This window comes from Bubalus bubalis, chromosome 8 (assembly GCF_019923935.1).
Source record: "Bubalus bubalis isolate 160015118507 breed Murrah chromosome 8, NDDB_SH_1, whole genome shotgun sequence".
In the NCBI taxonomy this organism is placed as follows: Eukaryota; Metazoa; Chordata; class Mammalia; order Artiodactyla; family Bovidae; genus Bubalus; species Bubalus bubalis.
The window spans coordinates 54,364,808-54,436,896 of record NC_059164.1 but is presented as its reverse complement, the minus strand read 5'-3'; the positions used below and the strand labels follow the sequence as shown (position 1 = coordinate 54,436,896).

General features: G+C 36.3%; 1 long non-coding RNA gene across 1 annotated transcript; it reads right to left on the bottom strand.

Moving 5' to 3' along the window:
• Positions 1-28,414: 28,414 nt before the first annotated feature.
• On the bottom strand, positions 28,415-54,928 carry LOC123334718. Its single transcript, XR_006552776.2, has 2 exons — positions 54,675-54,928; positions 28,415-28,803 (listed from the first exon to the last, which is right to left on the bottom strand). It is a non-coding gene; the product is annotated as an uncharacterized LOC123334718 (long non-coding RNA).
• Positions 54,929-72,089: the final 17,161 nt, after the last annotated feature.

Below are 72,089 nucleotides of genomic sequence, written 5' to 3'. Positions count from 1 at the left end.
ACACAAGCTGTTTCTTAAAAATCTATAATAATGTCTCAGTAAGTGGTCCTTTAGCCAAACATTACATGAAAATTATGCTCCATCTTTTGTTTCTTGCCTATAGAATATTCTGAAGAGTGATAGCAAAATTTATTTCCTTTTGCAGTATTCAGTGTAGTGAGTAATCTATGCTTTAGCTTATGAAAATGGCACCAATTTACATAGTTTATTCATGCAGAGATTACTAAATTGCCAAAAGCTGGAGAATCTTTTTAAAGTAAGTGGGTTGCTTTCAGACATTTCCATTTACCAGTTTCTTTGTTTTACAAGATCTCTCAATCAAATCAGGGATTATAACCCAAATTAGTATAATCTGGGGATTTTATTAACTCTTAAAAATGTGTTATTTACAATCAGCTCCATTAAGCTGTCCCCAAATTATCACTTGATGCAGAAGAAAACATCTGGTCACTATTTCATAGCAGAAAGATAATTAGCCTCCAATCTTCACAAGTTATATTTTCACTTATGACCCTTGCAAAGCCCAGGGACTTCAGACTTGTCCAGTTACTCTGACCCATCTCCCCAGGTGAATGAAAATGGAAAGCAGGTTTTTGCAGATAGAAATTAACTCATCACCTGCTAACATCTAAGGCTATACCGCAGGAGCTATTATACTGTCATTTAAAATTGTTTTCTTCAATTAACCCACAAATGCCCAGTTGGTCACTAGAAAATCAAGAAATATTGATCATTAATACAGGGTATATTTGCACTGTTGAAGAATGCCACAGCAAATTTCTTCAGATAAGATACTTAAAACTGCTTTCATGTGAAATGTGGGCAATCGTGTAGCTACATTACTTTTATAATTTTTAATTCCATTCCTAGTTTTATTTATAGGCAAAGAAAAAGAATAGTTGAAGAAAGATTCAATTGTTACTTTACCTTTTGAGCATCTCAAATATTTCTGCTTTAGCTGCATAAATATATTCCCTAGCCCCTTCCACTCTCCCCTCATCCTCTCACTCACCAACTGTGGAAATATATTTGTTTACATTACATTTTGCTTTTGAGAAACTATGTAGTATTATAAAATCCTGAGTACAATTATAACTTGCAGCTAGCTCAGTGACAGAAAAAAAGCTCTTCTATTTTTTTTTTTTAGAAAATACATTAGAAAGTAAGAGGATATAACAGCTGAAATATCAAAGGTAAAGAAATAGTTAGCCAGGATGCCTTCCCTAGAAGAAAACCAACATATATTCCTAAGCATGACTCACCATACAAATCAGCAACTGAGAGCAACACTGATGATTCAGAACTGAGAATAAATTGGTTGTTAGAAAACCCGCAAATGACCCCAAAATGACAAATCATCCTGATTAGTGCAGTGCATTATTTGGAACCCTAAAATGTTTATGTCCTCCTAGAGACGTCTTTACATTACTGTTTCTTAGTAGACACCTATTTTCTGCAGAGTAGTGCTACATAACTGTTCTAGGTATCATTGTCATTCTTACAAACTATTTATTGTTTATCCTACACTGCTGCTCGAATATTCCCTTTGCCTGCCACATAGGTACATAATGTCTACTGCTTGAATGATAGAAGAGAGTTATATTTTTCAGAGTCAGCAACAATGTGACCGTACGGCCTCATTTTACCTCTGTCATCTTATTTCCTACTGTCTCTATGACTGGTATGCCCAAATTTTGGTCTGACATGTTTCTTCACCTGTATAAAGCACACCTTGCACATTTTTGATTCCTTGCTTTATAAAGCATTGTCAGTCTCCTTTTGTAAATTCTGTTCATTCCTCAAAGTCAGTTTTATGTCTCACTTTTTAAATGGAGTCTCCTTTCATTTCTCTTGCTCTCATTGATCATTTTCCCTTTTCAGTGCCTATACCTGTAGTACACAGTTTTCAACCTAGATACTGATATATGGATATAACAGTTGGCAAAGCAATGCCTCTGCTTTTTAATAAGCTGTCTAGGTTAGTCATAACTTTTCTTCCAAGGAGCAACCATCTTTTAATTTCATGGCTGCAGTTACCATCTGCAGTGATGGATTTTGGAGCCCCCCAAAATAAAATCTGTCACTGTTTCCAAGTTTCCCCATCTATTTCCCATGAAGTGATGGGACCAGATGCCATGATCTTAGTTTTCTGAATGTTGAGCTTTAAGCCCAACTTTTTCACTCTCCTCTTTCACTTTCATCAAGAGGCTCTTTAGTTCTTCTTCGCTTTATGCTCTTAGTGTGGTGTCATCTGCATATCTGAGGTTATTGATATTTCTCCCAGCAATCTTGATTCCAGCTTGTGCTTCATCCAGCCCAGCATTTTTCACGATGTACTCTGCATATAAGTTGAATAAGCAGGGTGACAATATATAGCCTTGTGGTACTCCTTTCCTGATTTGGAACCAGTCTGTTGTTCCATGTCCAATTCTAACTGTTGCTTCTTGACCTGCATATAGATTTCTCAGAAGGCAGGTTAGGTGGTCTGGTATTTCCATCTCTTGAAGAATTTTCCACAGTTTTTTTGTGACCCACACAGTCAAAGGCTTTGGCATAGTCAATAAAGCAGAAGTAGATAAGTAAAATGGCAACCCACTCCAGTGTTCTTGCCTGGAGAATCCCAGGGACGGAGGAGCCTGGTGGGCTGCCGTCTCTGGGGTCGCACAGAGTTGGACACGACTGAAGCAACTTAGCAGCAGCAGCAGTAGCAGATGTTTTTCTGGAACTCTCTTGCTTTTTCGATGATCCAACAGGTAGGTATCTACAATCCATTTCAACAACACATTTAAGCATTGCAAATGGCAGTGGTGGAATGAAAGGGAGAGGTGGAAAGAAGTATCAAAGGGTGGTGCTCCTCAACCTATTGGCAATTTTTGATGTTATATTTGGGTGTCAAGATTTTGCACAGTGCAGTCAGACGATGTGGAAATTTTTTATCATGAGTCATGAATCACAGATCATTTCAGTGTGTCTCATAAAAAGTTTTTTAAATGGCTCTTTCTTTAAATAAATAATGTGATGTCCCAAAGCAAATAGTATGTATGGTGCAAAGAATAGATATCGTAGACTTTAACACTATTCATATTTGAAGAAATATAACTATAATGTAACTATATGGCTAAAAGATTCTATTGGCAGGGGTGATGATTAGGAAAGTCATAGACCAAGACATGTAAGATAATTGGTTTCTGGACTGTTGAAATCTTTTTCCATGTGTGTTTGTTGTTGTTATTTGTTTGTTTGTGCATGTTTGCTTAGTCATTGTGTTTTCCAGGATTTGCAAATTGTACTTAAAAAATAATTTCAGAGCTTATTCACTTTTAGGCAAAGACAAAAGAGTATAAACCTCAGGTCGAGCTGCTTCTTCACAAATAATAAAATTCTAATTTAATTTTAAGCTCCTATTTTAAAGCGGCTTTATTTTAAGCCACTCAGCAGTGACCACAGGACTGGAAAAGGTCAGTTTTACCTTTCAGCAGGTAATCTAAAGGTCTAACACAGAATGATAGGGAAAATAATATTCCAGACAACTCCTGCCTCTCAATTATACCCCACCTCAAAATGCCCTCCGTCTTTAGGGGTCTTCACTTTTTTCTCTTCTTAATCCTCTCAACAGAAGAAGGGTAGTAGTATTCTGTTGTGTAATTCCAAGGCACCACAGGGCTGTGTTTGCCAGTGGAGAAAGTTACTCTTTTAAAAATCTATGTATGCCCTCCTCTTTATGATTTCTGTTGCTACATGCCACAGGCTTAGTAAGGTGTAGCAGGGCCCCCTTGGCAACTTGCCACCAAGTATTCTCTTACTTCCTCTGTATCCAAATTGTCACTTATGTCCTGGTTAGTTAGCTTCCAGTTACGTGTCCAATATTTATGTCCCTAATTGCTAATACCTTAGATCAGGTTCTCCTAATTTCTCAGCTAAATTATTGCTACAACCTCTAAGTGGTCACTCTGCCTCTGATATTTCCTCCAGTCCAGTTTTCTCAGTTGTTCCCAGAATGGCTGTCATGCTTAAAATATTTGAGTAGCTCCTGTCGCCCTAAACATAGAGTCTATGTGTGAGTATGTGCTGTCATGTCTGACTCTTTGTGACCCCATGGACTGTAACTGCCAGGCTCCTCTGCCCATGGGATTCTCCAGGCAGGAATACTGGAGTGGGTTGCTGTTTACGTCTCCAGGGAATCTTCCCAACCAGGGATCGATCCCACATCTCTTGCATCTTCTACATTGGCAGGTGGGTTCTTAACCAGCTGAGCCACCAGCGAGTTCCAAAACATGGAGTCTGTATTCTTTAAATATGCACTGCAATGCCCTTCAGATCTAGTCACTGTTCACTTCTAAAGCCTAGCAGCCTTTTTTTTTTGGCGAGGGATGGTAACTCCTTGCTCATATTCGATTTCCCACACTAGGAGGGAGGAGTTGAAGAAGCAGATAGCCTATGATGCATGTATTCTTTTCACTGTAGGACCACTGTCAGGGTAACAAAGAATGAATTCATTCCTATTAACTGGACCTGTGGGCACTGAGAGCCTCTTATGCTCCTATACTTCTTGCCAAGTATGCCACAGTCAAAAAGTTATGAGAACTTTTTCAACTAGGCCACTTTTCGGGGTTGTTGTACTTCTGAAAATTCTTGCAAGTGAGATGATGCATTGAAGTAATGCATGTCTTACCCCTGCAATGTTGGTTGCTCACTGCCTGTGATATAACTGGCCGATTCCTACTGTCAGGATTCCTTCTACTGCATTTAAAATTTTTCAATTAAATTGCAAAATTACATTTCACAGGAAGCTTTCATGGGACTTTGAAATCTAGGTTAGCACTCTTCTTGTATAGCTGATATAGGTAACCTTACTTTAATAGGATTTGTTGATCTTATTGTAAGTGCCTATTTAGCCAGTTTATTGCACAGAGCAAGCTTGTTAAAGTACAATTATAAAAGAGCATTATTTTTATCTATTTATTGCTTTCTGATGTCCTCTCTGCTAGATATCTTCAGTTGTTCCTTGACTATATCTCAGGCAGGTCCTGTAGCTTGGCATTCATTTCCAGCTATAGGTATATCCTCAAATTCAGGTAATAAAAACTCTAGCCTAAACTAAATTAAAATTTCAAAATTTCCTCCAATTCAAAGTAGTTTCCCTCTCTTGGCTCAGACTTGACTTTCAACTGCACGACATACAGTAGGGAGTGGAGGCATGGTCAGTTTTTTACTTCTCCTAATGTTCTTAGAGAAAGTAGAGTTGAAAGAAAAGATGGGTAATTCTGAGACTTGTGCTGTTATTTCTTGACTGGAGGTACATTTTATTATATCAGGCAGCCCCATGCTCTCACTGAAAGGGTGATTTGTGGGTTCTTTTGAGATTCTCTACTGCACTATATAATTTTCTGAAAAACATGAATCACTCTTCCTACTGACTGCATGCAATCACCAGTTGCCTCTCAGCTTTGTTTCTCCCTCTAGTTTGTCTCCAGTCTGTATTTGTTAGGGTCCTCTCCCTTCTCAAGATGACTCTTGGCCTCCTTCAGTATCAAGTGAGAAAATATCAAACACCCTGTCCTAGCCAATATTAGAAGTGCCAGCTGCTCTTCATGTGAATCTCTCCTTATCTTGCCTCAACAGGCAGCTATAGCCAGAATGTCCTTCACACTTCACTGAGTGAGGTGGAGCCACATGCTCTCAAGCACTTATTAAGCTCTCCTAAGTTCTCTACCACCATGATTCATAAAACATGTACACTGATATTATTCAGTCCCTGACATAATAGACATTAAATAAATATTTGTTGAATAAATGAAGGAATGAATTATCCTTGACCTGGTGGAGATAAACCAAAAACTCATGCTTAGTTGGTGCAGGCTCTGGAGATTACAGTTGTCCCTTGGTTCCCACAAATACCAAAATCCAAGGATGCTCAAGTCTCTTATATAAGACAGTGTAGAGTCCTTCTTATCCACATATTCTGTATCCGTGGGTATGGAGAGCCAACTCTACTTCAATAGTTTTTTTTTGTTTTTTTTTTTTTTAATCAGAGGCCTTTTTTAAGAAGTTCTTTTCCTTGACCTAGAAATCCCAGTTCTAGGAATTTATTTAAGGAAATAGCTGAGCAAGTGCTCACTGACAAATGTAGAAGGATAAGTAATATCTAACATTAAAATGAAAATCATCTATGTCCAAAATAATAATGGATTGTTTTTAAAGGTATGGTTCATTCACACATTTAGAATACTATTGTCATTAAAATTTTTTTGTAGATGTATATTCCTTGGTGTAGACATGAGAGTTGAACCAGAAAATGACAACCTGAAAAAGGAAGGGAAAAAAAAAAAACAACTGTGACTTGCAAACAGATTAACTGTATCAAACTGTGACCTGCAACACAGATAATCTAAGAACAAATAAAATATTGTAACTCATTTTACAGTTTATGTGTCAAGCTAAGGTGTCAGTAGCAGTAATGCCACCCAGATCCAAATGTTCCAAAGCCTGCTGGCTTGTTCAGCAAGTCACCCAGTTTATAAATCTGACAATTCTCTGCCCAGACCATGCTCACTAACTTCTGCCATCAAGCCATCATCCATGGCTAACTCTAGTTTCTGAAATGCTATAAGTATTCTTCCCTAACTGACCCCTTTTTTGAGTCAGACTAACACTCTGTAAAAATAATGTCCCTTTCTTAGCATGTTTATTTACCAAACCCATTTTTGTATATCTAACAGTTTGCCTAGTGGAATAACCAAAGAACTAAATTGCTAATTTTTTTTTCTCCTTTGTTTTCTCCTTTTACTACAGCATAGAAACACTTTAGTCTGAGTATTTTGTTGGATGCTATCGCCTTACCTTTATTGGGGGTATAATTTTTGTCAAATTTTTAAAAATTATAGCATAAGTTGTTTCAACTTATGAAAATTTTAAAATTTTCAGCAACTTAAGTTTTGGCAGAATTGTAGACCTTATCAGTTTTATTTCATTCCTAGATAATATAAATACAGCTGACCCTTGAACAACAGCAATTTGAACTCTATGTGTCCAATTATACTCAAATTTTTTTCAATATATACATACAGTACTACATTGGCCTGAAATTGGTTAAACCCATGAATGAGGAGCCTAGGAGACCAAGGACTGACTGAATCTTGAGCATCTGCAGATTTTGTTTTCTGCGGCAGGTCCTTGAACTAATACCCCATGGATACATAGAGACAACGCTACATCTAACTTTAAAAGGAGTTTCATAAAAAATATTCTTTTCATATATCAAAATAATTAAAAAGTATTTCAAAAATAAAACTTATATGCCATCTGAGGCTTCATTTATTCTGGTCTACCATATAGTTCATAAGGATGAGCTTATTTGCAAGTTGTTTTTACTAGTTTCAGTTTGCCGAGATCCTTAAAACCTGAAGTATTTCTTTGTGGAATATTATGAATAGAGATTTCCAAAAGATTTAGAATGAAATATAACCAAACTTTACAAGATAAATTCATATTAAAGTTAAATATCTTTTTACAACATCTAGTTTGACTGAAATAGGTATTCAAAGGCTTTAGTACTTCTAAGATCCATTTGATGATGATTATCGCTGGGCTGGAAGAAGCACAAGCTGGAATCAAGATTGCCGGGAGAAATATCAATAACCTCAGATATGCAGATGACACCACCCTTATGGCAGAAAGTTAAGAGGAACTAAGAAACCTCTTGATGAAAGTGAAAGAGGAGAGTGAAAAAGTTGGCTTAGAGCTCAACATTCAGAAAACAAAGATCATGGCATCTGGTCCCATCACTTAATGGCAAATAGATGGGGAAACAGTGGAAAAAGTGTCAGACTTTATTTTGGGGGGCTCCAGAATCACTGCAGATGGTGATTGCAGCCATGAAATTAAAAGACGCTTACTCCTTGGAAGGAAAGTTATGACCAACCTAGATAGTATATTGAAAAGCAGAGATATTACTTTGCCAACAAAGGTCCATCTAGTCAAGGCTATGGTTTTTCCTGTGGTCATGTATGGATGTGAGAGTTGGACTGTGAAGAAAGCTAAGCCCTGAAGCATTGATGCTTTTGAACTGTGGTGTTGGAGAAGACTCTTGGGAGTCCCTTGGACTGCAAAGCGATCCAACCAGTCCATCCTAAAGGAGATCAGTCCTGGGTGTTCATTGGAAGGACTGATGTTGAAGCTGAACCTCCAATACTTTGGCCACCTCATGCGAAGAGTTGACTCATTGGAAAAGACTCTGATGCTGGGAGGGATTGGGGGCAGGAGGAGAAGGGGATGACGGAGGATGAGATGGCTGGATGGCATCACCAACTTGATGGACATGAGTTTGAGTGAACTCCGGGAGTTGGTGATGGACAGGGAGGCCTGGCATGCTGCGATTCATGGGGTCGCAGAGTTGGACACGACTAAGTGACTGAACTGAACTGAACTGAGCAGGGAGACAGCACATATTGACAGTCTGAGCTATTATTTTATTCAATATTAGCATCATCACATTTTGTTGTTCAGTTATTTTTATACTATAACTAACTAACCTTTAATGTTTTATGAGCTTCTTTATTCTGCTAAGAATACAATGGTTGGATAGCATCACTGACTCAATGGATATGAATTTGAGCAAACTCCAGGAGGTAGGGCTTCCCAGGTGGCTCAGAGTGTAAAGAATCTGCCTGCAATGCAGGAGACCCAGGTTTGATCCCTGGCTCGCAAGATTCCCTGGAGAAGAAAATGGAAACCCACTCCAGTGTTCTTGCCTGGAGAATTCCATGGTCAGAGGAGCCTGGTAGGCTACCGTCCATGGGTTGCAAAGAATCGGACATGACTGAGTGACTAACACACATGGGAGATGGTAAAGGACAGGGAAGCCCGGTTACAAAGAGTTGGACATTACTTAGTGGCTGGACAATGAGAACACAATATAATTACTTTCCCAGTGTACAATACAGGATTGTGAACTGTAGGTTCTATGCTATACAGCAGATCTCTAGAACTTACTCATTTTATATAACTGAGACTAAACCAACTGGACAGCAACTCCTTATTTTCCCACCCTTCAATCTCTGGCAAGCACCATTCTACTGGTGTTTTATATGACTGTTTAGATACTTCATATAAATAGAATGATGCAGGGTGTGCCCTTCTGTTATTGGCTTTTTTCACTTAGCATAACCCTGCATGTTCATCTATGTTGTTGCATATGGTTGGATTTCCTTCCTTTTTAAAGCTGAATACTGTTACATCATATATATGTACCATATTTTCTTCATCCAATCATCTGTTGTTGGACATTTCAGTTGTTTTTAAACTTGGTTATTTTAAATAGTGTTGCAGTGAACATGAGGTAAGAATACCTTTTTAAGTTAGAGTTTTCATTTCTTCAGACAAATACTCAGAAGTAGAATTGCTAGATCGGCTAGTGGTTGTATTTTTAATTTTTTTGAACTTCTATACTGTTTTCTAGTAGAGAGACTGCACTGTTTTACATTCCCATCAACACTGTGCTTAATTTAGTACGAACATAGTTTGCATTGTTCTGTGTTTCACAAAGGTTTGTCTTCACATTATTACCACAAATGAGTAATATTATTTATATTCACTCTTGTTTAGTTTAACTGAATTTATAACAGCAGTAAAAAGAAGATCTGATGCTTTGCCTCAGACAGAATGAATTACCAAACATTGTTTGATTTCAATAACACGATATAAATAAAGATATTATTCAAATTAAATTAACTGATCCTCTACTTGATGCATTTGATAATACTGGAAAGAAAACACTACTGCAAAATTTTACTTCTGGCAATTAAATTAACATATTAAAATATATTGATACAGTTTTTACACATACATGAAGAAACTTTACTTGAAAATGAGTGAAGTCAATTTAGGAAATAGTAATTTTATCTACACGAAAAGTCAGTATTTGTAGAGTGACACATAATCTACCTTCTGCATCTGCACATCTTAAATTGTCACCTTTAGTCTTCTCTGATTAACTACTGAGTTTTGAGTAGATTTTGATACTTCTTCAGCAGATTTATATCTTCTGGCTTTCTTGTGGTTGTTATTATTACTAGGGTCTCTAGAAAGAAAGTGAAGTTGCTTAGTCGTGTCCAGCTCTTTGTGACCCCATGGACTATAGTCTGCCAGGTTCCTCTGTCCATGGAATTTTCCAGGCTAAAATACTGGAGTGAGTTGCCTTCTCCATTTCCTTCTCCAGGGGATCTTCCTGACCCAGGGTTCGAACCCAGGTCTCCTGTATTGCAGGAAGACTCTTTACCATCTGAGCCACCAGGGGAGCCTTAGGATCTCTAGAGTGAATGACAAATATTAAAACATTTATCTTGCAAATCACACACTTCATCATCAAACTTACTGAGAAATAGAAATGTAATACCTAACATTTTATTAAATATGTACTTTTTATGTTGAGTTCATTGAGCAAAAATGGTTTGTTGACAAAATTTAAAAACCAAACAACAAACAAATAGTTGTAGATTTACATTGTGTAATAAATTACAAAGCAAGCAAGAGAGTGCAGACTACTCTATAAGTCCAAAAGAGCAGGACTTCTCAGTCTCTTATCTCCCATTTTACAAACATCTGTTATATAATCTCAGTTGAACCCAGTGATTTACAGCCTGAGGACACTGTGCCTCTCACAGGCCATGGAAAAACTGGCTGTTGCACCAAGTGGCTGGCAAGGACCATAATTTAATATTTAACAAACACAAAATACTAGAAGGTGTCAGTTGTTCTTGGTTCCTAATGTCAGAATATAAGCTTTTATACTGTATGTTTCTAATATTTACTTATGTTAGTATATATAAGTCAACTTCATTCATTTTAACTGCTGTAGGATTTCCATAATTCTATAATTTGCATTTTTCATTCAATACTGTTTTAAAATGATACATAAATCATGATACATTCTGTAGAATTTTAAAATATATAAATCAGTTTTCTGCTTTGGTGAAAGATAAAAACATATTTGGTAACCATAGAAACAATGCAGGCAAGCACGTTATACTTCAGGATCGTAATAGAAACTGTAAAGGAAGGTGAGTGAATAGGGATAGGGGAGCGATACGAAAAACCATGAACTGCTTATTTAATATTTTATTTAAAAAAAATAAAATGAAAGGGAAGGGGAAGCTATCTGAAGTACATATAACAAAATCTCTTTAACCTGAGTGGTAGGCACATGGATGTTTTATTACTCCCTATGATTTGCTAAATGTTAATGTTTGATCCCTGGGTCCGGAAGATGCCCTGGAGAAGGGAATGGCAACTCACTCCAGTATTCTTGCCTGGAGAATCTCATGGACTGGGGAGCCTGGCGGGCTTCAGTCCATGAGGTTACAAAGAATCAGACATGACTGAGAGACTAAACTCTCACTTTCTTTATGATACTTTAATGGATTTAAAATGCTTTGATATGAAAATTTTAATTACCCAAATAAAAAATGAAGCAGTATCTTTTAACATCTTTCTGTATGATAGGATGAAATTAGTGACCTTTAAAAAATCATCTACCCTCTCTCCATTTTGAACTTTAGTTTTTGTTTTAAATCCTGAATATTAGATGGCAATTTTCTCATTTAATGATGCTTCGAAAAATTTAGTACTGTCAGTTGAACAACTGTTTAAATGGTTTTAGTGAATGCCACTAACAATTTTGCACCACAAGTTCTCTATTCATTAGTTTTTAGTTTTGAAATCATTGATGAATAACTTAAATTTTTTGATGATTTTATTTTCTGAAATAATTCATTGTCAGTATATTTTCTAAGTCCTTGCATTTATGAAATTATCTTACTTTCTTATATGTATAGTAATTTGGCTAAATATATCATTCATGGGTTAAATCTGCCTCCTGAGAAATCTGTATGCAGATCAAGAAGCAACAGTTAGAGCTGGACATGGAACAATGGACTGGTTCCAAATCGGGAAAGGAATACATCAAGGCTATGTATTATCACCCTGCTTATTTACCTTATATGCAGAGCACATCATGCAAAATGCCAGGCTGGATGTAGCATAAGCTGGAATCAAGATTGCCAGGTGAAATGTCAATAACCTTGGATATGTAGATGACACCACCCTAATGGCAGAAAGCAAAGAACTAAAGAGCCTCTTGATGAAAGTGTAAGAGGAGAGTGAAAAAGTTGGCTTAAAACTCAACATTCAGAAAACTAAGATCATCATCTTGTCCCATCATTTCATTAAAAATAGATTGGGAAACAATGGAAGCAGTGACAGACTTTAATTTTTGGCTCCAAAATCAGTGCAGATGGTGACTGCAGCCATGAAGTTAAAAGATACTTGCTCCTTAGAAGAAAAGCTATGACCAACCTAGACAGCATGTTAAAAGCAGAGACATTACTTTGCCAACAAAGGTCCGTCTAGTCAGAGGTATGGTTTTTCCAGTAGTCATGTATGTATGTGAAAGTTGGACTATAAAGAAAGCCTGAGCACAGAAGAATTGATGCTTTTGAACTGTGGTGTTGGAGAAGACTCTTGAGAGTCGCTTGGACTGCAAGGAGATCCAACCAGTCCATCCTAAAGGAAATATTCATTGGAAGGTCTGATGTTGAAGCTGAAACTCCAGTACTTTGGCCACCTGATACAAAGAACTGACTCATTGGAAAAGACTCTGATGCTGGGAAAGATTGAAGGCGAGAGGAGAAGGGGATGACAGAGGATGAGATGGTTGGATGGCATCACCGACTCGATGGACATGAGTTTGAGTAAACTCTGGGAGTTGGTGATGGACAGGGAAGCTTGGTGTGCTGTAGTCCCTGGGGTCACAAAGAGTCAGACACAACTGAGTGACTGAACTGATTGATGGATTAAGATACTTTCTCAATGCTGTACATGTTGACCCTTGTTGACTAACATTTAGAAGCATTAAGCCAGTGTGATTTTTGTTTCTTAGATTTCTTAGTTTTTTGTCTATTACTTATAGTCCACATTCTCTTATTTTTCAATTAAAAACATTTTCCTGGATTGTCACTGTTGTTGTTCAGTCACTAAATTGTGTCTGACTTTTTGTGACCCCCATGATCGGCAGCACACCGGGCTTTCCTGTCCTTCACTATTTCCCAGAGCTTGCTCAAACTCATGTCCACTGAGTCAGTGATGCTATCCAACCAACACATCCTCTGTCACCCCCTTCTTCCCTTGTCCTCAATTTTTCCTATCATCAGGGTTGTCATTAGTTTCTGTATTTATTTTACCTAAACAATGGTGAACGTTTTTGATACGTGCAGCTTGGTCTGTTTCATCTCCAAGATGTTTTCTTCAGCTATGTTTTGAATATTTATTCTGTTTAAGTGTTTGGATTCTTAAAACTATAAATAAATAATTTTATGTTAGATTTCTATTATGTTATCTTCCCATGGACAATATACTGCGTTAATGTTTTAACTCATCTTCTATCCTCCATCTTCTGGTTGAACTCCTCATGTTCATATTCCACATCACTTTACTTTTTCCCCTATGTCAGTATTGTTATTTATTACCTCCAAAGCAATTTTTAATATTGTATTCTTGTATCCTTGAAAATTTGTATTATAATCCTTGAAGCTTGTCTTATTTTCATCTCAGTCCTTGCATCTCAGCTCTGGTGTTCCTAACATAACTGTTAGTAGTATTATGTCAGTAATACTCTTACTCCTGCTTAGTCTCTGTTTGGTTGCTATTAACATCTTTCTCATAGATCCTCACTCCTGAGATGGAATGGAGAGTGGCTGTTATTGTTAGACAGTACCCAAATTTTCCAATGTCTTCTGGCATTTACTGCTATACCCTTACTGACCAGATGGAATCCTTTGCTGTCCATGTGAAAGTTCTTGGGTACTTTGAAGCAGTACAGCTGGTGAAACTTTTCCACTCCAATTATGACTTGTTCCCAGGTTTCTGTCTCTTTCCTTATCTATGGAGACTATGCATCCAAAAGTGTAGCATGCCGATTCTAGCAAACCTCCATGCCATTCATTGGCAAATAGAGTATCTAAATAGCTATGGGAAGGTAGGTAATAATGGGTTGTGGGTGAATACAAGGGTAAACCAAATCTTCATGCAGTTTTAAGTAGGTGAGCCAATTATCTCTTTAGATAGGTGCCAAATACATCTATTTTAAAATGAAATTCAGAGAAAATAGAGTAGTTAAAATTTCTACCTACCTACCTCTTAACTAGCAGGCTCGTATGTTTCAGAGAATGTGCCAGCCAAGTTTATGTTTTTTAATTAACTCTTTGGTATTTTTGTTAAAATAGAAGTTCCTTTTAGATTTTAGCATTCTAGTTTCTTTTTTTTTTTTTTAACAAATTCACAGTGAATGCTTGGAAATTCAGAGTTAGAGATTAGCAATTTGACACCTTCCTATACAACAAAGGGAAAGTATTAATTATTCAAGTAATTTTGCATATGTTTAAAAAATAACTGATATACATTAAAAGTAAATTGGTCTGAAAATAGTATTTTTAAATAGTTCCTTCAAATCAAATATTTCTTCTCTACTTTTTTGGTTCTGTAACAATAGATATTCAAAGTTGTAGAAAAAATTATTGGTGAAAATCTGTGAAAGGTCAAATTCACTGTTTGGTTAAAATTATACAAGTGTTTAAGAATATCAGTAACTTGTATTTTCATAGTAATAGTTATGGTCATATCATTCACATAGATATATAAATATATAGATTTGGAGGGATATATATTATAGACATATATATATATATATATATATATCTCATATCTATATCATGCTCTCTATGAATTTCACAACCATGAGCATTTTATAATTCAGTTCAATTTGTTAAAGGTATTGAGCAGAGACTTCCCTCATGGATCAGTGGTTAAAACTAAACACTTCCCATGTGGCTGGTATGGGTTAGATCTCTGGTCAGGGAGCTAAGATCCTGCATGCCACACCATGTAGCTAAGAAACAAAAATAAATTAATTAATATAAAAAGGCACAAACTGGAATCAAGATTGCCAGAAGAAATATCAACAACCTTAGAAATGCAGATGATACCACTCTAATGAAGGAAAGTGAAGAGGAACTAAAGAGCCTCTTGATGAGAGTGAAAGAGGAGAGTGAAAAAGCTGGCTTAAAATTCAACATTCAAAAAATGAGAATCATAGCATCTTGTTCCAAAACTTCATGGCAAATAGGTGGGGATAAATGTAAACAGGGACAGACTTTATTTTCTTGGGCTCCAAAATCACTGCAGACGGTTACTGCAACCATGAAATTGAAAGACGCTTGCTCCTTGGAAGGAAAGCTATGACAAACATAGGCAGGATATTAAAAAGCAGAGACATCAGTTGGCTGGCTAAGGTCTGCACAGTCAGAGCTATGGTTTTTCCAGTACTTGTGTATGGATGTGACAGTTGGACCATAAAGAAGACTGAGTGCTGAAGAATTGATGCTTTATAATTGTGGTGCTGGATAAGACTCTTAAGAGTCCCTTGGACAGCAAGGAGATCAAACCAGTTGATCCTAAAGGAAATCAACCCTGATTATTCATGAAAAGGACTGTTACACTTAAAAATATTTTAATTGGAGAAGCAATTGCATTAATCCCTCTGCAGGGCACCAGAGGCTTGGGCTAATTTGCCATCAGTTGAAATGAAAATAAATGAATGGATTTGAGACTATAATTTAGAAATAAAGTAATAGAAGCTACAGGAAATAAAGATGGATTGCATGTGGGAGAGGAATAGTAATGAGGATATTTTTTTTTTAAGTTAGCTTTAATGGTATTGACTATAACATGGTTTACTAGTAACTATTTTCAGACCAGGCCAGATAAAAAAACAATTTTACCCTTCTGTCAGCAGTTATTTTTCATTTCTAAATTGAATTAAGATTTGGGAGCTTCTAAATATTCTTTTTTTCATTTTAGTGCTTTTGTCATTTTATTTGAATGTTATTCTCCTGTGTAGGGTAAAATTGGAGAGGAGATAGCAAAATTTAATTAGAGAAGCTCCCCACCAACACCATCACCAGCAGTTCACACTAGAACTCAGAATGAAAGTGCCAGATATTACATAGAAAATCAAGGAAATTTTCAAATGAGTCTTCAAATTCAAAACTACTAGAGAATTTAGTTAAGCTTTGAAAGTGAAAGTGAAAGTGTTAGTCCCTCAGTCATGTCTGACTCTTTGAGACCCCATGGACTGTAGCCCGCCAGGTTCCTCTGTCCATGGAATTCTCCAGGCAAGAATATTGGGTTGGGTTGTTGCTCCCTTCTCTGGGGTCTTGCCAACCCAAGGATTGAAACTTAATCTCTTGTGTCACCTGCATTGACTTTGGTGTGACCTTAAATTTCATTTCATATAACTCTAGCTATTAAAAATATTTAAAGTGTTTGATCTTACTTCTTAATGAAATTATTCAGATGAGAGTGATCAGGTGAAGTTTTTGGGGCCTGAAGCTGTTAGACCTTAGATTTGTGTGTCACAGCTGATGAAAGAGCTGTTTCTCAAACAATTTAATGTATTTCACTCAAATTTTCTGTGAGACCTTTAGTTGATCATATCAAAATAGGAATGTTCTCCCTTTCACTTTGCCAGGGTACTTATGAGCAGCTCAAGATGCACTCTGACATTAAGGGCAGCAGTTGTCTTGTCCTGCTGTAGTAGAAGAAATGTTGGAAGGACCAGAAGTAGATCCTCTTGACCAGTGCATTTGGTGAAGTCTAAGATGTGTCCCAGATTGGTGTTCCAGATGAGCTCTGGCTAAGACTGATTCTTCAACTTACATAAATGTCTTTGCAATATTTAAGAAAGTGGGAGACTGTGCTATATAGGATTGACCAAGCAACTGGAAACTCTGAGCCTAAGTGCTAAAATATTATATCTGTAGTTAGTATTGGAGAAGCTAGGAGCAATTTGATTTCACCAATACAAATAGAGAATCTAAAAGGTACAAAGGGTGTGTTTAATAAAATACTTTAATTCACCTGAATAAATATTAGTTTTTGTTCATCAGTTTTAAGAGATACATAAAAATTTTTTTCTTCTTAATTTTATGATTTTAATTTTTATAATGAACATAAATTAAGATGATATTCATGATGAAGTTTATGTTAGCTGATTTTCTTTCAATTTTGTGGAGTAAATATTTTTATTCATTTTTGTTTAATTTCTGTGATAGAAAAAATTGGTAGTTTTATTATTAATTTCCTTGTGGATATTTGAAAACCACTTATACTCTTGTTTTAATTTACAATATGGTATAAAACAGAAATTATTACTTCATCTTGATTTTAAATGTATCTGTGCTTTACAGATTTTGAATGACTTACAGGGAAATAAGACTGAGTACTTAGAGTATTTGTCATATTTAAGCGGAACAGATATTGAATGTTCTTGAAAGACTTGGGCACAAGGAAATATAGTGTACTAATCAGCAAATTGCTTCTTAGTTATCCTTAAAAGAAGCATATGTGCTACCAAGGCTTGTCAGGAAATAATTTACATAGTCTTCTACAGCACTGTGGAGAAGGAAATGTCAACCCACTCCAGTATTCTTGCATGGAGAATTCCATGGACAGAGGAACCTGACAGGCTGCAGTCCACGGGGTCACAGAGAGCTGGGCACGCCTGAGTGACTAACACACAGACACACTATAGCGCTGGGGGCTGCTAATTCTCAACTGAAAATCAATACAGCAAAACAGAAAAGATAGATTAAAATGGACACAAACTTTTAGAAAAACAAGTTTTCCATTGAAAATACAATGGTTAATATTTTCTAATTGTGGTTGATATTTACAAATGCAAGTAAAATTTAAAACTAAATGAATCTTCATCAATCATTTTTGAAATAGGTTACCAACCAATGAAATAGAGATAAAATATATCATTTTTAGTTTAAAAATTGCTTTAAAATATATGTACTTTTAATATAGAAAATTATAACAACTGGAGAAAGTAAAATATTTTAATATTAATTTCTTAGTTTATTTGAAAATGTTGTTATAAACTGTCCATTTTTTCTATAATTACATGCACAAACCAGTTTGCTTATATTATTACAAGTTTAAGTAATTTTTTTTAATCACTTTTTCTATTTATTTATTTTTTACTTTACAATATTGTATTGGTTTTGCCATACATCAACATGCATCCACCTCGGGTGTACACGTGTTCCCCATCCTGAACCCCCCTCCCACCTCCCTCCCATATCATCCCTCTAGGTCATCCCAGTGCACCAGCCCCAAGCTTCCTGTATCCTGCATCTAATGTGGACTGGTGATTTGTTTTTTATATGATATTATACATGTTTTAATGCCATTCTCCCAAATCTTCCCACCCTCGCCCTCTCCCACAGAGTCCAAAAGACTGTTCTATATCTGTGTCTCTATTGCTGTCTCGCATACAGGGTTGTCGTTACCATCTTTCTAAATTCCATATATATGCGTTAGTATACTGTATTGGTGTTTTCCTTTCTTGCTTACTTCACTCTGTATAATAGGCTCCAGTTTCATCCACCTCATTAGAACTGATTCAAATGTATTCTTTTTAATGGCTGAGTAATACTCCATTGTGTATATGTACCACAGCTTTCTTATCCATTTATCTGCTGATGGACATCTAGGTTGCTTCCACGTCCTGGCTATTATAAACAGTGCTGCGATGAACATTGGGGTACACATGTCTCTTTCAATTCTGCTTTCCTCAGTGTGTATGCCCAGCAGTGGGATAAGTAATGTTTTGATTGAGATTCACTTTCAATTCAAATTGGTTATACTAATTTCAATTCAATTCAATGAATTTCAATTCAAATTGGTTACATGAGTGCCAACCATGTAAGAAATCATGCTACAGAAATGTTTTGCATGTTAGAACAATTAACAGACCCAAAACAACTCTAAGAAACTAATATGACTTTTATTTTTGGCAGTGCGAAATCTGAGGTCTTGTCGAGCTAAATAACTTGACAAGCATATAACAGATATAAACAGTCAAAGCAAGAACTAGAAGCACGTTTTCTGATATACTATGGTTTTCTAAAATTGTAGTAAATAACTCAAATTTTAATATTTTGATGAAACTGTAGATGCAGATATACTGTTGAGCATTTTTGTAAACTGTAACTCTCCATCTTCAGCACTTTGGATGGGTACAACTGGTGTTAATAAATTGAGGTGAATAAACATAGTACTAGGATGAGCTCAGCATATTAGGACAAGCCAAATGCCAGAACAGTAGATGCAGTTTTTCTTTTCCATGATTCTTTTTCATATTGTATGATTTTACTGAACAAAATATTGCAAATTATTTTGAAATATTTGTTTATTTATAGTATGGGCAAATTATTATTTAAATCCTTTAACAGGGCCTAACTTCATTTATTTACACTGAGTTTTAATCATTATCTATTCTTGAATAGATACTCAGTTTAATTACTTTAAAATCATATTTCCTGAATGTAACCATATGTCAAGCACTCTGTGACACACTTCTGAATGTACAAAAATAAGTAAAACAGTTCCTACACAAGAATGTATTCTGGGGTCACATACAGATTAAGACACCATGAAGTTTAGCAAAGAACAGCTGGTGGGGGAAGAGAGATCTAATCAGATACATCATAAGTCATGAAATCCTAAGATATATTGGACCTCCAGCCCAGCTAGAGTGGAGAGATACTGCTGAGCTCTTTTTATGTTGAAGTAAAATCCTAGAAGGCCATCCTTAAAGTAAAGGCTACACATTATTGGTAAGATTAAGGAAAAATGCAAAATAGATCAATTCTAATAAGCATAAAATAAGCTTGACAAAATTTTTAAAAATCTGCTGGTAAACTAACTTCAAGTCAAAATAAAATTCAAAACACTTAAAAAGAATAGTAAATAATCAGGACTCTCTCAAAAATAAAATAGAGTTCAAAATTAGCACACAGAGAAAAAGAAGCAGGAAATAGTGCCTTGCAATCAAAATAAAAAGCAGTTAACAGGAAAATAAACAAGTAAGCAAAGTCAGAGCTTAGAATGAACAAAGACTGTCTATAGATATCTACTACAGAACATTCTATCCAAAACCAGAAGAACACACATCTGATTTCAAGTGCAGATGAAACATTCTCTAAGATAGATCCCATGCTAAGTCACAAAACAAGTCACAACTAATTTAAGAAGATTGAAATTTTATCAAGCAGCTTTTCCAGCTACAACAGTATGAAACTAGAAATCCATTACAGGAAGAAAGCTGGAAAAAACAACACATGGAGACTAAACAACAGGCTACTAAAAAGCCAATGAGTCAATAAAGAAATCAAGAATAACTTGAGATGAATTCATACACAAACACAGTTTTCCAAAATATGGGATGCATCAAAAGCAATTCTAAGAGGCAAGTTTATATAATCAAGCCTCCCTTAGACAACAAGGAAAATCTCAAATAAGCAACCTAACTACACCTAAAGGAATTAGAAAAATAAGAAGAAACAAAGCCAGGTTTTAGAAGAAGGAAGGAAATAATATCAGAGCACAAATAAATTAAATACACTTTAAAAAGAAACAGTAGAAAAGACTAGTGAAAATCATATGATATTTTTTAAAAATCTAAAGAACTGATAAAACTTTGGCCAAATTCATCAAGGATAGGAAAAAAAAAAAAAGAGGGAAGGACCAAATAAATAAAATTATAAATGACTTTTTATTCTGATATCACAGAAATACAAACAATTCTAAGACAATACAATGCTAACAATGCTAACAAATTAAACAACTTAGAAGAAATTGATAAATTCCTGGAAACAAACAACAAAAAAAAATTCCTGGAAACATACAATCTTTTCAGACTATATCAAGAGGAAATAAAAAATCTGGATAAACTGACTACTAGTAATAAAATTGAATCAGTGACCAAAAAAGAACTCCCACCAACCAAGTCCAGGACCAGACAGATTCACAGGGGAATTCAACCAAATATTTAGAGAAGAGTTAATACTTGTCCTTCTCAAACTATCCCAAAATATTGAAGAGGAGGGAATCCTTCCAAACTGCTTCTATGAGGACAGCATTACCCTGATACTAAAACCGGACAAAAACACTATAATAAAAGAAAATACAAGCCAATATCTCTGATGAACATAGATGTAAAAATCCTCAACAAAATATTAGCAAACCAAATTCAACAATACATTAAAAGGATCAAGGTGAATTTATTGAAGGGATGCAAGAGTTGTTTAATATCCCCAAATCATATAACATGATATACCACATTAACAAAACTAAGGATCAAGATCACATGGGCATTTCAATAGATGCATAAAAATCATTTGAAAAAGTTTATCACATCTTCATGATGAAAACTCTCAACAAAGTCGATATAGCAGGAACTTACCACCTCAACATAATAAAAAGTATTTATAACAAACCCACAGTTAACATTACACTCAATGGTGAAAAAGTGAAAGCTTTACCTACAAAATCCAGAACAAAATAAGGATGCCACTTTCACCACTTTTATTCAATATAGAGTTGGGAGTCCTAGCCACAGCAATCAGATGCAAAAAATTGTGATAAAGGCCATTCTTTAAAGGCTTCAATATAAGACTTGAAACTTCTAGAAGCAAACAGATGGGATGCTTTTTGACATCAGTTTTAGCAATATATTTTTTTAATCTCTTTCCTCAAGCAAGGACAACAAAAAAAATAAACAAGTTGGACTACATGAAGCAAAAAACCTTTTGTACAATGAAAGAAATCATCAATAAGGTGAAAAACCTGCCTACCGAATGGGAGAAGATATTTGCAAATGATATGTCTGATATCGCGTAAATGTCCAAAATATGTAAATTACTCATAAACTCAATATCAAAAACAAACGATCTGCTTAAAAATGGGCAGGGGACCTGAATAGGTATTTTCCCAAAGAAGGCATACAGATGGCCAACAGGCACATGAGAGTATGCTCAACAATGTCACTAATCATCAGGAAAATGCAAGTCAAAACCACAAAGAGATATCCCTTCACACCTGTCAGAATGGCTATCATCCAAAACACAAGAAATAACAAGTGTTGGCAAGGATGTGGAGAAAAGGAAACCCTCAGGCACTGTTGCTGGGAATGGAAACTAGTGAAGCCACTGTAGCAAACAGCATGGAGGTTTCTCAAAAAATAAAAATTTTATTACTATATGATCCAGCAATTTCATGCCTCGGTGTGTATCCAAAGAAATGTAAAACACTAATTTCAAAAGATATGCACCCCAGTGTTCAAAGCAACATTATTTATATTAGCCAAGATATGGAAACAACCACAGTGTCCATCAAGATGAATGGATAAAGCAGATGTGGTATATACATACTATGGAATATTCCTCAGTCATATTAAGAATGATATCTTGTCATTTGCAACAACATGGATGGATCTGTAGGGTATTGTGCTTAGTGAAGTTAAGTCAGGCACAGAAAGACAAATAGTGGTGTTTTCACTGGATCTCAAAGTAAAACAAAGAAAAAATATAACAAAACAGAAACAGACTCAAGGACACAAAGAACAAATTAATAGTTGACAGAGAGGAAGGGATATGAGTAGGGGAAAAATATGTGAATGGGATTAAAAGGTACAAACTAACATTTATAAACTACAAAAGTCACAGGCTTTATTTTATGTAATGTACATCACAGAAAATATACTCAATATTTTATCATAAATTTGTGTGACATGTAATCTATAAAATATCAAATCACTATGTTGTATACCTGAAACTAATATAATATTATGTCACTTATACTTCAATTTTTAAAAAGCCTGCTATTATAAACGTTTTTAATGATTTAATAGAAAAGATGGATAAACAGATATGAATTGAGCACATAAAAGAAAGCTACAAAAGAACCATATATAAAATTCTAAAAGTGAAAAGTATAATAGTTGAAAATTATTGAATAAATTTTTTAGCCCATAGGACACTACAGTCATAAGATTCAGTGAACTAAGTGAAACTGATAGAAATTTTCCTAACCAAGAAAAAACTAAATTACTGAACTCATAGATGAAAGGACAGCACTATTGACCTTAAGAAATAAAAAGCATTAAAAAGGAATACTGTGAACCACTGTATGCCTGCAAATTAGATAGCTTATATAAAATTTTAAGGAAAAAATATTAATGCTTATATATATATTATATATATCAAAATATTTAGCAACTATGAATATTTTGATTGATATTTTCCTTTTAATTTTTTATTTTGCACAATGAATATGAGTTACTTGTGTTATTAGAAATATTTAGAGGAGATTTAGCAAATGAGGCATGTTAATCTGTTCACTTTTGTGTGCTTCTGTTTGTTGTGATTGGGTTGTTAAGGAAATAAAATTTGATAGGAGTACTGCCTTACAGGAGATCTCTGAGAAAAACTTTACATCCTCTTAATAATGTGTATAACCTATGAAAGCTTATACGTAAGTTTCCATGTATCCATTAAGTGTTAGTCTATTTCAAGAGTTTAGTGACTTAAGGCTGTAACTCTGGACACTTTGAGACCTATTGGCAGTCTGAATAGTCGCACTTATCTAACCAGAGAGGCAGTCTTTATAAGTGTGAACACACACACCTCATTCTTTCCTTTTTTCCTCGTTTCTAAGTTCGTCTCTAAATAATTGTTATGTTTGAAATCTTAGACAAACTGATAACCTAGAATCCATCTACAGGGAAGTCCCCCTCCCTAATGATTATATTAACTAGATTTGCACTTCTGATGGAAGAACAAATTCCTGACTTGGGTTTTGTATTATCTGAGCTTAGATAATATCTGTTTCAGATATAACTTGAAAATATCTGAGTCATTATCTTGCTTCAAGTTCCATTTCATTGCATTTAAAAAATCACAAACCAAATTACAAAATATTGGGAAATATTTCTATCTTTGATAATAAGACTTTACTGAAGTTTCTTAATAAACAAGAAACAAGAGAGAGAATAACAAAAATACAGTTCAAAACTTCACAAAATATGCTTTATACATTTCTCTCCAAATTCCATTTCCCTTGGCAACTCCAAAATTTCTTCTTTTTTGTTCTCCTTTCACGCTTTGAGTCAAGCGTACTCCATCTACTCCACCTACTTTTTGATGCCTGCCCTCCCACCTTCTCACTCTCTTCTCTTCCTCAGTGATACCTCCGTGCCTTTTCCAGTTTAAAGCAATTAACGCTCTCGTGTTCTATGTTCTCTCTTCTCTATCCATCAGATCAGCACAATCAAGGCTTAACACTAAGTGGTACAGGTTGAACGGCAGGGAGTGGGCTTGAAAAGATTCTCCTTAGAAATAATATGAATTCTTGTGCTATTTTTTGTAGCCCTGTTACAGTTATTGATTTACATGACCTCTATCAGCCTCTCTCTCTCTCTGTTTATATATGTGTGTGTGTGTGTGTGTGTGGAACTTTATAATTCTAGGTACATAAATAGTGATGAGTTGAATTATCTTACACATATTTTTGACATTCTTCCTTCTCTGGTTTTCAGGCAGTGGGAGGGAAGGTGGTTGGCTACTGTATAATTTTATTGTGTACCCATCAGCAAGTTTCCTCTTACAACCTTGCAATAACCCCAAGGAATTTGGGAGCAATGGAGCAAACATGAATTGAACCTAAATATAAAAAGGAGAAAGTATTTATTTCATTTATTTATTTGTGTTTTAAGGATAGAGTTATTTACTTTCTACTGCATTGTAATATATTCATGAATCATTAGGTTGGAAGGAAATTTAAAAGGTCATGCAGCCTACCTTTGATTCTTATCCAAAGTAATATTATTAAATAAAAATTTGGAGAAAAGGTAAGATATTAATTGACAAGAGCAGTATACTTTCAGTTGGTTTAACTCCTAATTATGTAACATTTCTAGTATCAAACAGAGATCATGGTCTTCAAGTCATGTGTTAAGGAAAAACTAATGACACTTAGAGTGATGAAGTTTAGTGATTACAGTAAAAAAGGCATGTAGTGGAATAGATTAAGGTAAACTTGTATTTATTCAAGATTATATTCAGAAAGATTCCTAAAATGTAAAAACCTTTGTCTTGTGTTCTGGCTTTGTTCAATTAACACTTGTTAAATGGAGCACAAGGTGCCATATGGTGAGGAGAGGTTCAATGACAGATCATAAAAGAAATTCAAATAGAGCAATTTATTACTCATGGGTCCTGGAGGAAGTACATAATATGTTTTAAGGGGCTACATGGGGAGGTCAAAGCAGAGTGCGGACAGAGAATAGGACCTGGGGCACATGTCTTAAGGTCCATAGGTAAAATGCTTTGAGATTCCTGGCCTTAAGGTGAATCGGTCAGTTCCAACTGAAAAAGCAGGGTAATTGTAAACTCCACAGAAGTCGTACCAAAGGGTTGTACAGAGGAGGGTGATGATCACAAGGGCTGCTAGAGAAAGTCACTCAGAAACTTGAATTTGCCTGTGACTCTGATTCTTTTATGTGGGGCATGTGTTTGCATGAGGGAGCTAATGTATAATGATGATAATTATTGAAATTTGCTTTCCACTGAACACCAATACAGTGTGCAAGATCAGGACTGTGATGTTCTGTGTATGCATATTTTAAATAACTGACATTTTTTGAAGTAATGTAATTAAATTATCATACTAAGACTTTTTTCTCTCTGAAGATCATTAAATATGAAGGACTAATTTATCCATTAGATGCTTAAAAGTGTTGTAAATTATTTTTATCATAAATCTGCTAATTGTTGGACTATGTATCCAGATATCCAAGCAAATGATCCAGACCATTTGGCCATATTATTGTAACATGTGTTTGGGTTTTTTGTCTTTTTTTTTCCTATTTGAGATATAGACATTATAGCAGTTTTTTTCCTTCCTTAATATGATGCCTTAAACTATTGCTTCAGAATAGCCTGATATTTTTGTAACAAAATGTAAATTTCTAGACTTCTCAAAGACTTACTAACTCAGAATAATTAGAGGCTGGGAGTTTGTAGTTTTGAACAAGCTCCTTGGGTGAAGCTTATGTCTCTAAAGTTTAACACTCTGAAATTTGAAAACTACCGCTCTACTTTGTAACCCATATTTTGTTTTTTATTTGCAGGATTTATAGATCACGTTGAGTTATTGGTAACTTTGCCTATCTTTAGTGTATTCCATTCTGGAGACTTTGGAAGTAGAATCTGTACTCGAGTCTCACCAATTCCTGCTTGTAAATCTGTCTCACTCACTAGTGAGTATCTGATATTCATATATTCAGAGGATATCAGTGTCTATTAAAACCCATCATTTGTGTTATTAAGCTTTTAGTACAAATATATTGGGCTTCCCTTGTGGCTCAGCTGGTAAAGAATCCACCTGCAATGCGGGAAACGTGGGTTTGATCCTTGGGTTGGGAAGATCCCCTAGAGAAGGGAAAGGCTGCCCACTCCAGTATTCTGGCCTGGAGAATTCCATGGCCTGTATAGTCCATGGGGTCGCAATGAGTCGGACACGACTGAGTGACTTTCACTTTCACTGTCACAAATATATTAATAGCATCAAAGTTCAAATCATCAAGATGGTCTCTGAAATCTTAGTGGGCTTTTTTTTGGTGTTGTTATATTTTCTTCCAGCAAATTTTTTATATGTCATAAACAAGCTGATATTTTAACAAGCTGCCTCATGTTTTTTTGTTGTTGTCTGTTTTAGCAATAGAAAAAGAATTTATCTTTAAGAATATACTGTTCTTTGGTTTTGGAAAGCATGCAGACATCTTGCAAAGAGACATTTTAATAGGCTCTTTAGCTATGAAATAGTAAAGCAAAAATGCTATTCTATAGGGAAGGAATTTGAGTCAATAAGAAAATTAGCTACTTTCTATAATAATGTGAAAGACCACCATTATTTTTAAATGGGAGAGAACTCAGCAAATTTTTAGACACCAGTGTGGTTTCAGTATTGGCTAAGGCATTTCCTTCTTAGCTAGGCAAGTTGTTTCTTGCAATGATAGAGAGAAGCAAGAACAAGGAGAAATCTAGAAAGGACATCTCTATGGAGAATCAAGGAAAAGTATGCTACCAGATATTTCAGGTTAAAATTTGCTGTGTGGCATTATGTTATTTGTTTTTTTCCCTCACATCCAAAGACTACAGTGAAGAATTTTTGATGCCATAGCTTGATAGATACTCGGCTTTGTGGCTCCCGTAAGGCAAACTGCCATTATAAGAGGTGCAAGAAGTGGCCCTGTTAGGTGTGTGAAGGCAGGTATCATCAAAAAGCCAGAGTCAATATAAATGGTAGAGCATATAATGACTACCTGAAAATTTCTAGAATTATGGTATTCTTTGACTCTAAGATGGCGTTATTTTAAGGTGCACTGTTATTTTACATACTACAAAGAAAAAAAATACTGCCAATTAAGTTATCATACAATTTTTCTTATAACTTACATTTTAACTTTCTACTTAAGTATACTATTGATTCTAGGATATTTTTTCCAAGCCAGTGATGCTAATTTTGAAGCTGATACTTTTTATAATCTTGCTGTGGAATTAATGAGGGTTCTGTACAACAAATAGATATCCTATTTCTTCCTCAGATTGTCCTTACATTCAAATGTTCAGAATGTTGAAATGTACATTAGCCAGTTTTGCCACCAGGGATATCTATAAAGTCACACATGTCTTGACATTGATACTATTTCGTAACTGTTGTCTGGCTGACAAAGACTGCAAGATTTCATTGACAGCAGGAAACATCCTACTTCAGTGATCTTAAAGTGTGAACAGTTATGCTCCTCATACTTCATGAAATACAGCACTTAGAGAGATCATTGGACTCCTAGCCTGATTATACAGGGTAGAGACTTGGGGGCTTCAGTTGAATACTAAAGGAGGAGTATCCTTCTCCTAAGGCTAAAGAATTTGAGAACATACACAATTTAATTGTATTCATTGCAATTTTAAAAATTGTACTTACTAATACATGTATTTTTTAAAATGTGACTTATCCTTTTTTCAAAAATGATTTCATCATAAGTGAAATGTCAGCTTGTCATATTAATTATAAATTACTATCTCCTTAGTCCTCTAAGGGTCCTTCACCCTTGTTATACTCTACCCTTCTGAGATAAGGAGCAGGAAGGCTTTAAGAACTTCAGCTAATGTAATAATTAGAGAAAGTTGAGCTAATTAAAAATTATGCAGAGACTAAATGACTCTTATGCCTAAATTGTATGAGTTAAGTGGAGGCAATAAGACTTTAAAAAATACAGTATATTCTACTATCTAATTTTCAAATCAAATTAAATACTGAAGCACATGCAAAATTGTATCATCATGTATTTATTTTCTTCCCCTTAGAACCAGAAATTAAAATGTACTTCATAAATGGAGAGACCATGATGATGTACTTCATAGCCCAACTATGACACTCTGAGCACACATATTTCTTTAAGAAGTAGTGCCTTACATGATTTATTATCCAAAACATTGAACTATTACCTTTGTCCAGTCTTGCCACCTGGAATGACAACCCACACACATACGATAACAATGACAAATACTACAAAACTGTTGCCTGGCTGTATGATCTAATGTAGATAATCTGGATAAGTTTTCTTAAGGTAATTGAGAACCAAAAAAGAAAGTGTAAATCTGAATTCCAAGATGTTGACTCAAATCTTATATTCTTATTTACAGTGATGTAACTGAATGGCATGCCAAGGTGGTAGGGTTCTTGTGCTTTCATCTCCTACACAAAGACAGTTGATTCAGAGTTTTCTTCATTTCTGGCTGCATGTTGTTTTTATATTCTCCTTCTTTCTCCTCCGTCAGTGTCCTTAAAATATTAAATAATATATACGTAAAATAAGTTTAGCATGAAGCAATCATCAGGATTGGATTGTATTTGTATAGAGGAAAAAAAAAACACCAATTTCCCTTGCCTTTCTTTTTTTTCCCTTTAAGTCTTCTGCTAGAGTGATTTTGCAGAAACAAATTGATAGGACTAGAAATAACGAGTTCGGAGAAGGCAATGGCAACCCACTCCAGTACTCTTGCCTGGAAAATCCCATGGATGGAGGAGCCTGGTAGGCTGCAGTCCATGGGGTCACTAGGAGTCAGACACGACTGAGCGACTTCACTTTCACTTTTCACTTTCATGCATCGGAGAAGGAAATGGCAACCCACTCCAGTGTTCTTGCCTGGAGAATCCCAGGGACAGAGGAGCCTAGTGGGCTGCCGCCTATGGGGTCGCACAGAGTCGGACTCGACTGAAGCGACTTAGCAGCAGCAGAAATAAAGGGTCATCAACATTTCTGCTCAGAACCATCTCATTTAGATTATATGGGGTATTTATTCACATGTAAACTTTCATAAGCAAATTGCATTTTAAGTCTGTGTTTGAAATTATTATTATTACTATAGAATAAATTGTGAGAGGTTCAACATTAGCAATTAAGCACATTCACGAGAATGAAGTGACGATGACAAAGATATATGGACACTATTGTGTGAATAACTTTTAATAGGTCTGGAGAGATGAATTCTGAAACAAAGAAAAACATGACCCAATTTTGAAAATATTGGAAGGACTATTGAGCTGTGTTACTCTAGGAGACTGTGAGAAGGACAATAGATATATGGGAATCTTAAGGATGTATTCAAGATCTATATAGAAGATCCTTGTTACATTGTCTCAGATTTTACGCAGTTATATTTAAGACAGTGAATTGTCTAGTCCTGGAGAATGTTTAGGAAACTCTTAGGCCTCCTTAGAATTTTGTGACTTTCTGTAGTCAAGTTTTTTCTTCTAATCAGTAATTTGGAATAGATCATTAAGACGTGTGTTGAACAGAGCATAGGACAGTCAGTAACAGCATGGGAAATGATAAGGGCTAAACAACAAACTTTTCCATCAGGGCAGCAGACCCTCATGAGCCCCCAGCTCCAAACTCAGTTCTGCCACTAATTTGCTCTGTGACCTGTGCCAGCTTCTTAACATATTTTCACATTAAATAAAGGCTTTGAATTAACAATCTGTAATTTTCCTTCTATCTTATGTACACCTTCTGTACATTTTTACATAATGTTGACCCTGTTGGTATTTTTCTGTGAAATACACCACCCTTTGAGCACCAGCCCTGAATTCATTACAGACCTTCATATAGACAATGCGTCAACACTATCGTCAACACCAGCTCTGACAAAACATTCAGTACAACTTGTAGATATCAAAGAAGTGACACAATCTGAGGAAAAAATAATGAAGAGGAGTTGAGAGTCTCCTTTAACGTAAAACGGACAACACTAGGTTTAGATAATCTAGCTTAGTGGGCAGAAACTCAGATTACACCTTTTGAAATTTTATTCCATTTAAGAATTTTAAAATCATTTGCATAATGATATTCAGATACAGATATCAGCAATATCAATCAGTTTGGTTAATGATGGCTATAACACATGACATTTAAATGGAGAAGTATTCAGTAGCCTTTACATTTGTTCTCTGGTAATGCTTGCATTGGACTGATATAACAAAAATAGCATTTAACTACATCTATCATTTTTAGTTCTATATTTGCTAATTAATATCTCAACATTCAAAGATTTTTTTTTTTCCCTTGGTGCAGGTTGGTGTTGATAATGTATATGGTCATTCTCCAGAATGACTATTAAGTTGATTCAGCACTTTTCTAATAAAATGAGAAGCAATAAAAAGAGGAACTTTAGCAAGGTTCTCTAAATTATACTGTCTTTTTCAGGCTATTCAGATGAGCAAAAATAATATAAAAGAGCATGGAAAGGAATTGTATTTCTGTCAGGTAGTCTAGATATGATTTTTCCAGTAGTCATGTATGGATGTGAGAGTTGGACTATAAAGCTGAGCACCGAAGAATTGATGCTTTTGAACTGTGGTGTTGGAGAAGACTCTTTAGAGTCCCTTGGTCTGCAAGGAGATCAAACCAGTCAATTCTAAAGGAAATCAGTCCTCAATATTCATCGAAAGGATGGATGCTGAAGCTGAAACTCCAATACTTTGGCCACCTAATGCGAAGAACTGACTCATTTGAAAAGACCCTGATGCTGGGAAAGATTAAAGGCAGAAGGAGAAGGGGATGACAGAGGATGAGATGGTTAGATGGCATCACTGACTCAATGGACATGAGTTTGAGTAAGCTCTGGGAGTTGATGATGGACAGGGAAGCCTGGCATGCTGCTGTCTATGGGGTTGCAGAGTTGGACACGACTGAGCAACTGAACTGAACTCGCTTGTTTGAAATTTAAGAAGGAAGGAAAGAAAGAAGGAAGAAAGCAAACAAGCAATACTGTCTCATTTAGTAAATAATTGATAAATAATAAAATATAATCACTTGGTGTTCAAATGTCATTTAAGAAAACTCTGGGAGAAGGCAATGGCAACCCACTCCAGTACTCTTGCCTGGTAAATCCCATGGACGGAGGAGCCTGGTAGGCTGCAGTCCATGGGGTCACTAGGAGTTGGACACGACTGAGCGACTTCACTTTCACTTTTCACTTTCATGCATTGGAGAAGGAAATGGCAACCCACTCCAGTATTCTTGCCTGGAGAATCCCAGGGACGGGGGAGCCTGGTGGGCTGCCATCTCTGGGGTCGCACAGAGTCAGACACAACTGAAGCAACTTACCAGCAGCAGCAGCAGCAGCAAGAAAACTCTGAGAGTTGGTAAAGTTACTTTTTATAAATCTTACAATTTTGTTTGTACATAGCATCGTTAAAGACTGAGTTTTTATAATAGATATTTTACATTTAAAATTCATTGAATATAGGAAGTTTGAAACTAATAATTCTTTAATTTTATCACTTATGAAGTCTGAATATCATGCAAGGAAAAATTAAAAGTCTAAAGTAGAAAAACAAAAGTCAACAGTATTTTTCTTTTAAAGTGACTTTCCAGTCACACTGGAAAATAATGACAAATTCAAATAATGTTATGCTGAAAATGTGTACATATAAAAATATTTACAAATGCAAAAACAGTATTTATACACATGTACACAAATCACACAGAAAAATAATCTTTTATATATAAATATATGGTCAATATTTTATATTCATTTTCTGATAAAATAAACATAAATCTGTTTAACTCCATTTTTGTACCACAGTTAATTAAAATTTATTTATGAAACAGTATTTATTTCTGAAAGGGTATTTCTTGAAAGTATTCAACTAAATATTTGCTTCTCAGTATTTTCTAGCTGAAATCAAGACTGTAGTATAAAATTCCTCTGACTTATTCATGAATTATCATGAATCATATGAATTATCATGAATCATAATAAAAATGATATTACTTGATTTGCATTATTAGGCACCCCCAAAAATAGATATTTGGATATACCAATAGCAGAAAGATTTTCAAAGCTCTGTTATCATATTCCAAATGACAAAATAGGGAAATTGCACACAAAAACCAGGACTAGGGAGAGAGACTGGTTTAGGAAATCCATCAAAAGGATGCAAATATTTAAAACCAAAGAGAACAAAGAAACAAAGCCAATGGAAGAGGCTAATACCACTAGGTTCAGACAAAGCCCATGTGTGAACCAGAAGAAGTTGATTTTAGAGATTTCCCTTCTGTCCTTCACAGAATCTTTCCTACCTTAACAGCCAGACACCTATCTTGTCAACTAATTCAGACAGATTTGGCTTCCAGTGAGACCTTGGGCTTCACTCCCCACACCACATTCTAGGAACAAGAGCAGTTCAAGCCTCCTTAGGGCCACTCTGCTACAAGCTGAAGCTTTTCTTGAATACTGGTCTTTTTTGGATTCACCTTCTCTCTCTTCTCCCCTTCTTTAACTTTCAAAACTAGATTGATTTTCCTTTCATTTAAAAACAAAATTGTTTTAAGATTAATATACATACAATAAAATGAATATTTATATAAAATTTATTTATATACTATAAATACTATATAAATACTATAAACTTGTTACATTTTGAGATAGATGTATACTTATGTAACTATCATCTCATTCAAAATATAGATTATTTCTATCAACCCACACACAAGGTCCCTGTGTCCTTCCGAGTTATGTCCCTGCCTCCATCACCGCATACCTTATGCTTCAGGCAACCACTGAAAAGCTTCTCGTCTCTGTAGGTTAGTTCTGCCTTTTCTAAAGCTTCAGAAATATGGACTCATGTACTCTGTATCCTTTTTTGTCTGGCTTATTTTACTTGGCAAGATTTTTTAAGATATAGTCATGTTGTTTTGTATCAGTAGATTATTTCTTTTTGTTGCTGAGTAGTATTAGTATATTAATATAAAATTATATTAATCATTATATTAATATAAAAGAGCCACTCATCTGTTGCCAATTATCACTTGCTGTAACAAGTATTGTTGAAAGTGTGAGGCAACTCTCTACCTGCTGGTGAGGCTACTTAAAGTGGGACAACCACTTTAGAAAACAGTTTGGCAGCATCTCTGGAGTTAAATGCATGCTTACTGCATGATCCAGCAGCTCCTTTCCTAGATATTTATCTAAAGAAGTTAAAATAAATGCCCATAAAAATATTTATACATGAGTGTTCATAGCAGCTTTACTAATGTATTACACACTTTAGGTAAATTGGACTAGGGCTACATCCCACCTGGGAGAGGCCTTCTGTTTTGAGAAAGCTGTGCAAGATTCATATTATCCCCAAGGAAAAGAAATCACTGAGTCTGTGAGGCAAAAACAAATGAGTTTAAAACAAATAAATAACGATCAATATAAATCAAGTCTCTCAAGTGATCTAACACAGCTATCTACATATGGGAGTTTGGGTTAAAGCCTTTGCTAATAATAAAGAAGAAAAATTTTCACTCTTTCCTTATCTTCCTCAAAAACATAAATTTTGGCTTCATGATCTTGGCCAAATATCTTGGTTGTCTCATTCTATCTGGTTTTTGTTTTTAAATCATAGAATTCCTAAAGTAGTGAAGTACAGTAGCACTTTGATAAATAAATAGAAAACGACTGTTGGATAGGAGGAAACTTGAGAAACCCTTCAAATCAAAGTGTGTGTGAAAAATACCTACTTGCATAAGGAGAACAGCTATGAATCCCACTAGCTGGCACACTCTTAAGAAAAAAAAATAGACATCTGTAATCCCTGAATCATCAATATTAATGTGGCTCATAGGCAACCTGAATATAAAAAATTACTAGATCATATTGGAAATCCTACTTACTGCTCCATACTTGTTCTATTCTCTCTGGTTATCAAACCTGGTGATTCATTGAAGGGGAAGGGAAGCATTTAATTGTGTTTATTGAGGACCTGAAGAAATAGACATTATGTTGACTTCTGGTCACTTTTATCATAACAGTTTATTATAGAGGAAAATTGTCTCCTTTAGTGAGTCAGTCAGCTTGACAGAAATTCTTTCTCTACATCATAAGTAATAGTCAATCATTTTGAAAATTATACTCTTTCATCAATTATTTCTGTTCCACAAAATGATTAATATAGATTAAAACAGTAAGGAAACACAGCTAAAGAAGGGGAATCCTACTTGTCTCAGACCTTGTCTCCTACCTATTTCTAAGAACAAAGAGCAGGTTATTCAGGAAACCTAATTTAGTAAATCACCCTCCCCTTACCTTCATTCTGGTTTTTTAACCTGTAGAAACAAATTCTTCCAGAGTTTTTGTTTGTTTGCTTGCTTGCTTCCCATCCACCCCTGGTCTCTATTCTTTGTACCTTTGCTTCCCTTTGTTCCTTTTCATCATTATTTTCATGCTAAAATGGCGTGTATCTATTGATTAAAGTGAGAAACAAATGAAACAGAAGTCTTTGTGAATGTCTTCAGATGGGCAAATATAAATAGGAAGTTTGGCCTACAGCTTTTTCTTCTAACCTAGACAGCTTAAAGAAATGAAAAGAGCAGGATTGTTTCAGAAGACCAAATGGAAGCAATGCTCTCTGTACCACCTCAAGCATATTTTCTCTCACTAAGGGCTTAACTGTAACTTTCCCCAGTCTAGCCATAATTGGCTCTATCCCCCAAATCCTGGTGGCTCAGATGGTAAAGAATCCACCTGCAATGCCAGAGACCCCAGTTCTATTCCTAGGTCAGGAAGATCCACTGGAGAAGGGATAGACTAGAGACTCAAGAGACGTGGTTTCTATCCATGGGTTGGGAAGATCCCATGGAGAAGGAAATGGCAACTCACTCCAGTATTCTTGCTTGGAGAACACCATGGACATAGGAGCCTGGAGAGCTACAGTCCATGGGGTTGCAAAGAGTGTTCAGACATGACTGAGCATGCACACACACACACCTAAACACTTTCCTCTTCATGATATTTTATCTAAATCAGTTGTTTTTGTTATAGTCACTAAGTCCTGTCTTACTCATTTTGTGACTCCATGGACTGTAGCCTGCCAGGCTCCTCTGTCCATGGGATTTCCTAGGCAAGAATACTGGAGAGGGTTACCATTTTCTTCTCCCGGGGATCTTCCCTATACAGGAATTGACCCCACCTCTCTTTCATTGATAGATGGATTCTTTACCACTGAGCCACCAAGGAAACCCATCTAAATCAGTAACTATTTCTAATAGGATTGGAAAGCATTTGAAGAGTGAACTAATGGATTATGTTTTAGTTTGTTAGTAGGAAACAAGATTCCTGTTTGTGTTAACTTTTTAACCTGGATAATTTCAGTAGAGATGGGAAACACATAATATGACTTTATAAAAGTTCTCTGTGACTCTATGATTAATAGAACCATTTTCCTTGGGCATATATTACAAGGGTTATTTGCATTAATACTGTCAGGTCTTTAAGGCACAATTTGAGGACATTACAATGTCTCCAAGAGATTTTGGAAGTCTTAATGTCTAATCACTTCCAAAATAAAAGAAGGATAAAAAGAAAACAGTTTTTGTTTGTTTTGCTTTTTTTCCACATAGGATTAGAGGCCACACTGATAAGCAATGTGCTATGGTACATATACACAATGGAGTATTACTCAGCCATTAAAAAGAATACATTTGAATCAGTTCTAATGAGGTGAATGAAACTGGAGCCTATTATACAGAGTGAAGTAAGCCAGAAAGAAAAACACCAATACAGTATACTAACGCATATATATGGAATTTAGAAAGATGGTAACAATAACCCTGTGTACGAGACAGCAAAAGAGACACTGATGTATAGAACAGTCTTATGGACTCTGTGGGAGAGGGAGAGGGTGGGAAGATTTGGGAGAATGGCATTGAAACATGTAAAATATCATGTATGAAACGAGTTGCCAGTCCAGGTTCGATGCACGATACTGGATACTTGGGGCTGGTGCACTGGGACGACCCAGAGGATTGGAATGTGGGGGGAGGAGGGAGGAGGGTTCAGGATGGGGAACACATGTATACCTGTGGTGGATTCATTTTGATATTTGGCAAAACTAATACAATTATGTAAAGTTTAAAAATAAAATTAAAAAAATTTTTTCAAAAAAAATGAATCAATCAATCAAAAAAAAAAAAAAAAACTTAATGAAGAGCTTTTCAGAGAATCTTGTTGGAACTGAAATATTGAGAGAAAACTGATACAATCCCTCATCTGTTTTGGGGAACTGGATGCATTGAACTGATATTGAAATGGTGTTCCTCATTTAGTTTTATAAGACAGTGAATGGGAACAGAAATAGAAGTGGCACACATTCTATTACTAGCAAGGAATTTGGGCTATTTTCATTTCTCATTCCTTCTTAAATAACAACAACCCTATTTTTTAGAACACAAATGAGTCTCTTTTAAGTTTAAATTATTTTTCTTTGAAATCACTTGTAATTTCACTAGGAAAAACTATATTGAGGAAAGTAAAGCTTTGAAATGAACTAATCACAGGAGAAAACTGCATGTGCCATTATTAGAGTACTAGTTAAATACATTAGAATTGTATTTAAGATGGATAACTCAATTTAATTTAAAAATAATTTGAAACTTTCTTGATTTTTTAATAGATTCATAAATGCCAAGAATCAGAATGGGAAGGATATAGATTGTGTATAGTTATTTGCTATACTTTAAGTTTGTTGCTCTACTTTAGGTTTTTTGCTCTATTTTAGGTTTTAGGGCTAAAGTCTTTAAAATGTAGAGACCTTATTATATATATGTTTGAGTTGTAGAATATAATATCAAGACTTTAGAGGAAAAACTGTTTCTATTAAAAATATAGTAATCATCTAACTTTTCCTTGCTTTAATTAAAAGAGGTAACTAGGGGAAAAAAACATTTGACACATTACCACCTCATTGGTGTTAATAGAATAATATAAAACTTTGCTACACAAAGTTTGATCAAAGAACCAGCAACATTAGTGTCATCCAGGAGCTTATTGGCAGCTCAGTTCAGTTCAGTTGCTCAGTCGTGTCCGACTCTTCGCGACCCCATGAATCGCAGCACGCCAGGCCTCCCTGTCCATCACCAACTCACGGAGTTCACTCAGACTCACGTCCATCGAGTCGGTGATGCCATCCAGCCATCTCATCCTCTGTCGTCCCCTTCTCCTCCTGCCCCCAATCCCTCCCAGCATCAGAGTCTTTTCCAATGAGTCAACTCTTGGCATGAGGTGGCCAAAGTACTGGAGTTTCAGCTTTAGCATCATTCCTTCCAAAGAAATCCCAGGGCTGATCTCCTTCCGAATGGACTGGTTGGATCTCCTTGCAGTCCAAGGGACTCTCAAGAGTCTTCTCCAACACCACAGTTCAAAAGCATTAATTCTTCAGTGCTCAGCCTTCTTCATAGTCCAACTCTCACATCCATACATGACCACTGGAAAAACCATAGCCTTGACTAGACGGACCTTTGTTGGCAAAGTAATGTCTCTGCTTTTGAATATGCTATCTAGGTTGGTCATAACTTTCCTTCCAAGGAGTAAGTGTCTTTTAATTTCATGGCTGCAGTCACCATCTGCAGGATCTCAAACCCTATGCCATCCGTCTGACCAGAATTAACATGTAAACAAGATACCAAGGGAATTCATTTGCACATTAAGCTGAAAGGGGCTGCTATAGACCCTGGCACTGTAATTTAGCACTGTCCAGTAGAACTTTCTGTAATGATGGAAGTGCCCTGTGCCTGTGTCATCCAGTGCAGTAACCAATAATCACATTAAGCACTTCAAATATGGCTAATGACCATTAAAGATTGATCTTTTTATTTTATGTAGCTTTAAATAATTCTAGTCTAAATAGCCAAAGGTGTCCAGTATATACTATTTATACATTGCAGCTTTAACTTTTTAATCAAATGTATTTATGAGAACAGCATGTAACATCTGAAACTTTGAGGTGTTTGTTCTTTTTATATCATTTGCATTTGTTTGCTGCTGAGTCACTTCAGCTGTGTCTGACTCTGTGCGACCCCATAGACGGCAGCCCACCAGGCTGCCCCGTCCCTGGGATTCTCCAGGCAAGAACACCAGAGTGGGTTGCCATTTCCTTCTCCAATGCATGAAAGTGAAAAGTGAAAGTGAAGTCGCTCAGTCGTGTCCGACCCTCAATGACCCCATGGACTGCAGCCTTCCAGGCTCCTCCATCCATGGGATTTTCCAGGCAAGAGTACTGGAGTGGGGTGCCATTGCCTTCTCCATGCATTTGTTTAGTCATAGGCTTATAGGACACTGATACTTCTAAGTATTGTTAAATTATTTGTATACGACCTGCACTATTCCTAGGATGTATTTGTCATATTCTACCACAGTTATTTGATTACATGGCCGTAATCCATCATGTTTCACCATCAATCTAACCCAGGAAGATTAACTATAAGCCTCTTGAGAGAGATCACATCTTAATGATCTTTGTATTCCCATGCACTTAATCCCAAGTTTGGTGTATATATGGTACTCAATGCAATTTCATTGAACTGAGTTGGCGAAGAAATAAACCTATGGGTATTCATTTTAATAAGACTTAGTTATGAATGGATTAAATTTAATGTAACATTATCTTAAGGACAGAGAAGCCTGGCATGCTGCAGTCCATGGGGTCACTAAGAGTCGGACACAACATTATCTATTGAACAACAAAAACAGTAGGGTATATCCACTAGTGTTCATCCCACCAAAAAGAAATGGTCAAATAAACAGAAACAATAACAACCATAATAATAATGCCTTGCATAGCTGAATCAGTTTTCATCCTTTCAAGTCAGACTGATGTAGGAAAATGCTGATGCAGGTTGGTAAACATTTTACTTCCTCGCTAGTTTATTTATAACACACATATCAACATTTTGTATTGTCAGTTCTAAATGGAAAGAACAACAGAGTTGGATTAGGGACACAGAAGAAGGGATGCCTCCCTGAGTGGGTGACTGGATAATATGCTGCAACTGGACAGCTGAATTCTCCAAGTCCCAAGCTGATATAAGTTAAAAAATTTAGCAGCAGAAGAAAAACAACCCTGGGTCACTAGCACCAGGTGGGTACCTGACCCTCATGCCATGGTGAGAATATTGAAGAGCTATTCTGACAAGTAGAGCAAACAGCCAGGTAAACAGCTTGGGATGTGAGCAGATGGCTGTGTAACAGCAACTTTTTTTTTTTTTAAAGACAGGGCAGACTGCCTATGGTAAAAATGGATTCTGATTTTGGATTCAACATTCCTCATCAGAATTCTCAAATCATGTGTCTTTACTAAGTCTAGCTCCATGTACTTTGCCCATTTACATTGTCTTGTGAACAAAGATAAGTCTATGTTTAAGTTGGCATATCAATGCCTTCGTATTATTTGAATTTACCAGACATTAGAAATGGAATGTTATATATACTGAAAATATTTTGTTGATGAATTTCATACTCATAATTCATTTTTTAATAAGTCCCCAATATTTGCAAAGAGTTATGGCAAAAGAGTCCTTTGCATATTTATTTGATTTAAACTTTTATGATGGTCATAGCAAATACCCACTTCCAACAACACAAGAGAAGACTTTACACATGGACTTTACCAGATGGTCAATACTGAAATCAAATTGATTATATTCTCTGTAGCCAAAGATGGAGAAACCCTATACAGTCAGCAAAAATAAGACTTGGAGCTGACTGTGGCTCAGTTCATAAGTTCCTCATTGCAAAGTTCAGGGTTAAACTGAAGAAAGTAGGCAAAGCCACTAGGCCATTCATGTATGACCTAAATCAAATCCCTCAAGATTATACAGTGGAGATGAGGAATGGATTCAAGGAATTAGATCTAGTAGACAGAGAGCTTGAAGAACTATGGACAGGTTCATTACACTGTATAAGAGGCAGTGACCAAAACCATCCCAAAGAAAAAGAAATGTAACAAGGCAAAGTGGTTGTCTGAGAAGGCCTTAAAAATAGCTGAGAAAAGAAGAGAAGTGAAAGGCAAAGGAGAAAGGGAAAGATATTCCCTGGTGGCTCAGACGGTAAAGCGTCTGCCTACAATGTGGGAGACCTGGGTTTGATTCCCGAGTCAGGAAGATCCCCTGGAGAAGGAAATGGCACCCCACTCCAGTACTCTTGCCTGGAAAATCCCATGGATGGAGGAGTCTGGTAGGCTACAGTCCATGGAGTTGCAAAGAGTCAGACACTACTGAGCGACTTCACTATGCTATGCTATGCTATGCTATGCTATACCCAACTGAATGCAGAGTTCCAGAGATTAGCAAAGAGAGATAAGAAAGTCCACTTAAGTGAACAATACAAAGAAATAGAGAAAAACAGTAGAATCAGAAGGACTAGAGATCTCTTCAAGAAAATTGGAGATACCAAGAAAATATTTCATGCAAAGATAGGCTCAATAAAGGACAGAAATGGTATGGACCTAACAGAAGCAGAAGAGATTAAGAAGAGGTGGCAAGAATACACATGAGAACTATATAAGAAAGATCTTAATGACCCAGATAACCACAGTAGTGTGGTCACTTACCTAGAGCCAGACATCTTGGAGTGTGAAATGAAATAGGGCTTAGGAAGCATTACTATGAATAAGGCTAGTGGAGGTGATGGACTTCCAGATAAGTTATTTCAAATCCTAAGAGATGATGTTGTTAAAGTGCTGGACTCAACATGTCATCAAATTTGAAAAACTCAACAGTGGCCATAGGACTGGAAAAGGTTAGTTTTCATTCCAATTCCAAAGAAGCACCATGCCAAAGAATGTGCAAGCTACTGTGCACTTGTGCTCATTTCGCATGCTAGCAAGGTTCTGCTTAAAATCTTTCAAGCTAGGCTTCCAAAGTACATGAATGGAGAACTTCCAGATGTACAAGCTAGATTTAGAAAAGGCAGAGGAACCAGAGATCAAATTGCCAACATTCATTATATCATGGTCAAAGCAAAGCAGTTTCAGAAAAATCATCTGCTTCTGCTTCATTGCCTATACTAAAGCCTTTGACTGTGTAGGTCACAGCAACAGACTGTGGAAAATTCTTAAAGAGGTGGAAATACCACCCTACCTGTCTACTGAGAAATCTGTGTGCGGGTCAAGAAGCACAGTTAGAACCAGACATGGTACACAGACTGGTTCAAAATTGGGAAAGGAGTACATCAAGGCTGTATTGTCATCCTGCTTATTTAACTTATATGAAAAGTATATCATATGAAATGCCAGGCTGGTTGAATCAAAAGCTGGAATCAAGATTGCTAGGAGAAATATCAACAACCTCAGATATACAGATGATACCACCCTGATGGCAGAAACTGAAGAGGAACTAAAGAGCCTCTTATTGCGTGTGAAAGAGGAGAGTGAAAAAACTGGCTTAAAATTCACCAATCAAAAAACTAAGATCATGGCATCCAGTTCCATCACTTCATGGCAAAAATATGGGGAAAAAGTGAAAATTGTGACAGATTTTTTCTTGGGCTCCACAATCACTGGGGATGGTGAGTACAGCCATAAAATTAAAAGATGCTTGCTCTTTGGAAGGAAAGCTATGACAAACCTAGACAGCATATTAAGAAGCAGACACACCATTTGCCAACAAATGTGTATATAGTCAAAGCTATGGTTTTTCCATAGTCGTGTACAAATGTGAGATTTGGACCATAAAGAAGGCTAAATGCTGAAGAACTGATGCTTTTGAAATGTGGTGTTGGAGAAGACCCTTGAGAGTCCCTTGGACTGAACAGAGTTCAAATCAGTCAATCCTAAAGGAAATCAACCCTGTGTATCCAATTAGAAGGAAGACTGATGCTGAAGCTGAAGCTCCAATACTTTGGCTACCTGATGTGAAGACCTGACTTATTGGAAAAGACCCTGATGTTATGAAACATTGAAGGGAAAAGGAAAAGAGACTGGCAGAGGATGAAATGGTTAGGTAGTATTACTGACTCAATGGACATGAATTTGAGCAAACTCTGGGCGAGAGTGAATTACTGAGAAGCCTGGCTTGCTGCCATCCATGGGGTTGCAAAGAGTCATGCATGATTTGGTGAATGAACAGCAACAGTACTTTGTGTACACATGGGAGATACCCAGGGGAAAATGAATAACTCTCAGAAGTATGCTAAGCCAGCAGTTGAAATACTGTCTTCGACTAAATACAAAATGAGCAACTTTGAGGGATAGGGACAAGAAACTGGTACCAGGAAAGTCACATTAAACAAGGAAGGTAATGTTTACCATGGGCTTCCCTGTTTACTCAGTGGTAAAGAATCTGCCTGCCAAAGCAGGAGACAATCCCTGGGTCAGGAAGATTCCCTGGAGAAGGAAATGGATATCTACTCCAGTATTCTTGCCTGGGAAATACCATGAACAGAGGATCCTGGGGGACTACAGTTCACGGGGTTGCAAAAGAGTTGGACAGGATTTAGGGACTGAACAACAACCGCAACAAAAGTTAATGTCTCTTCCAGTGATAAGATTCTTCTGTGAAATAGTCATCCATCTCTTCTTCTTGTGGAGAGGGAGACGTCCTCACAAATGGAGATTTCCTTTACACATGTAAATTTCTCTTCCAAAAAGTAGCTTCTACTCTATTTTCAGATCCCCTCCTGTGTCTGCTTTTTCTCAAAATTATCAGTTCAAATAATCTTTATGCCAAGGAGGCATATTTGGGAGTGAAATATTCTGTTACTTTCATTAGATACCTGGTAAGAGTGGAAAGCATGCAGCCTTTGTCCTTCTGTGACATATTCATTTCATTTAGCATTATGTCCTTAAGGTTCATCTATGTTGTCACATATGGTAGAATTCCCTTCTTTTTGAAGGTTGAGTAATATTCCATGTAAGTATACCATATTTTAAAAGTTAGCAATTCCCTCTTTTAATGAGGTGTATTTATTAAAGAAATTGGGTCATTTGTGCTGTAAAATTTCACACATTCTAAATATTAGTAACTATTCTTGTGATATTCTTTAAAATGTTCCACTTCAATCTCCTTATGAGTTTGTGATCAGAGGCAGATGTTACTAAATTCAAGCTCAAAGTCTTTTAGCAAGAATTCTGCATTGTGGCTCTCTGTCCTGTTATTTTATCACACCTCAAAAGAGATTTTTCATAAAGTAAGTCTCTGAAAATGGAGGTGAATCATGGTGCAAGTTCTCAAAGGATATTTGAAGCTTACTGAGGGATTAAATGTTTAAATGGACTCTCATGAGACTTGTTCAAAATATTTTTCACTATAAGAGTTCGGCCCTAGAATTTTTCAATTCTCTCTTGTTCATAGGATTTTCATAGTTTGGGAGAAAACTGTATTAAAACAATAATAAAAAAATGAACTTCCCTATCAAATAGATGAACTGTCTATTTCAAAAGGAGAAAATGCATAAATTTGGAGAAATGCATCAAAAAGACAGCTCTCAAACTTAGTCTGTGGTTTACCCATGGGGAATTGGATCAACACCCATCCAAAATTTAATCTGAATGTGGAAAGTGGTAATGCCACACAACTGTACCAATAGGGTATGAAAAGATTTATTATGCACATAATGGGGCTTTCTGGGGACAGCAGGGCAGGCTCTCCAGTAGGTCTAAAAATGACTTGCAAGAGTAGGAAGGGGCAGTAGCTTTGATTTCATTGTAGTTAGGGAATGGCAACGGAGTGAGGATTCCTCTTGCATAATGTGAACTCAAGACAGCTTGGCTTTCTTATTGGTTTTTTCAGGTGTGGGGCAAGAGGGGAAAAAATAGGGTGAGGCTTAGATACTGTTACAGGTAAATAGAAAATATAGTCAAATTCTTTACAACAAACCTAAATTACTTGTTTAATTTGATGTTTGCAAAATACAATGACTAGAAGGAAATAGAAACATTTGGGGGTTTTGCTTTTTAAGATCTGTCTGTGTAAGTATACATATATAGACAGATATGGCTATATATTTTTTAAAGATCTAGTTTTTAAATTTTTAATTAACTTTACAGTAGGTCCTGTTGGCTATCCATTTTAAATATAGCATTGTGTACATGTAAATCACAAATTTTCAGTCTATCCTTCCTCCTCACCCATTCTCCCGGATAACCATAAGAGCATTCTCTGAGTCAATTTCTGCTTTACAAATAAGTTTGTTTGTATTATTTCTTTATAGATTCTACATATAAGTGATATATGATGTCTGCCTTTTTCTATCTGACTTAATTCACTTATGATAATCTCCAGGTCCATCCATGTTCCTACAAATGGCATTATTTCATTCTTTTTTTTTATTATTATGATAAACATCACATAATATAAAACATTATTTTAACCACATTTAACTGTTCATTTAAGTGACACTATGTACAAGCACATCATTGTGCAACTTTCGCCATCATCCTTCTAGGCTGAGTAATGTTCCATTGTATATATGTATCACATCTTCTTTATCCATTTATCTATCAATAGACATTTAGGTTACTTCCATGTCTTGGCTATTGTAAACAGTGCTGCAGTGAACTGGGGTGCGTGTGTCCTTTCAAACTATGCTTTTCTGCAAATGCATGCCCAGGACTGGGACCACTCAATCATCTGGTAGCTGTATTTTTAGTTTTTTAAGAAACCTCTGTGCTATTCTCCATAGTGGCTGTATCAGTTTTCATTCCCACCAACGTTCTAGGAGAGTTCTTGTTTTCCCACACCCTCTCCAGGATTTATTGTTTGTAAATTTTTGATGGTGGCCATTCTGATTGTTGTGAAGTGATATCTCATTGTAGTTTTGATTTGCGTCTCTAATAATTAGCAAAGGTTGAGCATCTTTCCATGTACCTGTTGGCCATCTATGTGCCTTCTTTGGAGAAATATCTACCTAGGTCTTCTGTCCAGTTTTTGATTGGGTTGTCTGTATTTTGGATATTGAACCACATGAGCTGTTTGTAAATTTTGGAGACTGATCCCTTGTTGGTTGAGAATATTTTCTCCCATTCTGTTGTGTTTTTGTTTTTGTTTTTCCATTTCATTTGTGGTTTCCTTTGCTGTGCAAAAGTTTTTGAGTTTAATTAGGTTTCACTTGTTAATTTTTGTTTTTATTTCCACCACTCTGGGAGACATTATAATAGATATAGATGTGATTTGTGTCAAAGAGTGTTCTGCCTATATTTTCCTCTCAAGAGGTTTATAGTATCTGGTTTTACATTTAGGTTCTAATCCATTCTGAGTTTTTTTTTTTTTTTTTTTTTGTATATGATGTTAAAGAATGTTCTAGTTTTATCTTTTTAAATGTATGTCTAGTTTTCCCAGCAGCATTTATTGAAGAGACTGTCTTTTCTCCATTGTACAGTCATTCCTCCTTTGTCATAGACTAATTGGCCATAGGTGGGTAGACGTATTTCTCAGCTTTCTATCCTGTTCCATTGACCTGTATTTCTGTTTTTGTGTTAGTACCATTTGGTTTTGGTTACTATAGCTTTGCAGTATACTCTGAAGTCAGAGAGCCTGATACCTCCACCTCCATTTTTCTCTTTCAAGATTGCTTTGGCTATTTGGGGCCTTCTGTGTCTTTGTACAGATTTTACGTGTTTTTTTTGTTTGTTTGTTTGCTTGTTTAATCTGTGTTTGTGTTCAGTGACTCAGTTGTGTCTGACTCTTTCAGCCCCATGGACTGTAGTCCACCAGGCTCCTCTGTCCATGGAATTTTTCAGGCAAGAATACTGGAGTGGGGTATCATTTCCTCCTCCAGGGTATCTTTCTGACTCAGGGATTGAACCCACATCTCTTGTATCTTCTGCATTGGCAAGTAGATCCTTTACCACTAGCACCACCTAGGAAGCATGTGAAAATGCTTTTGGTATTGATAATTTTATAAGAATTGCATTGAATATGTAGATTGCCTTGGGTAGTATAGTCATTTTAACAATGTTGATTCTTCTAAGAATGTGGTATATCCATCTGTCTGTGTCATTTTGATTTATTTCATCAGCATCTTATAGTTTACAGATTACAGGTCTTTTGCATCCTTAGGTAGGTTTATTCCCAGGTATTTTATTATTTTTGATATGATGGTAAATGGGATTGTTTCTTTAATTTCTCTTTCTGTTCTTTTGTTGTTAGTGTATAGAATGCAAGAGCTTTCTATGTATTAATTTTATATCCTGCAACTTTATAAAATTCAATGATGAACTCCAGTAGTTTTCTGGTAGTATCTTTCAGATTTTCTATATTTAGTATTATGTCATCTGCAAACAGTTATGTTTTCCTTCTTCTTTTCCTATTTGGATTACTTTCATTTATTTTTCTTCTCTGACTGCCATGGCTATGACTTCCAAACTATGTTGGATAAAAGTGGCAAGAGTGAACATCCTTGTCCTGTTCCTGATCTTAGAGGAAATGCTTTCAGATCTTCTCCATTGAGTATGATGTTAGCTGTAGGTTTGTTATAGGTGGCTTTTATTATGTTGAGGTATGTTCCCTTTATGTCCACTTTCTGGAGAGTTTTATCATAAATGGCTGTTGAATTTTGTGAAAAGCTTTTTCTGCATCTATTGAGATGATTATATGATTTTTATGCAATTTATTGTTGTGATATATCACACTGATTTGCTGCTGCTGCTGCTGCTAAGTCACTTCAGTCGTGTCTGACTCTATGCGACCCCATAGACGGCAGCCCACCAGGCTCCCCTGTCCCTGGGATTCTCTAGGCAAGAACACTGGAGTGGGTTGCCATTTCCTTCTCCAATGCATGAAAGTGAAAAGTGAAAGTGAAGTCGCTCAGTCATGTCCGACTCTTCGCAACCCCATGGACTGCAGCCTACCAGGCTCCTCCGTCTATGGGATTTTCCAGGCAAGAGTACTGGAGTGGGGTGCCATCGCACTGATTTGCAGATACTGCAAAATCCATGCATCCCTGGGATAAATCCCACTTGATCATGGTGTATGACAATGTTCTGTTGGATTAAGAATGCTAGTATTTTGTTGAGGATTTTTGCATCTATGTTCACCAGTAATACCGAATGGTAATTTTCTTTTATTGTGTGTGGTGTTTTCATCTGGTTCTGTTATCAGGGTAATGATGGCCTCATAGAAAGAATTTGAGCATATTCCTTCCTCTGAAATTTCTTGAAATAGTTTCAGAAGATAGGTGTTAATTCTTCTCTAAATGTTTGATAAAATTCACCTGTGAAGCCATCTGGCCCTGGACTTTTGTTTGTTGGGAGTTTTTTAATCACAGTTTTAAAAATCTCTATATATATTTAATAATAACCATAACTAACATTTTTGGGGGCTTCTCAGGTGGCTCAGTGGTAAAGAATCCACTGCCAATGCAAGAGACATGGGTTCTATCCCTGGATCAGGAAGTTCCCAAAGAGGAGGAAATGGCAAGCCACTCCAGTATTATTTCCTGGAAAAATCCATAAACAGAGGAACCTGGCAGCTGCAGTCTATAGGGTCACAGAGTCAGACACAGCTGAGTGACTGAGCCTCAGCTCACACATGCAGCCTTTATGGAGCCATTTTTGTATGCTGGACACTAGTTCTTTATTTGTATTATTTGTATTGCTGAATAGTTCTCAATAGTAGTTCAGAGGTTTTAGGAGTTTTCCAAGAACTATAAAAATTATATTTGCTTTATAATTTGCTATAAACAGATTTAACTTATAGCTTAGAAAATATTTTTGGAGAGCCATAAGCAAGAAAAACCAAATTCATAAAATCAAGTGTGTGCCTTCTATTGTGTATTGGAAGTAGAGAAATACTTCTTTTATAAGGAACTCATACCATGTGTATCAAAGTCTTGAAGAGTCCCAGGACCACTTTATCTTCTTTAAAAAAACATCTACTGATGCCATATTCAACCAACAGAAGATCAATTTTGTCAATTAATTCATTTTGAAAAACAATTTCCAGTAAAAGAAATTGAAATGATTGACACATGGTCAAACTAATTAGAGAATTTGCAACACTTTATATCTTGCAGTCAGGAATTTTGGCATTACAGCAGATCCTGGGACTTTTTCTGTATTTTCATTACCACTAGAATAAAATGAAATTACTTAACATTTGGTTTTTTGGTGCACTCTGTGCCCTCTGAGTTTGTACTGCACTGCCCTCTGGAGGACAGAACTCATCATAGCACATGCATTATAATTTTAGAAATATCTTATACTCTATAAAGACAAACTGTGTTTTTAAGAATGAGTGATTCCTGACAATAGTATCATAATATAATAAAAAATAAACAATTATAACTTATTCTAATATTTAAGTTTGCATTATTTAGTAGTTCTTTTTATTCCAAGTATTTTAATTTCTGTGACATATAATTTAAATATTTTATCAATATATTTTAAAATAATTATGCATCTCTTTTGGTTGGCTTTTAAAATGAGTAAAATTTTCCATATTTTAGTCTATGAATATTCAAATTCTTTGTCAATCAAGTTTGCTTTCCTGATAATCAGTGTGCCCCTTTTATTTTGAATGTGCACGCATATCTGCTGGGTCACTTCAGTCGTGTCCAACTCTTTGTACCCTTTGGACTGTAGCCCACCAGGCTCCTCTGTCCGTGGGATTCTCCAGGCAAGAATACTGAAGTGGGTTGCCATTCCCTTCTCCAGGGAATCTTCCCTACCCAGGGATCGAACCCGTGCTGCTTATGTCTTCTGCATTGCAGGCAGGTTCCTTACCATTAGCCCTACCTGCAGAGCCCTTTGAATGTGCATGGTTTCCTTTTTAAAGAATACATGTGTCTTTTTATTCATTTACCATAGATTTTTCACACATAATCAAAAGTTCACCCTTCACAATGCACATGTGTTAAAATTGGTTGTGTTATAAATAAAAATAAGCTGTTAAGGTATATTTTTTGGAAAAATAAATCTATTGTATTTGACTGATTAATAGAATCAATGAAACCTGGAAAGAAAGATGGGGAATTATTTTAAGCATATCTAAGTAACTTTAAGAGCTTTCTTGAACTTTGAAAATTATTATTTAATAAAATGAATGCTAGAGAATGAAATTTAGGATAAATTTCATGAGACAAAATCTGTGAAAAATTACACAGTGACATTATTGTCTATGACTATCCTGTATTATTTAATTTTATCTGATCTGTATGAAGTTGGTATAAGAAAAGTTACTCTGTGTTTTTCTTTTTTACCTCAGGCTACATATCTAAGATTTTGAGGCGCTATGATCTTTGTCCTGAGAACTAGACTAATTTTACCACATGAAGGATGAAAAGAGAAAGTAGGAATATTGGGGATTTCTTCTATTTTCCTTTTCTATTCTTATCTAGATTTTCAACCAAAAGTATCTGCATGACCCTAGATTGCTAACCAAAGCCCCATGTGAGTAAATTTTTATTTAGAATTGACATTTCTAAGCTGTCAGTTCAGTTAGGGATGGGTGACCAAAGGAAAAAAAAATGGAGCAAAATATTAAATATTACTTGCCTCTCACAGCTATTTTTCTACTCCCGTCACCTGAAAACTACTCCACGTTTTCAAGTGTCAGAAAAGCAAATATGACATATTCGATTTATTTTTCAACTATAATGCAGGTACATGCCAAATGATCAGTTAATAAAAATTAATAAAAACATCAGACTTCATTTCCAAATAACACTACATGCTGGGGTTGTGATTTAAGAGAAAGAACAGAGTCAGAGAAAATTTGAAGGGGAGAGGTTCACTCTTGTTAATTGTATTTCTTTTACTGGGATAGCCAGATATTAAGAATGAAAGTTAATTTATAAATTAACAACCTTGAGGCTACAAAACTGTATTAGGAAAAAGTACTGCTTTTTATTTACTCATTCAATTAATATTTGTTTATTAAATGTCAGCTATAGTGTTATTATATGCAAGTTGTGCTGTCACACTTGATTAGTTTAAATAGGAATAAAATAGATAATAAAGAAAGAAGTGAAAGTGAAGTCTCTCAGTCGTGTCTGAGCCAACTGTTTGCAACCCCATGGACTGTAGCCTACAATGCTCCTCCGTCCATGGGATTTTCCCGGCAAGAGTACTGGAGTGAGTTGCCATTTCCTTCTCCAGAGGATCTTCCCAACCCAGAGATCGAAACTGGGTCTCCTGCATTGTAGGCATATGCTTTACCATCTGAGCCACCAGGGAAGTCCAAAATAAATAATTCTGTGCTTTTAACTATGAGACTTTAAATCTCTATTCATTGCTCCTTTCTCCACTTCAACCATAGTGAAAGTAAGAGTCACTCAGTCGTGTCCGACCCTTTGTGACCCGGTGGACTATACAGTCCATGGAATTCTCCAGGCCAGAAAACTGGGAGTGGGTAGCCTTTCCCTTCTCCAAGGGATCTTCCCAATCCAGGGATCGAACCCAGGTCTCCTGCATTGCAGGCAGATTCTTTACCAGCTGAGCCATAAATATCTACTTAAAATGTGTATTTCAATATTCCAATGGAAATAGCTAGTTTATATAGATCAGGATCAGATGACAGATTATACCTCATTTTCAAGTTTGCCTATTATGAATTTCTTGTTTAACAAACCATTGGAGTATGTTTGTCTCTTTTCTTCTGGATTGTTGTTCAGTCGCTAAGTCATGTCTGACTTTTCATGACCCCATGAACTGCCAAACTCTCCCGGAGTTTGCTCAGACTCATGTCCATTGAGTAAATGATGCCATCCAACCATCACATCCTATGTCCTCCCTTTCTCCTCTTGCCCTCAATCTCTCTCTGCATCAGAGTCTTTTCCAATGAGTAGGCCCTTCGCATCAGGTGGCCAAACTGTTGGAGCTTCAGCTTCAGCATCAGTGCTTCCAGTAGTAAATGCTCACTCTGTCTGTAGAATCCTTCAATTAATTTATTAAGTCAGGGAATCCCCATGTCACTATTTCATTATATTATATTGCCTTTCTAGTGCATTTTAGTTATGTCATAGTAAAGCAAATTCTGATCTCATTACTACCAATTACAAATTAGCTTTAATCTCACTGTAACTATTGAAAATTTTAATGTTTGCACCAATAATTTTATAACCTAATAGTCATGGACTTTATCTGTTAATCACCATAACCTGAATTAATCTAACAATATATTTGATTTATTTGTATTATTTCATGATCCCAAAGGAGTTACAGCATATTTCAGAGTCTTATCTATGTTCATATTTACTTTTATTGTTGCTTAAAACTTTAGGATAAGACTTTGGCTTCCTGTGCTAATTTTTAAGGTAAAATTTAAAAGAAAAGTTTTGACTGTGCTTGGTACCTGGTAATGTTGGCTTCTGAATATGTGTATATAGGATTTCTTATTGGCTGATATCTCACTACAATAGAAATATTACAAATATGGTCACCCCTACCCCAAGTATATTTTAATCATCATTCCTAAAGATTTTTGCATACAAGTTTCCACTCTAATTTCATTGGTATGATTTTTAGTTGCTCTCTGTATTAGATAAATTTTAAAAACCAGACTAGATGGACTTTCTGACTTCTGGACTTCTCATTCAGTTGCAGAGTTAGATTTGCACACATATCTGTCCCTCCACCTACTAGGGTAAATAGACACTTTATTAACTGTCTAAAATACAGCTACTTTGAAAACAAACACAAATGGATTGTATTGAACTGAACTTTGAAGTTTCCTTTGTAATGGCTTGCTGGATGTATATTTTAAAAAGTAGGCAGCTGAAAAAGTGTACACAATTTCAGGTTCTCATTTTTTTTTTTTCACTCTCCCTTCAAATACACTAATCCCAATAAGCATAGGGATAGACAAAACGCTATGATATCTTTTATTTTCTTAAACAAGATGGGACTCTATTGTTAGCAATAAGGCAAATTATTTTGTCCTTTGAGGATAAAGTTATGGGCGCAAACATAGTCACTCCAGTGTCTTTGAGTGGAAGAATCTAAAGTGAGGTTGATATATAAATGTATGAGAAATGAATTTTTTAAATTAATCTTAAGAACTTCATGCCTTTCCAGTCTTTACATTTGGGGTGACATCAATGTTTGATCAACAGCTTTATAAACTTCTGCTAGAACTAGATATCATCAGTCTAAAGAACTGTTGTACATTCATCACTCTTTGGAATTATCTAGCTCTTCAGCCAGAGAAGGCAATGACACCCCATTCCAGTACTCTTGCCTGGAAAATCCTATGGACAGAGAAGCCTGGTAGGCTGCAGTCCATGGGGTCGCAAGAGTCGGACACGACTGAGCGACTTCACTTTCACTTTTCACTTTCATGCATCGGAGAAGGAAATGGCAACCCACTCCAGTGTTCTTGCCTGGAGAATCCCAGGGACAGGGGAGCCTGGTGGGCTGCTGTCTCTGGGGTCACACAGAGTCAGACACGACTGAAGCAACTTAGCAGCAGCAGCTCTTCAGCTATTGATTTTATCATCTTCAGTAATGGTTCTAGAAAGGGAGTATAACACACTAGCACACTTTTGCAGATTATCTAAAGGTAAGAGCTTCAGTGTATGTTAGTTAAAATGAGAAAGCTATTCTAATTGACTTGAGAGCTTAAAGAATGGATTTGATAGGAAAAAGATTCATAGGAAAAAAAATAACAAAAGAACAGTTAGGATGATTCAGTAAAATATGAAATAGACAATAATAATTTAGGAAAAGCATATGCAGAGTATTACTACAGGGACTTTAGAATAAAACAAAAGTATGTGTATAATAATCAGTATAAAGTTGGCACTAATTTAAATTATTTATGTCATAGTTTTTACTGAGAAAATCAATTAATAATTAGTAAGCTTTCTGATATCATTGAGAAGTTGGATCTTTTATTAGTTTGAAGTTGATCTCTCTTAACCACAGGTTAATTTTCTTCTTGATTTTTCCACTTTCTAAAATTCAATCCTGAGAAAGGACAGTCTTTTCAAAAAGTGGCACTAGGAAAACTGGATATTCACATGCTAAGGAATGAAATGAGATCCTTACCTTCCACCATATACAAAAATTAACTCAAAATGGATAAAAGATATAACCATAAGAGGACCCAAAACTATAAAACTTTTGGAAGAAAACACAGGGAGGAAGAAGCTTCATGATATTTTTGGATATGATACTAAAACCCAGGCAACAAAAGAAAAACTAGATAAATTTGGACTTAACCAAAAATAAAAACTTTGTGCATCAAAGGACATTATTAAGAGAGCTGAAAAAGCAGTCCACAGAATGGGAGAAAATATATGATAAGGAATTTATATTCAAAATGTATTAAAAACGCCTATAACTCAATTATAAAAATAAACAACCTAATTGTAAAATGGACAAAGAACTGAAATGGTATTTCTCCAAAGAATATATACAAATGGCTAATAAGAACATGAAAAGATGTTCAACACTGACTCTTATTAGGGAAATGAAAATAGAAGCCACAGTAAGTCACCACTTTAAGTCCATTAAAATGGCTATTTTTTAAAAAGCAAAACAAACAAACAAAAACAGAAAATAGTAGGTTTTGACCAGGATGTCAAGAAACTGGAAAACTTGTGCTCTGCTGGTGAGAATGTAAAATGATGTAGATACTGTGGAAAGCATTATGCCAGTTCCTCAAAAAATTAAACATAGATTTGCATATGATCCAGCGAATCCACTTCTGAATGTATATTACAAAATAATTGAAAGAAGGGATTCAAACAGGTATTTTTACCACCATGTTCATAGCAGTATTATTCACAACAGCCAAAAAATGGAAAAGATCCAAACGTCCATCCATAGATGAATGGGTAAACAAAATGTGGTATTACCTACTGTGATGGTTAACAATGTGTCAACTTGCAGGATGATTTTGGATGAGATTGACATTTAAAATGGTTAACTTTGAGTAAGCAGGTTGTCTTCCATAATATGGATGAGTCTCATCCAGTCAGTTGAAGGAACTCTTAGAACAAAAAGACTGACCTTCCCGAACAAGAGGAATTTTCCAGCAAACTGCCTTCTGTCTTCATCTGTACAATGAAGTGAAGTGAAGTGAAGTCGCTCAGTCATGTCCTACTCTTTGCGACCCCATGGACTGTAGCCCACCAAGCTCCTCCATCCATGGGATTCATCTGTACAATAAATTCTCCCAAATCTCCTCCCTTCAGATTGGAACTATGCCATTGATTCTCCTCAGTGTCCAGTATGCCATCCTTAGGACTGAATCCACACCATCAGTTCTCCTGGGTCTTGAACATGCCAAAATTGCAAATTTTGAGCTTCTTAGCCTTCATAATCACACAAGCCAATTCCTTATAATAAATCTCTTCACATAGAGATTGATTCTGTTTATTTGGAGAACCTTAAAAAAATTACTTACAGTTAATATGTTTAATTACCTGTGTATTTATCTCACTTACCTTTAGCTATAAAATTTCTCAACATTGCAGTTATCAGTTGTTATTGCTGGTGTCTTATACTTTGCTCTCAGAATTTCCTGGTGCTGAATTTCTGTTTGTTTTCAGTGCTCTTGATAGCTTACTGTGTCAGATTCAAGATTTAGCTTTGGAACCACAGACCAGGCTTGATCACTCAAGAGCTTTTTGTAGCAGAGTTTTATTAAAGTATGAAAAGGGGCAGAGAAAGCTTCTGACATAGATATTAGAAGGGAGACAGAAACTGTCCCCCTCACTAGTCTTAGAAGAGGGAGTTATATATTTTTTCAATTGCTTATCACAATAAATCAAAAAAATGTCTGAAGGTTGTAAAGATCTTTCTAGACCCACTCCCACAATTTACATTTTAAGATAACAGGATTAGAACTAACAATAGAAAGATCTTACCAGCCACTCCCATAATACACATTCTAAGATAATAGGATTAGTCAGGTTTTCAAGAAGGATAAACTGTCCTCAAGCAGGATACATTGTTGTTATATAATCCTTACTAAAGAATGTAGAAAAAAGATATTTGTCCTTTCCTCCTCCTTGAGAGCCCCAGACCCCTTTTTCCTCCTCGGAGACCCCGGACTTCTTATCAATCTGCCCAGGAATTGACTCTCTCACTCTGATATCCCAGGACTCCATTTATAAAAAGTGCAATGGAAACAGTGGCAGACTTAATTTTGGGGGGTTCCAAAATCACTACAGATGGTGAATGCAGCCATGAAATTAAAAGATGCTTACTCCTTGGAAGAAACGTTATGATCAACCTAGATAGCATATTAAAAAGCAGAGACATTATTTTACCAACAAAGGTCCATCTAGTCAAGGCTATGGTTTTTCCAGTAGTCATGTGTGGATGTGAGAGTTGGACTATAAAGAAAGCTGAGCGCCAAAGAATTGATGCTTTTGAACTGTGGTGTTGAAGACTCTCGAGAGTCCCTTGGACTGCAAAGAGATCCAACCAGTCCATTCTAAAGATCAGTCCTGAATATTCATTGGAAGGACTGATGCTAAAGCTGAAACTCCAATACTTTGGCCACCTGATGCGAAGAGCTGACTCATTGGAAAAGACTCTGATGCTAGGAAAGATTGGGGGCAGGAGAAGAAGGGGACAACAGAGGATGAGATGGTTGAATGGCATCACCAACTCAATGGGCATGAGTTTGTGTGAACTCCGGGAGTTGATGATGGACAGGGAGACCTGGCATGCTGTAGTTCATGGGGGTCACAAAGAGTCAGACATGACTACGTGACTGAACTGAACTGATTGCCCACTTTTACGAATCCTTGTTTTAGGCATCAGTCGGCAGACCTTTAGTAGTGCACTATAATCTCTTTCTCATCCTCCTTTCTTGCCTCCTTGCATTCATTCCAGCATCGGCACCTTAAGCACAGGCACCCCTCTTTCCTCTTTAGCACTCAGTTGATAACTGTCAACTGTGAGCACTAATGTCCCAGCAGTCTTCTCTAGGGAAGGGAAGGGAAGGAATAAGGTCCCAGGCTGGACAGGCTGTCAGACAGGCAACTGAGAGAACTGGCTGTTCCTGCACAATGTTCCCAAAGGCTCTCAGGGGAGCTTAAGAGGGTGGGAAGGAGTTGAGCCCAATAGTTGTACCTTGCAGATACCCAGCTGGAATAGACCCCTGGCACTGAAAACTGAAGAGAATGTGAACACAGCCAGATTGGTAGCAACAGAGGAACATTTCTAAAAGTTTTAGTAAACTATATGTAATTTTATAAATTCTGACCATTGTCAATGAAATATTTATAATAATATCATTTAAATACTGACTGACAGTCATTTTGCTACAGTATTGCCTTCACTAATGTGGAGTTTAACTCTCTCCCCTCTCAAATTCTTGTCATTATGTTTTCTGTTCATTGAATACCCCTTTCTTTAATCCACACCCCTAGGTTTGCCAAAGTTAGCAGATAAAAATACAGGATGCCCAGTTAAATTTGAATATCAGATAAACAACAAATAATTTTAGTGTAAGTTTACCCAATGCAAAAATATTTATTGTTTATCAGAAATTCAGATTTAACTGGGTGTCCTGTATTTTATCTGGCAACCTAACCTACCCGCCCCAGTTTTGACTATTGATCTTGTCTGAGACCTTCAAATAGTAAACTGTGACCACCAAAGTGGACTTTCTCAAACCCACAGATTGTTAGCTCCCTTGGAACTCCCTTATCTGCCTCCCCCAGGTCTTGGGTGTCTATATTCTAAAGTATGATAGCCAGTAAACTTTTAAGAGTGTTTACACATGGAATCAAACATGATACTCCACTTGAAATGTGACCTAAGCTGAACAGGATAGAATTAGCACTTCCCTTATTATAGATGCACTTCTGTTAATAGAGCTTAAAGTAACACCAGCCTGTTGGGCAGAGTCATCATACTGATAACTAATATTGATCTGCATCTAATTAAGATTTTTTTGCATCTAATTAAGTTTTTTTTTTAATACATTCATCTGAATATTATACTCCGTGTTTGTTTTCAAAACTTAAGATCATTCAGTTCAGTTCAGTCGCTCAGTCGTGTCCAACTCTTTGCGACCCCATAGACTGAAATAGCAAATAGATGTTTCCATATTTGGTTTCAGAAAATTATGAGACTGCTAATTCTAGAGTTTAAATGAAACTTCTGGAACCTCTCTCAGCATTTTTCAACATCCCCATGTACTATGATAATCAGTAAGGAGTGTAGTTTTAATATTAAATTCTGAAGTCGAACACCCTCCTTGCTGAATTACTAGTTGTTGACATATCAGTTTCAGCTTCATGTTGACAGGTAGGTGTGTGTGTGTGTGTGTGTGTGTGTGTATGTGTTTTCTGTTGGCCTTACACATTTTAGTCAGACTAGATTTTAATAGTAGTATCCTTTTTTGATTGTTTAGGTATCCTTTCTGAATAATTGGCATCCTTTTCAAATCAGTGGTTAAATAACTTGGTGTTCAGTATTTTGACTTGTATACAAATGTATATATACATGAGGTTGGATGGAAAGATAAATGAGTGGGAAAGCCATTTGCCACATGGATGCATTTGGTTTAATCAATCCATACATAGCTTCATATAGTGGCTTCAAACAATGAATGAGTTTTTATATATTCAAACTCTGACATTAAAAATAAGCAGGTCTATATACCTCTGTTATATTGTCTCACTTATAGGGAACTTGAATTGATTTTTATTTTATAACTGGCATAGCTTATAACTCATAGCTTTAATCTACTATAAATACAAAAGTTTTAATCAGAAGTATAATCTAATCATTGTAAATTTAATGGTTGGTCAATTACAAATGGCCAGTAATTTCTTTTTTTCTTTTAACCTCATAAATAGTCATCTGGCATTAAATATTTGTGATCTAGGCCAGTAACCTTTTTCAATCTCACAGGACCTTTTTTAATTAAACTATATCTTTGTCCCATGTCTGTAATCCTCTCACTGACATTTTATATACAAGACACCTTGCTGAAGAAAGGTCAAGCAGTACAGTTATAAATGGAAAAGAGATTAAAAGAATTCTCAAGCCATGGGGTGATCTAAGAGCGAGTTAAATATGGAGCAGTACTTAGTAGACATGCTCATGAGACAAAGAGGAATTCTCTGGGTAGATTTTAATGACTGGGGCAGCAAAGCAAATGAAAATTATTTTTAATGGCAGAAATGAAAATTACACATTTTTTTCATAGTCCACAGTACATATTGTGAAAGACCAGCATAAGGTTTTAATAACTATAAAATGTTCAAGAAAACAATTGCAAAATACAGTCACAGTGTTTGTATAATTCTTGCCTACAAGGACACTTTTGTTGCTCCGTAAACTTGCCAATGTCAGTATAGTGTTAAGGTTAATTAACTCTAGAAGTAAAAGAAACATCTTGAAACGTATATGCATCAATGAAGAGTAAGAAATGAATGCAAAAACTGGGTAAGGAAGAGGGAGTGAGCAAATACTGCTTTACTGAAAATTCTCTTTTAGTACCTATGTATTGAAGAGTGTTTGGAAGGTAAATACTTTCACAGAAGTGACTTACATTATTTTCACCAGAACATTAAGCAGAAATTGAAAACGGATTTTTTCCCCCTTAATATTCTCCAGCTGGCATGTTATGACTAAAACTTGCTGAATCCATGCCACACTGTGATGCATTTAATGGTGTACATGGGTACCACTAAACAATACATTACTTGTAATGTCTGAAATAACCTAGCAAAGCATGGAACTCAAGTGCTGAAATACCACTGACTGTTTCTCAGAGGTTGCTTAGTTATACCCAAGAGGCCAACCTTCTTCTGAAAAGCCTTTACTGCTAATTTCTTTCTGTCACTTTTATATAGTCCAGTGATAAAAGGGTAGCCTTTCCTTCCTGTGTCATCAGAATGGTGTTATTTAGATGTTAATGCTGGAGGCAAAGCAGTTGACCCAGCACTTTTAATTACAGGACTCATGATTTCAGAGCTCTTAGTATTTTTGTTTGTAAACAATCCACTTGGTTGCAAACACCCTTAATTTTTTTAAAAAAAAAAAAAAAAAAAGAAAAGAAAAAGGACCAAAAATAAGATAAAAATAAAACTAAAACTTTGACTTGAGCTAAATCTTTTTTGGTGTCTCTCAGGCTTTAGGTTTTGGGGCAGAATCTTTGTCAGTGTTAAATGAAAAGGTTACTGTTTGCAGTTTCCATCAGCTATTATAAGACTGCTGGCAGTGATGGAACTGTCAGGTTCCAGCAGGCCAGTCCCTGTCCAAAGTAACCAGATGCTGTGTTTGAGAAATGTGATCGTTGACAGGCTGACATTATGATGCTTGTGACCTAGCCTGTGCCCCAAGCTTCAAATCAGCTATCAATCTGCAGGATGAGAACAGTTTCTATACATAAAAATCCAGTGTTGTTTTATTTGTGCATTTGCTTAGTGGAAAAATATTTTAACTCAGTAAAGTTAGTTATATTTCTAGAATCAGACAACTCAGACAAGTTCATTGAGTTCTCTTGGTTCTGTTGGAATGCAACTTTTTTTCTTTACAAGTGACTTGTTCATCTAGATATAATTTTAGACTCAGAGCAGTTGAAAAAAAATTCAGTTAATCAAATAGTTAATTTTTCTAGATGAAAACTTGCAAGCAATTTTCTGAACTAATAGAAATGACTATTTTGCCAAGATTATGTTGGAGAATTGATATACAAAATGTGCTGACCTTTTTGTCCAAGATCAGGCAAAATAAGTCAAGCCAGTCAAGACAAAGTAGGACTTTGATAAATGATATTTTTCTGTTTACTTTCTTAATAGGTTAACTTGTCAAATAGCTGAAAGCAAACTCATTGGTAGATAAATATCTATTGAATTATATTCTGTGTGAAACATTTCTCAATAACCCTATTATTGTTATCATCATGGCATATTAAAGTTTAGGAAACTAAGATTCAACACAGTTATATAATTAGCTTAGCATTGTAAAAATAGTAAGTTGGTTTCTCTCTAACCATGTTTTTCCACTTAAAACACTCTCTTCTATTTGCTAAATGTCTGCACTGCCATCAGAAATAGTGATTAAAAAAAATAAAATGTATGGACCTTCCCATTTTTGTCATTACCTAGATATAATAGACAAAGCTTTGATTTTATTTTGTCTGTCCACCAGTGAAATAAACAACTGAGAATGTCAAATATTGGCATATGTTAATTATATATGTTATTATAAGTTATATAAGTTTTGTTAATAAAGAAAAAAAGCATGTAAGTTTTATTCTAATGCACAGGCATATATATAATAAACAGAATTTAAAAGTATAAACATGAAATATATTTTTATAAGCTGGTCTTGAAATTTTTCTATTTTTCCTGCTGCATAAAATGTGTAATTTTCCATGACTCTGCAGATATTTAGAAAAGTATGTTCACTACTGGAAAAAGAACAAAATGTTTGTGATGTGGTAAATGCACTAGGAGTTTGCTAGGTGGTGCTACAACATATATTTGTAATATTGTACCAGAAATGTCTGCTTGAATAGGAAATTTTCTTGCAATTAGAAATGTTCAGATATGTATTGATACTTGGAGTCTTTTTACCCTGATATATGACTTAGTTTTAAAGCAAAATTATGCTACCATCTCAGCCCCTAACTAGATATCATCCTTCATTTTTTATTGAATTTGGGCTATGTTTAACAAATTGTAATTTTATAGAGTATTTTACCATATAGACCAGGCTCAAGAGACCATTGCACAGTAACAAAGTTTAATCTTTAATACTATGTGTCATGGAATACAGATATATTTTTCAATCATCCTAGTTCTTCTACTTCTTCATCTAAACCTTAAACATGGAAGTTATCCTGGATTCCTCATTTCCTTCATTTCTGACATCTAATATGGGACCAAGCTTACTGATTCTACTCAATTTTTCTTTGTCTATGTAATCTTTTCTGTCACTGAATCTTTTGTAATGCTATAGAAGCTGTTTTTAGAAAAGGCAGAGGAACCAGAGATCAAATGCCACCATCCGCTGGATCATGGAAAAAGCAAGAGAGTTCCAGAAAAACATCTATTTCTTCTTTATTGACTATGCCAAAGCCTTTGACTGTGTGGATCACAATAAACTGTGGAAAATTCTGAAAGAGATGGGAATACCAGACCACCTGACCTGCCTCTTGAGAAACCTATACGCAGGTCAGGAAGCCACAGTTAGAACTGGACACGGAACAACAGACTGGTTCCAAATAGGAAAAGGAGTACGTCAAGTCTGTATTTTGTCACCCTGCTTATTTAACTTCTATGCAGAGTACATCATGAGAAATGCTGGGCTGGAAGAAGCACAAGCTGGAATCAAGATTGCCCGGAGAAATATCAATAACCTCAGATATGCAGATGACACCACCCTTATGGCAGAAAGTGAAGAACTAAACAGTCTCTTGATGAAAGTGAATGAGGAGAGTGAAAAAGTTGGCTTGAAGCTCAACATTCAGAAAACTAAGATCATGGTATCTGGTCCCATCACTTCCTGGCAAATAGATGGGGAACAGTGGCTGACTTTATTTTTCTGGGCTCCAAAATCACTGCAGATGGTGATTTCAGCCATGAAATTAAAAGACACTTACTTTTTGGAAGGAAAGTTATGAGCAACCTAGATAGCATATTAAAAAGCAGAGACATTACTTTGCCAACAAAGGTCCGTCTAGTCAAGGCTCTGGTTTTTCCAGTGGTCATGTATGGATGTGAGAGTTGGACTGTAAAGAAAGCTGAGCAAAAGAATTGAAGCTTTTGATCTGTGGTGTTGGAGAAGATTCTTCTTGAGAGTTCCTTGGACTGCAAGGAGATCCAACCAGTCCATCCTAAAGGAGATCAGTCCTGGGTGTTCATTGGAAGGACTGATGCTAAAGCGGAAACTCCAATACTTTGGCCTCCTGATGTGAAGAGCTGACTTATTTGTAAAAACCCTGATGCTGGGAAAGATTGGGGGCAGGAGGAGAAGGGGACAGCAAAGGATGAGATGGTTGGATGGCATCACCGACTCAATGGACATGGTTTTGGGTGGACTCCGGGAGTTGGTGATGGACAGGGAGGCCTGGCGTACTGTGATTCGTGGGGTTGCAAAGAGTCGGGCACGACTGAGCAACTGAACTGAACTCTTTTTTTTTTTTTTTTTTTGGAAAAATCATCATTCCCAAATATTCTTTTTGCTTCTGAGGTATTTTTGTTTTTAAGATTTTTCACACTAAATGCAAAGTCTCCTGTGAGGTTTATATCTGAAGGTATATTATTCAAATGCCTTATGTAGTAGGAAGATGTAATCAGAATGGGAAGAGGTGCAGACTGAGATTCCCAGGTGGCACTAGTGGTAAAGAAACTGCCTGCCAATGCTGGAGACGCAAGAGATGCCAATTTGATTCCTGGGTTGGGAAGATCACCTGGAGAAGGAAATGGCAACCCGTTCCAGTGTTGTTGACTGGAGAATCCCATGGACAGAGGAGCCTGGCAGGCTATGGTTCATAGGGTTGCAACAAGTTGGACATAACTGAAGTGACTTAGCAAGCTCACAGACTGGAAAGGTTATAGGAAGGAGACCTGTAACATTAAGTGTTGAGTAACAGTGCTTTACTATTACCCTGATCACACTCATAATATATTTCTTTTTATTTTTTAAAGCTAAATCTCACACACTACACTTAAATTCCCTTTTTTATTCCTGAATCCCCAGAAGAAATGGAGAAACATATACTTATTCACTAGAGTAAGTTTTTTAGAGGAAGTCTACTGTGAAGATCTTGCTTTCTTTTACATGGTTTAAATCCATCTCTATGTTCTCTTGTAGGCCCATTTTTGACTCAGGAATCAGCTTCACTGTTTAATGAGTCCCTTCTCTTCCTATTATTTTGAACAATTATAGGTATTATCAATAAAGAGTTACTTAGTTATTTTTTTTGTATCACTTCTAATTTTCGCTATTGGAAACATACATTATGTTATATGCTATAGACTCCACAATCTCAAAATAGGAAATAACATATACTTTTTAAATACCATTGCTATAATATGTAATGTTAAGTTATAGATACTAAAAAATCATTCTTTTTGGTCATATTATTGAAACCTCTCAGAAGTTCAATATCTGAATCAGGATACTGAAGTTCCTCTCCTAAAAATACAAAGTTTAAATGGAGAGCCCAGAATCTTGCCTCGCTGCCAAAATTCTTCCAGTGTTATTTTGCGGTGAATAAGAATCATTCATTTTCCCCTCATCATGGCCAAGTGAATGTCTCATTGTTCAGCTGAGCTGACAGAACAGATGATGGCAAAAGAGGCAATACTCAGGAGCACAGTTACTGATAAATAATTACAACAAGGACATTATAATTATTTAATTAAAATCTGCTCACAGGGAGAGATTATGAGTCTTTAAGCTTGCTACCTCATTTAGATGATACTAGTCATTAACCAATTTAGCTGGAGTCAGCACCTTAATGTCCACATGTTCCATTTTATCTTTGAAAGCTGTGCAGTCAGCAGCCATGGCTGCATGCTCTGGGACCCACTGGTGGGGAGGATAGGCATCCTCTGTAATGGTTTTAGGACTTGCCTGTGTTAACTACCCATTACCATCTTACAAACCTTCTCTGGGTTTGTGAAGGTTTTCTTTAGAAACTGTGCCCAGAAATTTTGGTGGCTTTACTTTTGTTAAGAATAAACTGAAACCTCTGCCAGAGAACAGATATCAACAGAACTCAGGTCTGTCTGATAGTTTCTCTAAAGAGGTATCTTTTCTGATGTATTGAAAAGAACTGGTTTGAAGGAAGAGAGTTCATCACTTACAATTCTTAGTAAGAGGCCAGATTATCAATATTTCAATTTCCACAGAGAAATTGAAACTCCTGCTTTTCACATATTTCCTTTGTTAGTATAATGAAAGAGCCAACTAAATTCTTACTACATAAGAAACCACTGGGGCAAAGGAAATAGAAGGGAGAATCATTTATCTAAATTTCTAAACTTAAAGATGGAGTCTGCTCTTTGTCTCTGTCTCTATTTCTCTTATATACCCACAAGCTTTATTTATTTCAGTTTTACTTTGAAAGACATTTATATTACGCTGTCATGGCCCAATTCTGCAGATTCACCTAGTTTCTAAAAATGTAACAAATTACTCTGTCTCTGAAATCAGCTTGAAGTAGGACATCCTGGCAAATCTGTTAAGTCCCCCAGGCGCAGTACCTAAGAAAAATAAGACAATTTGGACCATAGTTTAGTGGAAATTTTAATACAAATGAAAAATGTGATTCTGGACTCTAGGCTACTTCTTTGAAAGTCTAATATGTTACAGCCACCCAAACTGATGCGTCATCTCAAGAAACTTGAAAACAAATAACAGTTTAAAAAATGTATGCAGTCTGTGTAAGTTATGTAAAATAGGTCTCTGGTCTTCCAATGACCCTCTAAAAGATAAATTTCAGGAATGCTTAATGTTTCAGATATGGTAGAACACACAGAAAACCAAATACAGAAATGCCCTCCTTTGAGAATTCCTTTGTTTAGTCTCTTTCCTTAACATAGGAGATGAATGTTCTATCCAAATAGGAGAAATGAGACTTGCATTAAGTAGGAAATGGGTTGCTGCTAAGTCACTTCAGTCGTGTCCAACTCCGTGCGACCCCATAGACGGCAGCCCACCAGGCTCCCCTGTCCCTGGTATTCTCCAGGCAAGAACACTGGAGTGGGTTGCCATTTCCTTCTCCAGTGCATGAAAGTCAAAAGTGAAAATGAAGTCGCTCAGTCGTGTCCAACCCTCAGCAACCCCATGGACTGCAGCCCTCCAGGCTCCTCCGCCCATGGGATTTTCCAGGCGAGTACTGGAGTGGGGTGCCATTGCCTTCTCGGAGGAAAGGGGTTAGACTGGATCAATTTTAGAATTTATCTACATTCAGTTCAGTTCAGTTGCTTAGTCATGTCTAACTCTTTGTGATCTCATGGACTGCAGCACGCCAGGCTTCCCTTGTCCACCATCAACTCCTGGAACTTACTCAGTCTCATGTTCATTGAGTTGGTGATGCCATCCAACCATCTCATCCTCTGTCATCCCCTTCTCCTCTCACCTTCAATCTTTCCCAGCATCAAGGTCTTTTCAAATGAGTCAGCTCTTCTCATCAGGTGGCCAAAGTATTGGAGTTTCAGCTTCAGCATCAGTCCTTCCAATGAATAGCCAGGACTGATCTCCTTTAGGATGGACTGGTTGGATCTCCTTGCAGTCCAAGGGACTCTCAAGAGTCTTCTCCAACACCACAGTTCAAAAGCATCGATTCTTCGGCACTCATCTTTCTTTATAGTCCAACTCTCACATCCATACATGATTACTGGAAAACCCACAGCCTTGATTAGACAGACCTTTGTTGGCAAAGTAATGTCTCTGCATTTTAATATGCTGTCTAGGTTGGTCATAACTTTCCTTCCAAAGAGTAAGCATCTTTTAATTTCATGGCTGCAGTCACCATCTGCAGTGATTTTGGAGCCCCCCAAAATAAAGTCTGCCACTGTTTCCACTGTTTCTCCATCTATTTGCCATGAAGTGATGGGACTGGATGCCATGATCTTAGTTTTCTGAATGTTGAGCTTTAAGCCAACTTTTTCACTCTCCTCATTCACTTTCACCAAGAGGCTCTTTAGTTCTTCCTCACTTTCTGCCATAAGGGTGGTGTCATCTGCATATCTGAGGTTATTGATATTTCTCCCAGCAATCTTGATTCCAGCTTGTGCCTCCTCCAGCCCAGCATTTCTCATGATGTACTCCGCATAGAAGTTAAGTAAGCAGGGTGACAATTCACAGCCTTGAGGTACTCCTTTTCCCATTTGGAACCAGTGTTGTTCCATGTCCAATTCTAACTGTTGCCTCCTGATCTGCATACAGGTCTCTCAAGAGGCAGGTCAGGTGGTCTGGTATTCCCATCTCTTTCAGAATTTTCCACAGTTTCTTGTGATCCACACAGTCAAAGGCTTTGGCATAGTCAATAAAGCAGACATAGATGTTTTTCTGGAACTCTCTTGCTTTTTTCAGTGATCCAGTGGATGTTGGCAATTTGATCTCTTGTTCCTCTGCCTATTCTAAAACTAGCTTGAACATATTGAAGTTCATGGTTCATGTATTGCTGAAGCCTGGCTTGGAGAATTTTGAGCATTACTTTACTAGCGTGTGAGATGAGTGCAATTGTGTGGTATTTTGAGCATTCTTTGGCATTGCCTTTCTTAGGGATTGGAATGAAAACCGACCTTTTCCAGTCCTGTGGCCACTGCTGAGTTTTCCAAATTTGCTAGCATATTGAGTGCAGCACTTTCACAACATCATCTTTTAGGACTTGAAATAGCTCTATTAATGTTATCTACATTAATAATTAGTTATTGATATGTTAGTTCATATGTCTTTCCCTTGCCTCTTATATACAAAAATATGCTTCCCCTTTTCTCTACTTACATACATCATCTGCTACAGCAACTGTTTCCTCTTCCAGGGACCAATCTAGTTTCTTCTATCTGAAGACTAATTCTTGTTCTTCCCTCTATCTGGAATACTCCCTTTTCACAGATCTTCAAGTTTCTGGCTCCTTTTTGACATGCAGTTAGTAACTTAACCACCATTTCCTCTGACAAGTCTTCCCTTACTGCTGCTGCTGCTGCTGCTGCTAAGTCGCTTCAGTCGTGTCCAACTCTGTGCGACCCCATAGACGGCAGCCCACGAGGCTCCCCCGTCCCTGGGATTCTCCAGGCAAGAACACTGGAGTGGGTTGCCATTTCCTTCTCCAGTGCATGAAAGTCAAAAGTGAAAGTGAAGTTGCTCAGTCGTGTCCGACTCTTAGCAACCCCATGGACGGCAGCCTACCAGGCTCCTCAGTCCATGGGATTTTCCAGGCAAGAGTACTGGAGTGGGGTGCCATTGCCTTTTCCGCTTCCCTTATTACTCTGTTTAAATCAGGCAGCCACCTATTACTCTCCATCTTGATACTTTATCACCTTCATAGTATTTTTAATTACATGAATATTCCTTTGATAACTCACATGTTGACTGTTTCTCTCTGTCGACTCTAAGGTCCATGAATAGAGGTATAAGGTTGGTCATATCCAACACAGTCCCATTATCTAGCACAGTGAATGAATGCATGAACCCCTATCAACTTGGAGTTAATAAACAGAAAGTTTCCTTTAAATATCTTTGTTCCTTTTTAATTTTCCCTTTTCATCTGAGCTGGTTAAATTGTTATCTAGTACTTTGTGTATTACAATGTAATTTTATCTTCATTCTTGCAATGTGTTTTGTTTTAATGTTTTGGTATTTTTCTCTATTGCAATCCATTTTGTTTATTTTTGACCATTTCTCCAATAGTGATTAAATCATTCTCTAATGTGATAAACATTTGGAATTAATCACAAAAATATTAAAATATGTTAGTTTCAGTTCAGTTCAGTCACTCAGTTGTATCCGACTCTTTGCGACCCCATGAATCGCAGCACGCCAGGCCTCCCTGTCCATCACCAACTCCCAGAGTTCACCCAGACTCACGTCCATCGAGTCAGTGATGCCATCTAGCCATCTCATCCTCTGTCATCCCCTTCTCCTCCTGCCCCCAATCCCTTCCAGCATCAGAGTCTTTTCCAATGAATCAACTCTTCGCATGAGGTGGCCAAAGTACTGGAGTTTCAGCTTTAGCATCATTCCATCCAAAGAAATCCCAGAACTGATCTCCTTCAGAATGGGCTGGTTGGATCTCCTTGCAGTCCAAGAGACTCTCAAGAGTCTTCTCTAACATCACAGTTCAAAAGCATCAATTCTTCAGTGCTCAGCTTTCTTCACAGTCCAACTCTCACATCCATACATGACCGCTGGAAAAACCATAGCCTTGACTAGATGGACCTTTGTTGGCAAAGTAATGTCTCTGCTTTTGAATATGCTATCTAGGTTGGTCATAACTTTCCTTCCAAGGAGCAAGCGTCTTTTAATTTCATGGCTGCAGTCACCATCTGCAGTGATTTTGGAGCCCCCAAAAATAAAGTCTGACACTGTTTCCACTGTTTCCCCATCTATTTCCCATGAAGTGATGGGACCAGATGCCATGATCTTTGTTTTCTGAATATTGAGTTTTAAACCAACTTTTTCACTCTCCTCTTTCACCTTCATCAAGAGGCTTTTTAATTCCTCTTCACTTTCTGCCATAAGGGTGATGTCATCTGCCTGCATATCTGAGGTTATTGATATTTCTCCCGCAATCTTGATTCCAGCTTGTGCTTCATCCAGCCCAGTGTTTCTCATGATGTACTCTGCATATAAGTTAAATAAGCAGGGTGACAATATACAGCCTTGAGGTACTCCTTTTCCTATTTGGAACCAGTCTGTTGTTCCATGTCCACTTCTAACTGCTGCTTCCTGACCTGCATACAGATTTCTCAAGAGGCAGGTCAGGTGGTCTGGTATTCCCATCTCTTTCAGAATTTTCCACAGTTTATTGTGATCCACACACTCAAAGGCTTTGGCATAGTCAAAAAAGCAGAAATAGGTGTTTTTCTGGAACTCTCTTGCTTTTTCGATGATCCAGCAGATGTTGGCAATTTGGTCTCTGGTTCCAAATGTTAGTTTAATTCACCTTTATTTTTTTAATTTCTTTTTTTTTATTGGGATCTTGATCTCTATCACTTATGGATACTTCTCTCAAAGAATCTCTCCACTCATCTACCAGCTCAAAATTATCAAATAAATTATTATAGTATCTAGCTATACTTATGAGATTACATCAATGTTAAGTAAAAACTAAGACAATTTTCTAGTAATTAGCCTATTATTCAAGGCTTTTTAAAGATTTTTCCTTTGTTAAAGTAGGCATGTTTCATTTTGTTTAATAATAAACATTAAGACCTTTCTACATTGGTTTGTTTGTCCATTGTATAGTCTCCCTAAAAAGTTTTACTGTTCTTATTGTTCAGTCGCTAAGTCATGTCCAACTCTTGGCAAGTCCATGAACTGAAGCATGCCAGGCTTCCCTGTCCTTCACTATCTCCTTGAGTTCGTTCAAACTCCTGTCCATTGAGTTGGAAATTCCATCCAATCATCTCATCCTCTGTTGCCCCTTCCTCCTCTTGCTCTCAGTCTTTCCTAGCATCAGGTTCTTTTCCAGTGAGTCAGCTCTTCACATCAGGTGGCCAAAGTATTGGAGCTTTAGCCTCAGCATCAGTCCTTCCAATGAATATTCAGGGTTGATTTCCTTTAGGATTGACTGGTTTGATCTCTTTGCTGTCCGAGGAACTCTCAAAAGTATTCTCCAGCACCACAGTTTGAAAGCATCAGTTCTTTGGTGCTCAGCCTTCTCTATGGTCCAACTGTCACATCCATACTTGACTACTGGGAATACCATATCTTTGATTGTCCAGACCTTTGTCAGCAAAGTGATGCTCTGTTTTTTAATACACAGCAAGTTTCACTCTCACTTTTCTTCCAAGGAGCAAGCATCTTTTAATTTCGTGGTTGCAGTCACCATCCACAGTGATTTTGGAGCCCAATAAATAAAATGTCACTATTTCCACTTTTTCCCCATCTATTTGCCATGAAGTGATGGGACTGGGTAGCATGATCTTAGTTTTTTTAATGTTGATCTTAGTTTTTTGAATGGCTTATTTTAAGCCAGCTTTTTCACTCTCCTCTTTCACATTTATCAAGAGGCTTTTGGTTCCTCTTCACCTTCTGCCATTAAAGTGGTATCATCTGCGTATCTGAGATTCTTGATGTTTCTCCCAACAATCTTTATTTCAGCTTGTGAGTCATCCAGCCCAGCATTTCACATGAGTTACTCTACATATAAGTTAAATAAGCAGGGTGACAATTAATTAATTAATGTGTAAATTTAATTAATGTGTTAATTTTGTTACACATAAATAAAATAATGTAGAAAACTAAAGAATGGTTTGATTATGGTAAGTTAAGGTTATATCTTTTTCTACCTGGAGAAAGTGTTATCAAGAATTAAAAACATGCTTAGTCAAATCCTGCCTATTCAATATATTGTTCCTGGATTTGGATGACTAATGTATTTTCAAGAAGATTGTTCATAGTACAAAGTCTGATAAAATCTTACATTCCTGTTCATATTACTGTAATTTAGACATGAATATATTCACACTCTTCCCTGGCATTTAGTTTGTTTTACCACTCCATGCAGTGTTTTAGTGAAACTCTTTCAGTTTATGTCCTACAACTCAATTTTTTTAAACCACAAAGTTGACCATACCATCACTTTCATTACTATTTATATTTAAGTAGTTGTTGTCTTTGTTGTAAAATGTGGGGCAACTGAGCAAGTTGTGAGAGCAATTTCAGCAGTAACTTGTGGGTTAGATACTGTGATGTGGCTTTAAATACTTGTTTAGAGTTTCATTCCTAGGAGGCAGTATGAGAGGACTATATATATACATAAGAACAAAGACAATCTTGGAACCAATATAAATGGTTTTCCAATTTGTCACTATTTCAGATTTCCTACGTAATATCTCCTAGTTAGAGACATAGAGTCTCTTGTTTGCTTGTTTTCTATTTTATAATTTTGGTCAGAACATTTACTGAAGACAACCCCCCAAAAGACACAGGAAATAATAAAACACAACACAATACCAGAAAGTCAAGCATCACAATTTTACTCTGCTTGCAACTATTTCTACATTCTCTCATCTTCTCATCTCTAGACATGGTGAGATGGTGAACATAATGAAAGAAGTTTGTTTTTTTTTTATGTTCCTATTTGTATCTCTGAAATTCCTACTCTGAGCCTTGGCCATACTGAATACTTGTTCAAAATTTGTTGAAAAAATTTTAATTAAAACTCCTATTGTGAATGTCCAACTTTAAAAATGCATAGGATATTAAATAATATGAAATCTTTTAAATGAAAACTCATTAAAGGCATTGGGATGCTGTAAAAATCTTAGGATATGTATCCAGATTTTGTTGGATTTCCAATCAAACCAATTGTTTAGTAAAAATAGGCTTTCCCATCCAGACAACCTATTCAGAATAGGTATCATTTCTGAGTACAACTTTGGAAACCTGTGAGGTTAGATTCAATATCACGTAAGAGATTCACTGAGCCAGAAAGAGAGAGCACACATCTCCTAAAACAAATAAGCAGCAAAAATAATTGCCAAAAATATGTAGCTAACAACACAGTGAATTTTTTTACAAATGAACTGGCATTACAGTTTCTGGCAAATCACTGTGAAGTTTTGCTTCTGCACTTGAGGTTGACTAGCTGTATTAATATAACCTTACAGGGGGATGATATTACATCACCTTCTACGTGCGATCTGCACACAGTTGTTAAAGACCTTTAAATCTAATGTGCGCTGACCTCTTGAACATTTGCTCTCACTGGTGGTTTCCAATTTCTTCTATATCAAATGGTGACCTTAACATTCTAACTCACGGATATAACTATTAGAATTGAACTGACATGATAAATGACTATTCTTGCACTCCTATCATATTTTATTTTTCAGAGATTCAGTTGATAGTTTTGGTCTTTTCAATTTGCCTTTTACTTCTTTTGAGTTATGACCATTTTACTGTTAATTTGCATTCTCCATAAAATGGAAGAAATATTCAAGTAATTTTATTAGAAAATATGATCTTTGTGCATTATGGTTTGATATTATTGGTTGACTTGTTTGATTTTTTTTTCAAAATTAATTGAGGCACAGTTTGTGCAACTGTGTATCCTCATGATTATCTAAAACTTTATCTTCCACACTTGCAAATGTCATCATTTGCCTTATTATACCCAGTTCTACAGTTCTCACAATGATGTACAATTATTTTTAAAAGATTTTATTATTTAAGTGACCATCAATTTTCTTTAGTCTTGA